At 48.2% G+C, this 66,314-nt stretch overlaps 1 long non-coding RNA gene across 1 annotated transcript; it reads left to right on the forward strand.

Annotated features, from left to right (window-relative positions):
- The first annotated feature begins 22,027 nt into the window (after nt 1-22,027).
- On the forward strand, nt 22,028-53,784 carry LOC138664332 (uncharacterized). The gene is made up of 3 exons (XR_011318330.1): nt 22,028-22,102; nt 27,006-27,102; nt 53,391-53,784. It is a non-coding gene; the product is annotated as an uncharacterized lncRNA (long non-coding RNA).
- Nucleotides 53,785-66,314: the final 12,530 nt, after the last annotated feature.

Consider the following 66,314-nt stretch of genomic DNA (forward strand, 5'->3'; position numbering starts at 1 on the left):
AATGACAAATCATTTTGAACTGTTGCAAAATTTGTATCATAAAGTAGCAATCAGGATGATCAAAAAAAGGTATAATGGATACAACACATCTAGGTGCAGATGAAAGGCCATTGGGTTCGTAGACACAGGCTGTCAAGTCAGTAATTATTGTTTTATGGTGACAATACACATTGTCTGGGGGGATCGGAGGGCTTTTACCCCAAATAAAGCCATTTACAATGACAGAGGTGCCCCGCTGTGCTGTGTGTTTACTGTACACAGGAATCCAGGACATAAGCCAAGGTGCAGACCTTTATAGAAGGTGCCAGCATACAGGGGTCGCCATTACTATCCCAATAAAAACCCTTTATGGGGCAGAGCCGCCTGCTGGGATACTGCTGCTTGTGTGCCCTCCTTGTATATTTCAGCAGGTAATAATGTGTACTGTTGTGCAAGAAACATTCTATCCACAATCTTAAAGGGCTCCTATAAAATGCTGCTGCCGCCACCACTAAATCGTCAAGTAATTTTTATTTTCCCCTTAAAAATGACCAGCAGGAAAGAAATGTCCTGGAGTTTAGGACTATTATCTAAAAGACAATATGGCAGTTGGTTTTGGTTAGGATGGCATAGTCTGTTCTGTTATGCCATGGTGTGTAATAGATCTACACTTGGTGGTAAGACTTTAAGGCTTGGTGTATGGTGGAGATTCAGATGCCCTCTGTACGTCACTAGCACAGACCCATGTGTTGACCAATTTGAAAGCCCAAAGTAAAGAAGGCCCCCAGGGATTTGGAAATCCTCAACTTTGGCTCCCCACTACCCAACACTAACTCTAACCTTAGGGTCTTGTTCACAGGAATATTGCAAGGATAGGACCGGAGGTCTGTACGTCTGTGGAGGAACGTTTTATATGTCATATAGCACAATCCAATCTGACTCTCTTGGTCTGAGTGGAAAAGTGCGCATGTGAATTGTGTCCTTGACTATTACAGGGCCAGTGTACAGTCGATGTGCAGATAGGACTACACGTGAAACCTAAAATAAAAGTTTAATGAACAAGCTCAAGCTGTTATTGGAGAGCTGACTGAAGGACCACCATCTAATGTGTATGAAGCCTTCTGACTTTCTCCTGATAGTTGATGTTGGAGAAGAAAGGATCTGGCCTTTTGACTTTCAACAACCAAACCATTTGTTTAGTGGAGAGATCAGCTGTTGCCAGAGGAATCTTGCACCGGTTCTCCTAGAGAACATAGGAGCACTCATCCAAACCAAGTTTTTCTATGCATGGGGGAGACGGGAGAGATAATTGTCTTGGCCGACAGCTATCTACTACATATGAAGAGGCTATTGACTTCAGAAGGTTAGGAACAGTCAGGAGAATAGTTGGTGCAAATTCATTCATAGGACCCTGTCCATCAGACATGTCACTGGTCATTGGATGTGAGAGCCTGGATAGCCTTTCCTTACCCGATGACATCTAGGGCTCTTCTTTTGAATAGCCATCCTATCGTGATGTCATTGTTGTGGCATACTGGGCCAGCTATGCAAAAGATGAGCCATGGGGTCCAGGAGGTAAGTAGCTGTTTTCGAGCCTCCCATCCAGAAGCCACAGGTTACTGACGTAGCTGATGAGTCCTACAACCATCTTTAGATGGGACAAAACCTAAGATAAAAGCAAAATGAGCAAATGTCCTATAGTATGTAAATGAATAAATAGTATATGTAAATAACATAGGGTACTTCGATAATATTGTTTGATAAAAAAAACATAAACTGTCCCACCGTGACAAGGTGTACCCCAATCAGCATGGTACCTAGCTCTTCTAGCTCACCTCACTATGTGTCAGCAGACCTCAAAATAGACAAGGGCAGAGCAAGACCAGGTCCCAACTGTTCAAAAAACACCTGTCCATGGAAAGCTATATACAAAGTGAACAGCCCCAAAATGGAGAGCCACGCTGCAGTTTCTACAAAAAACTAAAGCAAAACCTAAAACAAAAAAATTGAGCCGGTTCATATGTTGGTTTAAGTGCAATGCATTGGCGCGTATTCACACTGTGGCCATTTAACAGACAGAATCTAAGATGTGAATAAAGTGAGAAAATACCCTGTAAATAAATAAACAAATAACATAGGTTACTTAGTTAACTTGTATTGATCAAAGCATAAAAATCATCCCACCACAATGGGAGTCTTCTTTCTTTTGGCCTAATACTTGTGGGCTTTTTCTGTGCCACATCCATGTTTATTTTGCACTAAGGTGAGAAAGGAAAAAAGTTGCAGCCAAGTGACTATTGAATGACATCTGCCCCATTATGGAGCAAGGGTGCATCATCAATAAATAAGCAGGCAGATCTGTAAATCACGAGCCTGAGAAAGTAGGGAGACGTTCTAAGCTCTGATACATTGTATGGTTCACAGGTTGCTTTTTTGCAGTGGTTTTTAAATGCAAATTGAAAGCTGTGTTTTACAGTACCAGCAAAAGCTGTGAGGTTTCTTATGCACACACATTGTTTTTTTCCTGGCCGAATTAGAAAACGGCTTTTTTCAATAACTGCAACACTCTTCAATTCTTTCAGTAGTTTTTTGCAGCCTTTTTCACCATAAAAAGCACGGAGAAAAACGCAGCAAAAATGCAAACATTTGTTTTTTGCAGCTTTTATGTGAATTAAATTAATTTTATTAAACATGTAGTTTAGGGAAATAACACATATAATCTGCATTCAAAGCACAGTAAAAGAAATGCAGCAAAAATGCACACAAAAAAGCGCAGCAAAACCTGCTTTTTGTAAGCAGCATTTTTACTGCCAAGAGACAAGTTTTGGATGCAGAAAAAAAATAACACAACAAAAAGAAACGCGTGAACACAGCCTAACCGTGGTTTTCAATTTTACGATGTAAAAGAAGAATTCCTTTATTTATTGAGAGCAAGCAGAAAATTGGGAGGAATTTAAACACAAAGGATGTTGGAAGGTTGCCCCATGTTGTTGCCCTTTGGGCCATTCTGGCATTGGTGTCTGGGTCTAACTGCACCCCCATAGATAAACCACTGCCCCAAGCCCTGGATTTTAGCACTTCCTACCCTGAGCAAGTGGTTTTATAGTACTTTGTACTGACTTAACCCCTTCAGCACTAGAGGGCTAAACACTCCCCCCCACACTTGTCTCTACTTATCCTTTAATACATGGGAACTAGCCATTGTAGGACCATTAGGAGGACAAGTCCACTTCTAGCTCTCCACCTTGGGCCATTATGTCGCATTGTCAGGACAGTCCGGTCAAACCACACCAGCATGTCTGTCAGCTGAAGACAACAGTCCTGGGGGGTTTCCTTAGAACCTGCCGCACAGTTCTGACGTCATCTGAGAGATATGGAATGATAGGAACCTCTGCCGTTGCCTCAGGTCACACAACGCATTGCTGAGCAATATGGTTGCCTCAGCCTGGGGCAGATAGTAGAAGCTCATCAGCTTAGGTGTCCCGTTTTTTTTCAGGAGGTGAAGGAGGGGTTAAATTGAAATATTTCTAAAACTGTGTTTGTCAGTTTTCATTAGTTTGGACACCCCATCCAGCCTAGGAAACAATTAGGATGGTATTTACAGGGGATCGTCCACTATAAAGGCTCCAAAGCTCCTTAGCTATACTCTAATGCAGCAGACATAACCTGTGGCGGAGTCTCTCTCCTGGGGGTACCTGGTGGTGTTGACCTGTCTTGGACTTCATGTGCTGTGTATGGCCAGGAGGTATGGAAGTCACTGGAGAATTTAAAGGGTTAGTAACCCTGTAGGGGCCAATGATATGGATGTAAACAACACTTTTTTTTATATTACCAGCACAATTTGCATAAAAAAAGGGCATGATAAATCACAAATTTACTGAAATACTTATCAAATTAAAGTTTCCGTTTGCAAATACGAAAAGTAATAATTTTATCCCATACGTGCCTGGAGTGAAATTGCGCCAAATTTATGCAAATATAAATGTCACACTGTTAAAATCATACAACAAATATAATTCAAGAATAAATAAGATGGAAATTTCTAACAAAAAAGAAGCAGAAAGCGACAAAAATGGGGGGAAAGACAACGACTACTTCCCTCCATTGTTTTTAAAATGACTCAGCAACTAATACAAAGTGTTTGTGCTGTCAGAACTGATCAATGATACAAAGCTTTACTACCATGATAACGATGCTTACCTTTTGCTGCACCACACGGACCCAAATATCCAAATACAATCTTTTTCATAGAAAGAAGGGTGCGGCGTCCAATATTACAAGAGTTGCTAGAGAGTTCACAGCACTACTTGTTTTGGCTGAATTACTGATATCAGGCTGACAAAATGAATGAATACTTACAGCTCTGGAGAATGAGCAGCAGGGCTGCCACTAGAAATTTCGGGGCCCCATACTGGCAAAATTTTCGGGGCCTCCTTGAGACTCCGCCCAGGCTCCACCCCAGCCCCGCTTCCACGCTCCACCCCTCGAACTGTCCACAGTCCCACCGCTCTCTCTTGGAAAAACTTCACTTCTCACCTATCACACATTAACAGTTCCCATCACCAGATCACACATATAGCCGGCAGCTTTTGTTTTGGCCAAAAGATTTTTTAAGCCGCCACCATAACACGGTAGAAACTTTTGGCCGGGCCCTACTCTACTGCAACCTATTAAATATTTGTTAAAATATGCAATACAATTTAGGTATATTTTTATTTATTTTTCAATGTTTAAAATGACCAATAATATCACATACAAGGAACAAATACCACAACACCATGACCAGACCACATATTACCACCACAAAGTGACCGAATACTACAATTCTGATCAGTAATTAAAAAAAAAGCACCATACTATCACCATAAGTGCCATTATACACAGGAGATCTGTACTTAGTATGCAGTGTCTGTGTACAGACAATACAGTGATCACTAGTGAAATTATACACAGGAGCTCTGTATATAGTATACAGTGTATAGTGTCAGTGTATAGGTAACACACTGACTCACCAGTGAGGTCTCTAGGTGAAGTCCTTCATCTTTCATCCAGCACAGACCGCCATCACTTCATCCAGCCAGGACTTGTCTCTGCAGGAAATAACACAGTTATCTCGAGCTCCGCTTGTAGAATACATTACTTAATTTTTCACAACTTCTACATTATACCACATGAAGAAAAAGAGGCAACATAGTATCACTCTATACAGTAACAGGACCGCCCCCTCATTTAAAACAGTATACTCAAAAAATAAAATAAATACATCACTGCAGTAATAATATCCCTAAATTAGCCCCTATGGTAATAATATTCCCCATCCTGGCCACCGTGTGTCTCATTCCTGGCGTCAGCCATACGTTCTCCCATCCTGCCCTCATGAGTATCCATTCTGCCCCATATGATCTCCCCATCCTGCCCCATATGATCGCCCCATGTGATCTCTCCATCCGGCCCCATCTGTCTCCATCATATCCATCCTGCCCCATGATCCTGCACGATCTGTCTCCAATTCTGCCCCCAGTGTCTCCAATCATGCCCCATGTCTCCAACCATGCCCCTGTGTCTGCAATTCTGCCACTTGTCTCCAATTATGCCCCCTGTGTCTCCATTCTGCCCCATCTGTCTCCAATCCTCCCCATCTGTCTCCAGTCATGCCCCCATGTCTTTCATCCTGCCCCCTGTCTCCAATCATGCCCCGTATCTCCATTCTGCCCCGTGTCTCACATTCTGCCCCAATGTCCAGCATACTGCCCCCGGGTCTCACAGTCTGCCCCTGTGTCCAGCATTCTGCCCCTGTCACTGTGTCCAGCATTCTGCCCCTGTCACTGTGTCCAGCATTCTGCCCCTGTCACTGTGTCCAGCATTCTGCCCCACTGTGTTCAGCATTTGTGCCCCACTGTGTTCAGCATTTGTGCCCCACTGTGTTCAGCATTCTGCCCCACTGTGTCCAGCATTCTGCCCCACTGTGTCCAGCATTCTGCCCCACTGTGTCCAGCATTTCTGCCCCCCTGTGTGTCCAGCATTTCTGCCCCACTGTGTCCAGCATTCTGGCGCACTGTGTCCAGCATTCTGGCCCACTGTGTGTCCAGCATTTCTGCCCCACTGTGTCCAGCATTCTGCCCCCCCTGTGTCCAGCTTTCTGCCCCCCGTGTCCAGCTTTCTGCCCCCCCTCCCGTGTCCAGCTTTCTGCCCCCCGTTTCCAGCTTTCTGCCCCCCCTGGGCCCCCCTGTGTCCAGCTTTACTGCCCTGGGCCCCCCCTGTGTCCAGCTTTACTGCCCTGGGCCCCCCCTGTGTCCAGCTTTACTGCCCTGGGCCCCCCCCTGTGTCCAGCTTTACTGCCCTGGGCTCCCCTGTGTCCAGCTTTACGGCCCTGGGCCCTTCCTGTGTCCAGCTTTACTGCCCTGGGCCCCCCCTGTGTCCAGCTTTACTGCCCTGGGCCCCCCTGTGTCCAGCTTTACTGCCCTGGGCCCCCCCTGTGTCCAGCTTTACTGCCCTGGGCACCCCCCTGTGTCCAGCTTTACTGCCCTGGGCCCCCCCTGTGTCCAGCTTTACTGCCCTGGGCCCCCCCCCCGGATCGCCGCTCTCAATAAAAAAAAAACAAATTCTGCTTACCTGCCGCGCTCCTGCTCTCTCCACACAGCTGCAGTGTGCACTCGCCGGTGACTGACAATGACGTCAGACGCCGGCGACCTGCACGCTGCGGCTGGCGGCTGTTAACTATTGACGTGCGGGCGCGGGCCCGCACGTCAATAGCGTTAAACAGCTGTAGCGCCGGCCGCCGCTAAGGGCCCGGTTCAGCCTGCGGCTGTTGTGAATTCTGTGGCAGAGTTCACTCCTGTGGTCACAGGTGGTACTTCGGCTGATTCTCTCTGGGATCTTCCGTTTGTGGAGGAAAGTGGTACTGCAGCTTCTGAGTTTCCTCCCTCAGGTGATCTGGTGAGCTCGTTAGCTTCTTCTCTACTTAACTCCACCTGATGCTTTGATCTATGCTTCCTGTCAATGTTTCAGTGTGGGACTTGTTTTTTCCCTGGATCATTCCTGTGGCCTGCTGCTCTGCAAAGCTAAGTTTTGCTTTTGTTATTTTGTTGCTATTTTTCTGTCCAGCTTGCTTAATTGGTTTTTCTCGCCTGCTGGAAGCTCTGAGACGCAGAGGGACCACCTCCGTACCGTTAGTCGGTGCGGAGGGTCTTTTTGTCCCCTCTGCGTGGTTTTTTGTAGGTTTTTGTGCTGACCGCAAAGTTATCTTCCCTATCCTCGTTCTGTTCAGCTAGTCGGGCCTCACTTTGCTAAATCTGTTTCATCTCTATGTTTGTGTTTTCATCTTACTTACAGTCATTATATGTGGGGGGCTGCCTTTTCCTTTGGGGAATTTCTCTGAGGCAAGGTAGGCTTATTTTTCTATCTTCAGGATTAGCTAGTTTCTCAGGCTGTGACGAGGCGCCTAGGTTCTGGTCAGGAGCGCTCCACGGCTACCTTTAGTTGTGGTTTGATAGGCTTAGGGATTGCGGTCTGCAGAGTTCCCACGTCTCAGAGCTCGTTCTATTATTTTGGGTTATTGTCAGTTCACTGTATGTGCTCTGACCTCCATGTCCATTGTGATTCTGAATTGCCTTTCATAACAGTACAGGAAGCCAAAAGTGCTAATGATTCTCAATAGAGAGAAAAAAGAAGTTCTGAGACCATTTTTTTTTCTTTGCACTGTGTTTTGTCTTTTTTTTCCCCTAGACATTTGGGTGGTTCAGGACACAGGTGTAGCAATGGATATTAAAGGTCTGTCTTCATGTGTGGATCAGCTCACGGCAAGAGTTCAAAATATTCAAGATTTTGTGGTCCAGAATTCTTTGCTTGAACCGAGAATTCCTATTCCAGATTTGTTTTTTGGAGATAGAACTAAATTTCTGAGTTTCAAAAATAATTGTAAACTATTTCTGACTTTGAAACCTCGCTCTTCTGGTGACCCAATTCAACAGGTTAGGATCGTCATTTCTTTTTTGCGCGGCGACCCTCAGGACTGGGCATTTTCTCTTGCGTCAGGAGATCCTGCATTGGGTAATATCGATGCGTTTTTCCTGGCGCTTGGGTTGCTGTACGATGAGCCTAATTCAGTGGATCAGGCAGAAAAAAATTTGCTGGCTCTTTGTCAGGCTCAGGATGAGATAGAGGTATATTGTCAGAAATTTAGAAAGTGGTCAGTGCTCACTCAATGGAATGAATCTGCGCTGGCAGCAATATTCAGAAAGGGTCTCTCTGAAGCCCTTAAGGATGTCATGGTGGGATTTCCTATGCCTGCTGGTTTGAATGAGTTTATGTCTTTGGCCATTCAGATCGGTCGACGCTTGCGTGAGCGTAAACCTGTGCACCATTTGGCGGTATTACCTGAGCTTAAACCTGAGCCTATGCAGTGTGATAGGACCTTGACCAGAGTTGAACGGCAAGAACATAGACGTCTGAATGGTCTGTGTTTCTACTGTGGTGATTCCACTCATGCTTTCTCTGATTGTCCTAAGCGCACTAAGCGGTTCGCTAGGTCTGCCACCATTGGTACTGTACAGTCAAAATTTCTTCTGTCCGTTACCTTGATCTGCTCTTTGTCATCATATTCTGTCATGGCATTTGTGGATTCGGGCGCTGCCCTGAATTTGATGGACTTGGAATATGCTAAGCGTTGTGGGTTTTTCTTGGAGCCCTTGCAGTGTCCTATTCCATTGAGAGGAATTGATGCTACGCCTTTGGCCAAGAATAAGCCTCAATACTGGACCCAGCTGACCATGTGCATGGCTCCTGCACATCAGGAGGTTATTCGCTTTCTGGTGTTGCATAATCTGCATGATGTGTTGTGTTGGGGTTGCCATGGCTACAAGCCCATAATCCAGTATGAGATTGGAAATCCATGTCGGTGTCCAGCTGGGGTTGTCAGGGGGTACATGGTGATGTTCCATTTCTGTCAATTTCGTCATCCACTCCTTCTGAGGTCCCAGAGTTCTTGTCTGATTACCGGGATGTATTTGATGAGCCCAAGTCCAATACCCTACCTCCGCATAGGGATTGTGATTGTGCTATCAATTTGATTCCTGGTAGTAAATTCCCAAAAGGTCGATTGTTTAATTTGTCCGTGCCTGAGCACACCGCTATGCGCAGTTATGTGAAGGAATCCCTGGAGAAGGGGCATATTCGCCCGTCATCGTCGCCATTAGGAGCAGGGTTCTTTTTTGTAGCCAAGAAGGATGGTTCGCTGAGACCTTGTATAGATTACCGCCTTCTTAATAAGATCACGGTTAAATTTCAGTACCCCTTGCCATTGTTATCTGATCTGTTTGCTCGGATTAAGGGGGCTAGTTGGTTCACAAAGATAGATCTTCGTGGTGCGTATAATCTGGTGCGAATTAAGCAAGGTGATGAATGGAAAACTGCATTTAATACGCCCGAGGGTCATTTTGAGTATCTCGTGATGCCGTTCGGACTTGCCAATGCTCCATCAGTGTTTCAGTCCTTTATGCATGACATCTTCCGAGAGTACCTGGATAAATTCCTGATTGTGTACTTGGATGACATTTTGATCTTCTCGGATGATTGGGAGTCTCATGTGAAGCAGGTCAGAACGGTTTTTCAGGTCCTGCGTGCTAATTCTTTGTTTGTGAAGGGATCAAAGTGTCTCTTTGGTGTGCAGAAGGTTTCATTTTTGGGGTTCATCTTTTCCCCTTCTACTATCGAGATAGATCCTGTTAAGGTCCAAGCCATCCATGATTGGACTCAGCCGACATCTCTGAAAAGTCTGCAAAAGTTCCTGGGCTTTGCTAATTTTTATCGTCGCTTCATCTGCAATTTTTCTAGTATTGCTAAACCATTGACCGATTTGACCAAGAAGGGTGCTGATGTGGTCAAGTGGTCTTCTGCTGCTGTGGAAGCTTTTCAAGAGTTGAAGCGTCGTTTTTCTTCTGCCCATGTGTTGTGTCAACCAGATGTTTCTCTTCCGTTCCAGGTCGAGGTTGATGCTTCTGAGATTGGAGCAGGGGCTGTTTTGTCACAGAGAGGTTCTGGTTGCTCAGTGATGAAACCATGCGCTTTCTTTTCCAGGAAGTTTTCGCCTGCTGAGCGTAATTATGATGTGGGCAACCGAGAGTTGCTGGCCATGAAGTGGGCATTCGAGGAGTGGCGTCATTGGCTTGAAGGAGTTAAGCATCGCGTGGTGGTATTGACTGATCATAAGAACTTGACTTATCTCGAGTCTGCCAAGCGCTTGAATCCTAGACAAGCTCGTTGGTCGTTGTTTTTTGCCCGTTTTGACTTTGTGATTTCGTACCTTCCGGGCTCTAAAAATGTGAAGGCGGATGCTCTGTCTAGGAGTTTTGTACCCGACTCTCCGGGTTTATCTGAGCCGGCGGGTATCCTCAAGGAAGGAGTAATTGTGTCTGCCATCTCCCCTGATTTGCGGCGGGTGCTGCAAAAATTTCAGGCTAATAAACCTGATCGTTGCCCAGCGGAGAAACTGTTTGTCCCTGATAGATGGACGAATAGAGTTATCTCTGAACTTCATTGTTCGGTGTTGGCTGGTCATCCTGGAATCTTTGGTACCAGAGAGTAAGTGGCTAGATCATTTTGGTGGCCCTCTCTGTCGCGGGATGTGCGTGCTTTTGTGCAGTCCTGTGGGATTTGTGCTCGGGCTAAGCCCTGCTGTTCTCGTGCCAGTGGGTTGCTTTTGCCCTTGCCGGTCCCGAAGAGGCCTTGGACACATATCTCTATGGATTTTATTTCTGACCTTCCCGTTTCTCAAAAGATGTCAGTCATTTGGGTGGTCTGTGATCGCTTTTCTAAGATGGTCCATCTGGTACCCTTGTCTAAATTGCCTTCCTCCTCTGATTTGGTGCCTTTGTTCTTCCAGCATGTGGTTCGTTTGCATGGCATTCCAGAGAATATTGTTTCTGACAGAGGTTCCCAGTTTGTTTCGAGGTTTTGGCGAGCCTTTTGTGGTAGGATGGGCATTGACTTGTCTTTTTCCTCGGCTTTCCATCCTCAGACTAATGGCCAGACCGAGCGAACCAATCAGACCTTGGAAACATATCTGAGGTGCTTTGTTTCTGCTGATCAGGATGACTGGGTGTCCTTTTTGCCTTTGGCTGAGTTCGCCCTTAATAATCGGGCCAGCTCGGCTACCTTGGTTTCACTGTTTTTCTGCAATTCTGGGTTCCATCCTCGTTTCTCTTCTGGACAGGTTGAGTCTTCGGACTGTCCTGGTGTGGATACTGTGGTGGACAGGTTGCAGCAGATTTGGACTCAGGTAGTGGAAAATTTGACCTTGTCCCAGGAGAAGGCTCAACTTTTCGCTAATCGCAGACGCCGTGTGGGTCCCCGACTTCGTGTTGGGGATCTGGTTTGGTTATCTTCTTGTCATATTCCTATGAAGGTTTCCTCTCCTAAGTTTAAACCTCGTTTTATTGGTCCGTATAGGATTTCTGAGGTTCTTAATCCTGTGTCTTTTCGTCTGACCCTTCCAGATTCTTTTTCCATACATAACGTATTCCATAGGTCATTGTTGCGGAGATACGTGGCACCTATGGTTCCATCTGTTGAGCCTCCTGCCCCGGTTTTGGTGGAGGGGGAATTGGAGTATATTGTGGAGAAGATTTTGGATTCTCGTGTTTCAAGACGGAAACTCCAGTATCTGGTTAAATGGAAGGGTTATGCTCAGGAGGATAATTCCTGGGTTTTTGCCTCTGATGTCCATGCTCCCGATCTTGTTCGTGCCTTTCATGTGGCTCATTCTGGTCGGCCTGGGGGCTCTGGTGAGGGTTCGGTGACCTCTCCTCAAGGGGGGGGTACTGTTGTGAATTCTGTGGCAGAGTTCACTCCTGTGGTCACAGGTGGTACTTCGGCTGATTCTCTCTGGGATCTTCCGTTTGTGGAGGAAAGTGGTACTGCAGCTTCTGAGTTTCCTCCCTCAGGTGATCTGGTGAGCTCGTTAGCTTCTTCTCTACTTAACTCCACCTGATGCTTTGATCTATGCTTCCTGTCAATGTTTCAGTGTGGGACTTGTTTTTTCCCTGGATCATTCCTGTGGCCTGCTGCTCTGCAAAGCTAAGTTTTGCTTTTGTTATTTTGTTGCTATTTTTCTGTACAGCTTGCTTAATTGGTTTTTCTCGCCTGCTGGAAGCTCTGAGACGCAGAGGGACCACCTCCGTACCGTTAGTCAGTGCGGAGGGTCTTTTTGTCCCCTCTGCGTGGTTTTTTGTAGGTTTTTGTGCTGACCGCAAAGTTATCTTCCCTATCCTCGTTCTGTTCAGCTAGTCGGGCCTCACTTTGCTAAATCTGTTTCATCTCTATGTTTGTGTTTTCATCTTACTCACAGTCATTATATGTGGGGGGCTGCCTTTTCCTTTGGGGAATTTCTCTGAGGCAAGGTAGGCTTATTTTTCTATCTTCAGGATTAGCTAGTTTCTCAGGCTGTGACGAGGCGCCTAGGTTCTGGTCAGGAGGGCTCCACGGCTACCTTTAGTTGTGGTTTGATAGGCTTAGGGATTGCGGTCTGCAGAGTTCCCACGTCTCAGAGCTTGTTCTATTATTTTGGGTTATTGTCAGTTCACTGTATGTGCTCTGACCTCCATGTCCATTGTGATTCTGAATTGCCTTTCATAACAGCGGCTGCCGGTGGGGGCCCGGTGAGCAGGTAAGACCCCCTCTGCTCACCGGGCCCCATACGCCAGTCACGGCTGTAATGCCCTGATGGCGGCCCTGATGAGCAGTATTATACCCCAGAGCTGCTCTCACTATTCTGCTGGTGCAGTCACTGTGTACACATACATTACATTACTTATCCTGTACTGATCCTGAGTTACATCCTGTATTATACCTCAGAGCTGCACTCACTATTCTGCTGGTGCAGTCACTGTGTACACATACAGTGGGGCAAAAAAGTATTTAGTCAGTCAGCAATAGTGCAAGTTCCACCACTTAAAAAGATGAGAGGCGTCTGTAATTTACATCATAGGTAGACCTCAACTATGGGAGACAAACTGAGAAAAAAAAATCCCGAAAATCACATTGTCTGTTTTTTTAACATTTTATTTGCATATTATGGTGGAAAATAAGTATTTGATCAGAAAAAAATTTCATCTCAATACTTTGTAATATATCCTTTGTTGGCAATGACAGAGGTCAAACGTTTTCTGTAAGTCTTCACACGGTTGCCACACACTGTTGTTGGTATGTTGGCCCATTCCTCCATGCAGATCTCCTCTAGAGCAGTGATGTTTTTGGCTTTTTGCTTGGCAACACGGACTTTCAACTCCCTCCAAAGGTTTTCTATAGGGTTGAGATCTGGAGACTGGCTAGGCCACTCCAGGACCTTGAAATGCTTCTTACGAAGCCACTCCTTCGTTGCCCTGGCAGTGTGCTTTGGATCATTGTCATGTTGAAAGACCCAGCCACGTTTCATCTTCAATGCCCTTGCTGATGGAAGGAGGTTTGCACTCAAAATCTCACGATACATGGCCCCATTCATTCTTTCATGTACCTGGATCAGTCGTCCTGGCCCCTTTGCAGAGAAACAGCCCCAAAGCATGATGTTTCCACCACCATGCTTTACAGTAGGTATGGTGTTTGATGGATGCAACTCAGTATTCTTTTTCCTCCAAACACGACAAGTTGTGTTTTTACCAAACAGTTCCAGTTTGGTTTCATCAGACCATAGGACATTCTCCCAAAACTCCTCTGGATCATCCAAATGCTCTCTAGCAAACTTCAGACAGGCCCGGACATGTACTGGCTTAAGCAGTGGGACACGTCTGGCACTGCAGGATCTGAGTCCATGGTGGCGTAGTGTGTTACTTATGGTAGGCCTTGTTACATTGGTCCCAGCTCTCTGCAATTCATTCACTAGGTCCCCCCGCGTGGTTCTGGGATTTTTGCTCACCGTTCTTGTGATCATTCTGACTCCACGGGGTGGGATTTTGCGTGGAGCCCCAGATCGAGGGAGATTATCAGTGGTCTTGTATGTCTTCCATTTTCTAATTATTGCTCCCACTGTTGATTTCTTCACTCCAAGCTGGTTGGCTACTGCAGATTCAGTCTTCCCAGCCTGGTGCAGGGCTACAATTTTGTTTCTGGTGTCCTTTGACAGCTCTTTGGTCTTCACCATAGTGGAGTTTGGAGTCAGACTGTTTGAGGGTGTGCACAGGTGTCTTTTTATACTGATAACAAGTTTAAACAGGTGCCATTACTACAGGTAATGAGTGGAGGAAAGAGGATACTCTTAAAGAAGAAGTTACAGGTCTGTGAGAGCCAGGAATCTTGATTGTTTGTTTCTGACCAAATACTTATTTTCCACCATAATATGCAAATAAAATGTTAAAAAAACAGACATTGTGATTTTCTGGATTTTTTTTTCTCAGTTTGTCTCCCATAGTTGAGGTCTACCTATGATGTAAATTACAGACGCCTCTCATCTATTTAAGTGGTGGAACTTGCACTATTTCTGACTGACTAAATACTTTTTTGCCCCACTGTACATTACATTACTTATCCTGTACTGATCCTGAGTTACATCCTGTATTATACCTCAGAGCTGCACTCACTATTCTGCTGGTGGAGTCAGGGTATGTGCACACACACGTCAGGATTTCTTGCAGAAATTTTCCTGACAAAAACCGGACATTTCTGCCAGAAATCCGCATGCGTTTTTACCGCGATTTTGCGGGAAAAACGCAGAAAATCCGCAAAAATAATGAACATGCTCATTTTTTTACCGCGATGCGTTTTTTTCGCGGAAAAAAACGCATCCATGTGCACAAAACATGCAGAATGCATTCTAAATGATAGAATGCATAATGTATGCATTTTTAATGAGTTTTTATAGCATTTTTAGCGCGAAAAAACGCGAAAAAAACGCGAAAAAACCTGAACGTGTGCACATGGCCTCACTGTATACATACACTACATTACTTATCCTGTACTGATCCGGAGTTACATCCTGTATTATACCACAGAGCTGCACTCACTATTCTGCTGGCGCAGTCACTGTATACATACATTACATTACTTATCCTGTACTGATCCTGAGTTACATCCTGTATTATACCCCAGAGCTGCACTCACTATTCTGCTGGTGCAGTCACTGTGTACATACATTACATTACTTATCCTCTACTGATCCTGAGTTACATCCTGTATTATACCCCAGAGCTGCACTCACTATTCTGCTGGTGCAGTCACTGTGTACATACATTATATCACTTATGCTGTACTGATCCTGAGTTACATCTTGTATTATACTAAAGGGCTGAACTCAGTATTCTGCTGGTGGAGTCACTGTATACATACGTTACATTACTTATCCTGTACTGATCCTGAGTTACATCCTGCATTATATTCCAGAGCTGCACTCACTATTCTGCTGGTGCAGTCACTGTGTACATACATTACATCACTTATCCTGTACTGATCCTGAGTTACATCCTGTATTATACCCCAGAGCTGTACTCACTATTCAGCTGGTGGAGTGACTGTGTACATGGAGCGCCCCCGTGGGCATTGGGGTACTCGGTACCGGGTCCTTCGGTTCTCGGGGGGATGTTCCGGTGGCTTACCAGGTTCGTGGCCCACGGGACGTCTGTTGTAAAAAGGGAAATGTCTTTAAAAGGGAAATGTTCATGATGCCACCTGTGGTATTCGGTCATGGTGACCGACGCTGCTTTAAGAGGTCCGCTGGGGTGATGTTATGGCAGCTAGATGGTATACCTTCCCACAGGTGAAGTGTATCCTAATGTGTAGATGGTGGATGGTGTGAGGCGCAGTGAAGAACGAGGACACAAGGTTGCAGTCTCTTAACCTTTTACTGAAGGCTTCAGCATCCACAGTCCAGAGCACCAGATCACAGGGCAGACGGAGTCCGGCCGGTTTGGAGGCAAATCCAGATTCCCCTTATCCAGGTGGAAATCAGTAGCCTTCCTTTAGCGCTTGGGTGTTGTAGTACCTTACTGCTAAGCTTCTCATAAGATCCTCACAGATGTTGTAGATGTTATCGATGTTATCTTTCTTTCTGTCCCACAGATGGATAGGACAAACCCGTATGACCGGTCGCTTGAGGCTTTTTACAGAGACTCTATCATGCCCCGGCCACTCGTGGGTGTATTTTAATCAAATACAACAGGGCATGTCGGAACACCTTAGCCCTGATCTCCAGCTGAGTGTGATGCAGGCCTGCAATGTTGCTTTTGTGCAGGCTATGCAGCAGAGTCAGAGTCGCAATTTACAGCAGACAGTGGCGGCCTATCCAACTGTGCAGTCACTGTCACGATTAACCACCATTCCTACCTCTGCTGCATACCACTGCACGGCCACCTCTATTCCATCCACAGGTGTACTCCACTACAGCGCCAACATGATGACGAGTGCTGTTGAACATCCCACTGCCACCACCGTGACATCCACTGCTCCGGCTTGGACCTCTCCTCCGCTGACACCACGATGCCGCAGGACCCTGGCGTGGCTTTTCGGCACAGCCCCCTCCCGATGCAGCAGGACCAAGGCATGGCATATCGGTCTGGACCCCCCCGATGCAGCAGGACCAAGGCATGGCATATCGGCACGGACTCCCCCCTCCCCATGCAGCAGGACCAAGGCATGGCATATCGGCCCGGACCGCCCCCCCGGATGCAGCAGGACCAAGGCATGGCATATCGGCCCGGACCCCCCCCCCGATGCAGCAGGACCCAGGCATGTCGTATCGCACCGCCCCCCCCCCGATGCAGCAGGACCCTGCTAGGGCTTTATGTTCCCCCCCATCAGCAATGCAGCGGGACCCAGGGAGGGTATTATGTTTCCCCCCCTCAAGCAATGCAGCAGGACCCTGGGAGGGGTTTATGTTCCCCCACCCCCAACGATGCACCAGGACCCTGGCAGGGCTTTATGTTTCCCCCCACTACGATGCAGTTGGACTCTGGCTTTGCCGAGCGATCCACAATGGAAACGGACTGTGAGATAGTGGAGCCGGACCCCGACGTGTCTCCCGCCAACTTGCAACAACATATTAGCCCAACAAGACATCCCCCTACCAGGAAAACACAAAGGAAAACTCAAACACATAAAAAACAAAAAACCCTTAGTATTCCTCCCCCATCACCTACCGATGTGTCTGTATTGTCTGTTGTGTCTCACCCTTCCAGTGTGTCTCAAGCCTCTCATGTGTTAAGCCCCATCCCCGAACTTCCAGATCCTTCCAGTTTTATTGCCCCTTCTCCTGCCACCTCTGCCTCCTCCACGGTGAGCCAGGCTTCAGTTGTCAACACCCCCCGGTTACGTCACTCTACCCAAAGCCGTCGCGGTACAACCCGTCGCGGTACAAAAAAATAAATGTTTAAATTTGTTTGTTAACTCAATTAAAAAAAGTTTATTTGCAACAATTATGCTTGGTTTATTGTGTCTTTCACCGCTCTCAATACACACCAATAAACTTCGCCACACACTTATTCTTTTGGCCAAAACATATCTCCAGTAGTATAAAACACAAGACTACATCTATATGTGTTTCTTCATTTTACAGATATGACTTGGCCGAAAAAAATAATAGTTATTTCCATACTCTTTTTTTTGTACCTAGTGTCACAGTACAAACAGAAAATGGTGGAAATCAAGTTCAGTACTCAACTGAACAGGTCAGATGTTCAAAAACTCATAAGTTAAGACACCTGACCTATTGAGTTGATAACTGTTTTTTATATTCATCATATTCTCTTAATTCTATCTAACAAATGATGTGACAATGGTTGTCACACTGATGTGACAATGGTTGTCACACGCTACATATCTATGCTCACCTGGCCAGGTGTAAGAAATTGTGAATTCATGAGCATGTATATGTTTATCATGAATTCATTATTTCTTACACTTGACTTGATGGGTATAGAGAGCGTGACAGTATTGACGCAATGACGTCAACAAGATTACCAATAAATCAAAATGGTTACCAATAAACCAACATGGTTTCCATTATTAGAAGTATGCGGCCAGTGTTTTATATCATTAATTGTAAACCAAAATAGGGAGTGCAACAATATAAGAGGTCAATTATGATATTAAAATAATAACTATGACCTCATCATCTATCACCCACTCCTGGTTTTGGATTACAAAATATGATATACATACATATCTACTGCCCGTCTTTGGTAAACCTTTGTATAGAGATGAAAAAGATAGGAGACACGGTCAACACAACCAACACTCAAGTTTATTAATTTGAAATTTTTATAGCAGTATATAATAATTTTAAAAGAAACAACAGGACATTTACACAACATTGTCCTGCCATGACACCCGTCCAATATCGGAAACAAAATAGGCCGCAAATTGGTCCCACATAAGACCAACGGCTGCAGTTGACCGCAGCGGGTGATGCTGAAAATCAGGCAGTGGGTGTGAAACAGGTTCATCCAGTTCAATGTGGGGTCGCTCCTTAGCCATTATATAATTGTGTAGAACCACACAGGCTTTGACCACCTCGTTCACTGTTTCCACTTTTAGATTTATGGCTGTTGCAAGAATGCGCCATTTAGCAACCAGAATGCCAAAGGCGCACTCTACGGTTCTTCTGGCCCTGGTCAGTCTGTAGTTGAAGATCCTTCTAGTGTGGTCCAAGTCCTTACTGGAATATGGCTTCAGGAGATTTTCACACATCTGGAAGGCCTCATCCCCAACCATAACAAATGGCAGCGGTGGGCCTTGAGTGTTGGGGAGAGGCTGTGGAGGGGGCAAATTAAAATTGTTGCCATACACCCGACGGCCCATATCCGAGCTCTTGAAGGTCTGGGAATCATTGCCACGGCCAAAAGCTCCAATATCCACGACGATGAAGCGACACTCCGCATCCGCTATTGCCATGAGCACTACCGAAAAATATTTTTTATAATTATAAAACTCAGATCCGGTTCTGGCAGGTTTGACAATGCGGATGTGCTTTCCATCCACCGCCCCTAAACAGTTGGGGAAATCACACACGTTCAAAAATTTATCTGAAATTTCCCGCCACATGTCCACGGTGGGTACTGGTATAAACTCCTCACGGAGTACATTCCATAACGCATGACAGGTGTCCACAACAGTTCCAGAGAGGGTGGATATTCCAAGGCGGTATTGGAAGTGGAGGGAAGATAAACTCTCTCCTGTGGCAAGAAATCTAGAAGAAAAAGAAACACAAAAAAACATTAAAATCTACTCTTTTTAAGGTGTGTTTAAAAATAACAAAAAGAAAAAAAAAACATAAAATGCATGTCATAACCAAAATTTGGTCTGTCATTGGTTTAGATTTGGAACGTACCGTAATGTCACTAGCAGACGTTCCTCTGGTGGAATCGCTCTACGGAGTCGTGTGTCCTGTCGCCGTATGGCTCCTTGGACACGAGACAGCAAGTCACGGAACGAATCTTGCGACATTCTCGTGTAATCCTGGAATTTCTCCGGGTTGTCATTCAGCTCCGCATAGAGCGTGTGATAGGCTCCACGGCTCTCACGCACTTCAATGATTGGGTGCCTCCAAAAACGCCTACGCTGTCTCCTTATCCATCTTTGGGGGTTTCGGTCTTGCTCCCAAGCAAAAGCACAGGCCAGGAAAATCTTGAAGCTGAAATCCAGTTGGAAATAAAAGCTCTCCATGGAAAGATCCATCATGACACCGGAAACAGTAGCAAGCTGTGAAAATTTCTGTACCCCTAGGGTCAATATATAGAGAAACAATCAGATACGCCCTCTCTATTCCAATTGGTTGTGTCTGGTTATCTTTTTTTGGCTCCTAATTTTTTTTGGTGGAATGTAAAAAAAAACACAAACGCATGCAAAAAACGCATGTAAACGTGTGTAAACGCTGCGTTTTTTGGGTGCATGCGTTAAACGCATGCGTAAAAAAAACGCAGCGTTTACACGCGTTTACATGCGTTTTTTCACCATGTGTTTTTTTTTTAACGCATGCGTGAAACCATTTTAACTTCCTCTCCAGGAAACCAGTTTTACCTAAGTATGAAGAGTGCCCTAATAAATAGGAGCATAGCTCCCCCTAGTGGACTGGAGTATGAAATGTGTTGTATGTTTGTGATACCTGGTAAAGAGATCTCCTTTATTGCCTCCAAACGTAACATCACTCCCCCAAGAGGGAAATTATATTACTGCAACAACCAGGACCCTGGGGCGCTGCATACATACATTACATTACTTATCCTGAACTGATCCTGAGTTACATCCTGTATTATACTCCAGAGCTGCACTCACTATTCTGCTGGTGCAGTCACTGTGTACATACATCACTTATCCTGAGTTACATCCTGTATTAGGCTATGTGCACACGTTGCAGATTCGCAGCAGTTTTCCATCAGGTTTACAGTATCATTTAAACATATGGAAAACCAAATCCGCTGTGCCCATGGTGCGGAAAATACAGCGCGGAAACACTGCGTTGTATTTTCCGCAGCATGTCAATCCTTTGTGCGGATTCCGCAGTGTTTTACACCTGCTCAATAGGTATCTGCAGGTGTAAAACCACAGGTGAAATCTGCAAAAAAAATGCATGAAACGCATGGTAAATCCATGGGTAATCCGCAGGTAAAACGCAGTGCGTTTTACCTGCAGATTTTTAAAAACGGTAAGGAAAAATCAGCACATGAATCCGCAACTTGGGCACATAGCCTAATACTCCAGAGCTGAACTCACTAATCTGCTGAAGGAGTCACAATGTGCATACATTACATTACTTATCCTGTAGTGATCCTGAGTTACATCCTGTATTAATACTCCACAGCTGCACTCACTATTCTGCTGGCGGAGTCACTGTATACATACATTACATTAATTATCCTGTACTGATCCTGAGTTACATCCTGTATTATACTCCAGAGCTGCACTCACTATTCTGCTGGTGGAGTCACTGTATACATACATTACATTACTTATCCTGTAGTTATCCTAAGTTTCATCCTGTATTAATACTCCACAGCTGCACTCACTATTCTGCTGGTGCTGTCTCTGTGTACATGTGGCATCCTGGTCTTCACAGTGGTATTGCTTTCCTCCAGGGGAGAGTGATGCTACGTTCCAGGTATCACAAACATGCAACACATTTCATACTCCAGGCCACCAGGGGGAGTTTCTGCTCCTATTTATTAGGTCACTCCCCATATATATAACTGGTAGTCTGTAGGGAGGGTTAGTTAGTTGCTGGCTGAGCTCTGCTCAGTTAGTTCCAGACAGCTGTCTGAGGAGGACAGAGGGTCCACGGAGCTATGCATGCCCTAAGAGCTGCTTCTCCCAGAGAGAGACATTGGAAGGCAGAATTGTATTGCAGCGAGCGTGAAGGAAGTCGAAGCAAAAGGAGAGGATACCAGAAGGGGACCAGCCCCGAACAGGCTGCCTCCTTCTGAGGCACAGAACACCGGTAGCCGGAACACAGAGGAAGTAAGGATCTCTACGCCTTATTTCAGAGACCGGCAGGACAGCAAATTGCAGGTTACATGTTCGCACCTAGACCCAGGAGGCACGGTCACACCCCACAGAGTCGGGTTATCTAAGAGACCCTATAAACAGGCTCAAGTCACCAGTCATACGGGTTTTGTCCTATCCTATACGGGGGACAGAGAGAGAAACACCACATCTGTGAGACCCTTATGTGAAGCCATAGGCAGTAAGGGACTACACCACTGCAACGCAAGGGAAGGCTACTGATTTCCACCTGGACAAGGGGACTCTGGACTTGCCTCCAAACTGGCGGGACTCTGCCTGCCCTGTGATCTGGTGCTCTGGACTGTGGATGCTGAAGTCTTCAGTAAAAGGTAAAGAGACTGCAACCTTGTGTCCTCGTTCTTCACTGCGCCTCTCACCATTCTACCATCTACACACTGGGAAGCCCTGGGGATATACTTCACCTGTGGGAAGGTATACCATCTAGCTGCTATAACATCACCTCAGCGGACCCCTTAAAGCAGCGTCGGTCACCGTGATCGAATACCACAGGTGGCGTCACGAACATAAACTTTATCCCTTTAAAGACCTTTCCCTTTTATATGGACGTTCCAGGGCCACCGTGACATTCCCCTTCGAGCCAACCGGACCCGGTACCGAGTACCCCATGGCCCCTGAGGGCGCTCCATAGGTAGGTACATTATATGTTGGTACATTATATTACTTATCCTGCACTGATCCTGAGTTACATCCTGTATTATACTCCAGAGCTGCACTCACTATCCTGCTGGTTCAGTCACTGTGTACATACATTACATTAATTATCCTGTACTGACCCTTAGTTAAGTTACATCCTGTATTATACTCCAGAGCTGCACTCATTATTCTGCTGGTGCAGTCACTGTATACATACATTACATTACTTATCCTGTACTGGTCCTGAGTTACTTCCTGTATTATACTCCAGAGCTGCTCTCACTATTCTGCTGGTGCAGTCACTGTGTAAATACATTACATTACTTATCCTGTACTGATCCTGAGTTAAGGTACCGTTACACTTAACGATTTACCAACGATCACGACCAGCGATACGACCTGGCCGTGATCGTTGGTAAGTCGTTGTGTGGTCGCTGGAGAGCTGTCACACAGACAGCTCTCCAGCGACCAACGATGCCGAAGTCCCCGGGTAACCAGGGTAAACATCGGGTTACTAAGCGCAGGGCCGCGCTTAGTAACCCGATGTTTACCCTGGTTACCATTGTAAAAGTAAAAAAAAAACACTACATACTTACATTCCTGTCACGTCCTTCAGCGTCAGCTTCCCTGCACTGTGTAAGCGCCGGCCGTAAAGCAGAGCGGTGACGTCACCGCTGTGCTCTGCTTTTACGGCCGGCCGGCGCTGACACTGGGGGACGCAGGGAAGCTGACGCTGAAGGACGCGACAGGAATGTAAGTATGTAGTGTTTTTGTTTTTACTTTTACAATGGTAACCAGTGTAAACATTGGGTTACTAAGTGCGGCCCTGAGCTTAGTAACCCGATGTTTACCCTGGTTACCAGTGAAGACATCGCTGAATCGGCATCACACACGCCGATTCAGCGATGTCAGCGGGTGATCCAGCGACGAAATAAAGTCCTGATCATTCCCCAGCGACCAACGATCTCCCAGCAGGGGGCCTGATCGTTGGTCGCTGTTACGCATAACGATTTCGTTAACGATATCGTTGCTACGTCACAAAAAGCAACGATATCGTTAACGATATCGTTATGTGTGACGGTACCTTTACATCCTGTATTATACTCCAGAGCTGCATTCACTATTCTGCTGGTGCAGTTACTGTGTTGCATACTGTATATTACAATACTTATCCTTTACTGATACTCAGTTACATCCTGTATTATACTCCAGAGCTGCACTCACTATTCTGCTGATGGAGTCACTGTGTACATAGGTAGGTACATTACATTACTTATCCTGCACTGATCTTCAGTTACATCCTGCATTAATACTCCAGAGCTGCACACACTATTCTGCTGGTGCAGTCACTGTGTTACATACTGTATATTACAATACTTATCCTTTACTGATACTCAGTTACATCCTGTATTATACTCCAGAGCTGCACTCACTATTCTGCTGATGGAGTCACTGTGTACATATGTAATGGGCTCTAAGGACTGGTGATCGCCCCTACCCCTTTAAGAATCGATTCACCTCATAATATGTGGCCATTTTATATCATTATAATTGCTATTGTTTTCCGGTATATTGCTATGTATATCCACTGTGTCATTATGTATGATAGGGTCAGTGTAGTATTGAAGTTTGGCCACTAGATAAGGTCTCTTAAAACAATATATAGTTAACTATGGGAGGAGCTAGCTGTGGGTAAAACAGGAGCATTTCCTGATTCTAGTTCAGGGAAGACAGGGAGCTAGTACAGCTCAGATGGGCCCGGGAACCCCAGGCATCCCGAAGGGCTTAAGAGCCCGGGACATTTTGAGAAGAGGGCTCAGCCATCCAGTGCCAGTGGGTCTGATAGTTACAGCCTAAGAATTGCAGCAGGATAAAGACGCAGGTCACTCCAAAATGTGGCAGCTTTCTACGTGGGCATTCTTAAGAGTAGTCATGCTGGACAGGGAGGACGCTGCAGTACCGAATGGTTTGGTATGACCTGGGGAACCCCTGGAATGAATAAGTGAAGACACAGGGAAAGTAACAGATGTGAATGATTCCGTACTCTGTGTTGATACTGTAACTGATGTGGATGTGCTGCGATTGAAACCAAGTAAAGTTCTTAATTTACAGTTTGAAATGGATTCTGTCTCTTTGTGCTCAACAACACCAGCAGCCGAACTTCAGCAGCCCTGATGGGACCCTGAAGGTGCAAAGGGTACAGCAGAAGGTATGCAAGCAAAAGGACATTGTTTTCATGTGACAGGAGGCCAGGGCGCGATTAACCAGATATGCTCTGCCACGACTAAGGCCCTGGCTCTGCCACTCACACTTGGCATAGTAGGCAGGATGTTGCAGCCTTGCAAAGCAGGGATGCGGTGAAAAATGAAGAAATGGATATTTTGGATGCCATAAGAAATTGATGTTCTGGATGTTTATAGGAAACATGAAGAAACTGTTGATGTGACTAATGTACTGGACGTGATTGACTCTGTGATGACCAAGAGAGCGACCCCAAAGATGGTGGAAAATGGCGCCAATATGGAGAACAACCACTTTGATCCCACCCCTTGTGGGCGTTCTGACTTGGAAGTGGCGCAAAAGATTGCCTGGATGAGTCGGCAGACTAAGCATGGTGTTTGTCCCTCGTAGGGGTGTCCGAAAAAGAGAAGACCTGGCCCCTTACCACAGATTGCAAAGAAATGGGTGGAGCGGCCGGAAGCGACCCCACCTTGGAATGGGTGAGGCCCAGAAGAAAATCTCGTGTGCAGCTGCGTTCGTCATCACGTACCAGAGGAGCAGTGCCGATAGTTGTGGGAGTCCGAACAAGATCACCTGGAACAGGAGAAAGCCAGTGAATCAGAAAAAGTTGCCCTGGAGAAGCCGGCGCTGGAAAAGGAGTCTGAGCTAGAGTGCGCAGCTGCCGTGGCGGAGGGATCTGGTGGTCGTGGAGCAGTTGGGGCCGGGATGGTGGAGCGGCAGGAGCCGGACAATGGGCAGGTGGTAGTGAGTGAACCTCGGTCGAAAGTCCCAGAATGCCGGTCAGTGTTCAGCAACACCCCGCCCCAGCCCATCACGTTATCACCTGGAGTTATATGTGGGCCTGGAACAGGTGCAATTGGACCCCTGTTCCCCGGTAAATGAACGACCAAGTTATGCCCCTCTCAAGTCATTGCGGCGGCAGGAGGACACGACACCTGCAGTACAGGGTCTTTTACTGGAGTACGGGCACAAAGCCTGATGTGGAGTAGAGCAGCACGGGATATGTGCCGCTGATAAGTGGATGCCATTTAAAAGATATCACTCCCTTGCTAAAAGTTGTGCTTATTGTACTATCCATTTGCACGGGACTGTTTCACGTCCCGGTGGGTACAGGAGCCCTGAAGCACCCCCAGAATTGGGTGCAATGAGGCCACTACGGCCAGGAGTGAACTTTTTCCTTCTTAATGTTTTGCTGCGCCTTTTCTGCTGGGAAGCAGGAATTTGCTCTGGAACTGTGTCATGGACTGCGTGTGGCTGCAGCAACAGACTGTACTCCAGTTACAGGCAGCGCACATGTAAAGAAAGGGTAGTGCCATGGACGAAGAAAGGGGGTAAACCTCCTCCAAGGACCTGACGGACAGGTCATGTAAAACAATGAATGGTGTAAACACCTGTAGGACTGTGTGCCGCGCCCCTATATTTTATTAAAGGCAAAACAGACTTTGTTGAGGAAAAGAGACTTGGCAGGAAGACATAGCATGCAGCAGGGGAATATAGGTGCTTCGTCCTCTGAGTACCGTAACAGCGCAGGACAGCGCTACATTGTCTCAGCGGCTCCCTAAAAAGACTATTATAGGAGAACCGTTTTCCACTCGTTAGCCCCTACTGCTCAAGTAACTACACATTTTGGGCCACCGAATAACACGCACATGCTGCCTAAAAGAAATCAAGTGACTTATTGAGAACTTTACCCTTACTCACCCACTAACTTCTGCCGGGCTTTGTCCAGCCCCGGTGATGCCAAGGATTTCACTTCTCTCTTCTGCTTATCCACCACGGACTGATATTATGGAACCTTTGTTGTACCTTCCGTTCTTATTACCCCCCCCTCTCAGTACATTGAAAGTGTTCATACCACCTTGTTTAACCGTTTACCTCCCTGCGTGGAGTATTATATGTTAAAAATAAAATTTTCATGTGACATGGTTGGGGACGACCATCTTAAAGGGAAAGGGAAATGTAAGGGGCTCTAAGGACTGGTGTTCACCCCTACCCCTTTAAGAACTGAACCGGTTCTCCTTATAATATGTGGACATTTTAAATCATTGTAATTGTTGTTGTGTTCCGGTATATTGCTATGTATATCCACTGTGTCGTTATGTATGATAGGGTCAGTGTAGTATTGAAGTTTGGCCACTAGATAGGGTCTCTTAAAACAATATATAGTTAACAATGGGAGGAGCTAGCTGTGGGTAAAACAGGAGCATTTCCTGATTCTAGTTCAGTGAAGACAGGGAGCTGATACAGCTCAGAGGGACCGGGAACCCCAGGCATCCGAAGGGCTTAAGAGCCCAGAACAGTGCAGCAGGACCACAAGAAGAGGGCCCAGCCGTCCAGTGCCAGTGGGTCAGATAGTTACAGCCTAAGAATTGCAGCAGGATTAAGACGCAGGTCGCTCCACAATGTGGCAGCTTTCCACGTGGGCAGATGCCCTTCTGTCTGGTGTAAAACAGATGAGGGAATTCCTAAGAGTAGCCATGCTAGACAGGGAGGACGCTGCAGTACCGAATGGTTCGGTATGACCCGGGGAACCCCTGGAAGGAATAAGTAAAGACACAGGGAAAGTTACAGATGTGAATGATTCCGTACTCTGTGTTGTTGCTCTAATTGATGTGGATGTGCTGTGATTAAAACCAGGTAAAGTTCTTCGTTTGCAGTTTTAAATGGATTCTGTCTCTTTGTGCTCAACAACACCAGCAGCCGAACTTCAGCAGCCCTGATGGGACCCTGACATTGCAGAGGCTGCAGCAGAAGGTATGCAAGCAAAAGGACATTGTTTATATGTGACAGGAGGCCAGGGCGCACTTAACCAGATATACTCTGCCATGAATACAGCCCTGGCCCTGCCCCTCACACATACATTACATTAATTATCCTATACTGATCCTAAGTTACATCCTGTATTAATACTCCAGAGCTGCACTCACTATTCTGCTGGTGGAGTCACTGTGTACATACATTACATTACTTATCCTGTACTGATCCTGAGTTACATCCTGTATTATACTCCAGAGCTGCACTCACTATTCTGCTGGTGCAGTCACTGTGTACATACACTACATTACTGATCCTGTACTGATCCTAAGTTACATCCTGTATTAATACTCCACAGCTGCACTCACTATTCTGCTGGAGGAGTCACTGTGTACATACATTACATTACTGATCCTGTTCTGATCCTGAGTTACAACCTGTATTATACTCCAGAGCTGCACTCACTATTCTGCTGGTAAAGTCACTGTGTACATACATTACATTACTTATCCTGTACTGATCCTGAGTTACAGCCTGTATTATACTCCAGAGCTGCACTCACTATTCTGCTGGTGGAGTCACTGTGTACATACATTACATTACTTATCCTGTTCTGATCCTGAGTTACAACCTGTATTATACTCCAGAGCTGCACTCACTATTCTGCTGGTAAAGTCACTGTGTACATACATTACATTACTTATCCTGTACTGATCCTGAGTTACAGCCTGTATTATACTCCAGAGCTGCACTCACTATTCTGCTGGTGGAGTCACTGTGTACATACATTACATTACTTATCCTGTTCTGATCCTGAGTTACAACCTGTATTATACTCCAGAGCTGCACTCACTATTCTGCTGGTAAAGTCACTGTGTACATACATTACATTACTTATCCTGTACTGATCCTGAGTTACATACTGTATTATACTCCAGAGCTGCACTCACTATTCTGCTGGTGCAGTCACTGTGTACATACATTACATTACTTATCCTGTTCTGATCCTGAGTTACAACCTGTATTATACTCCAGAGCTGCACTCACTATTCTGCTGGTAAAGTCACTGTGTACATACATTACATTACTTATCCTGTACTGATCCTGAGTTACAGCCTGTATTATACTCCAGAGCTGCACTCACTATTCTGCTGGTGGAGTCACTGTGTACATACATTACATTACTTATCCTGTACTGATCCTGAGTTACATCCTATATTATACTCCAGAGCTGCACTCATTATTCTGCTGGTGCAGTCACTGTGTACATACATTACATTACTGATCCTGTACTGATCCTGAGTTACATCCTGTATTATACCCCAGAGCTGCACTCACTATTCTGCTGGTGCAGTCACTGTGTACACACATTACATTACTTATCCTGTGCTGATCCTGAGTTACATCCTATATTATACCCCAGAGCTGCACTCACTATTCTGCTGGTGGAGTCACTGTGTACATACATTACATTACTTATCCTGTACTGATCCTGAGTTACATCCTGAATTATACTCCAGAGCTGCACTCACTATTCTGCTGGTGCAGTCACTGTGTACACACATTACATTACTTATCCTGTGCTGATCCTGAGTTACATCCTATATTATACCCCAGAGCTGCACTCACTATTCTGCTGGTGGAGTCACTGTGTACATACACTACATTACTGATCCTGTACTGATCCGGAGTTACATCCTGTATTATACTCCAGAGCTGCACTCACTATTCTGCTGGTGCAGTCACTGTGTACATACATTACATTGCTTATCGTGTACTGATCAGGAGTTACATCCTGTATCTCTTTTTATTATAAAAGTACAAAACAAAACTTACAGGCAAACTCAATAACAAAACAAATTATTTACAATCCCCAAAAAGTCCAATGTCCAGCAGATTTATACAAACAAAATGTTCCTCCATTTCATTAATACCCCCAGCAAGGGAAGAGACCTCAACCTATATCCTTTTTTCCCCCTCATACACACATACCCACGCATTCATCCCTAGAAAAATAAACAAGTCGGCCAACTGCCCTAAACAAAGTAAATAGGCCACCTGGCCGAAACTTAATCATATTTTTTTTTATATATTTTTTTGTTTTATATATTTTTTTTATAATATTTTTTTTTTTTCCTCCTAAACTATACCACCACCATTCCCCCAAAGGTCCCACGAAAGTTTGTGGCCTATCACACCAGGTCCCACGAGAGTTTGTGGCCTATCACACCAGGTCCCACCAAAGTTTGTGGCCTTTCCTATACAGCAAGGTCCATAAAAGTTTATGGCCTTTTTTTCCTCTTCTTGGCATCCCGCCGGACGTCCATTCTCCAAAACCCATTCCCCCACCCCCCAAGAAACCCCCCACCCCACCTAAACTAAATCCCCCTACACACATCATAGTACACATGTAACATATATATACAACCTTATAATAACATATCAATAATAACATAATAATAATAACATAATAATAATAAACCTCCGCACGTTTTCCCAACCACGACAACCTCATAACCATTCATCCAGCCCCCACTCCCCAGCTCCCCCTACTTGGAGCACTATGGAACGCACGCTCCATCTGCAACAAACTGACATTTATCCATGACCTCTTCATCACCAACAAACTCTCCTTCCTCGGCCTCACTGAAACCTGGCTCACCCCCTCTGACTCGGCCTCTCCAGCTGCGCTCTCCTATGGCGGATTCCACCTCTCTCACACCCCTCGCCCCAGCAACAAACGCGGTGGAGGAGTTGGCTTGCTCCTGTCCGACACCTGCTCCTTTACTCCAATCCCGCTACCACCCTCCACTACTCTTCCCTCGTTTGAGGTGCACTCTGTCCGCATCTATACCCCCTCCAACCTCCAGCTGGCTGTCATCTACCGCCCCCCAGAACTAGCCATCTCCACCTTTCTCGACCACTTCACCACCTGGCTACTTCATTTCCTCTCTGTTGACATCCCCACTATCATCATGGGTGATTTCAATGTCCCCATTGACACTTTCACCTCAGCTACCTCTAAACTTTTATCACTGACTGCCTCCTTTGGCCTCACTCAATGGTCCTCTGAGGCCACTCACAAAGATGGCCACACGCTGGACCTCATCTTCACCCGCCTCTGCTCCCTTACTAACCTCACTAACACACCCCTCCCCCTGTCTGACCACAACCTACTGACATTCTCGTCCCTCTCCTCTCCTAGTGTGCAACCCCCACTCCACAAACTCACTCACCCTCGCAGAAATCTCAAACATCTCAACTTACAATCACTCTCTGAGTCCCTTCTCCCTCTCACAGACATAGCTTCCCTTCATGACACAGATGCTGCTGCCACTTTTTATAACACCACAATAACAACAACACTCGATTCGGCCGCCCCACTCATGCATAGTAAAACTCGTACAATTAACAGGCAGCCCTGGCTGACCAGCCTGACCAAAGAATTGAGACGGGCTTCCAGGATTGCTGAGCGGAGATGGAAGCGATCCCACTCTGCCGACCACTTCACTGCATACAAGCAGTCCCTCGCCAGCTTCAAGTCTGCGCTCACTGCCGCAAAACAAACTTACTTCTCATCCCTCATATCCTCCCTGTCCCACAACCCTAAACAGCTTTTCAACACTTTCAATTCTCTACTCCGTCCCCCCGCACCTCCTCCCTCCCCCCTCATTTCTGCTGATGACTTCGCCTCTTTCTTTAAACAGAAGATCGATACGATCAGAGAAAGCTTTGGCCCACAGCGCCCACTACCCCTCTTAGCTGCTCAACCCTGCTCCTCCAAAACCAGCTTCTCCACCATGACAGAAGATCAGCTCTCCACCCTCCTGTCAAGATCACACCTCACCACCTGCACGCTTGACCCGCTCCCATCCCACCTCATCCCTAACCTTTCCACGGTCTTCATCCCAACCCTAAAGCACCTCTTCAACCTCTCACTCACAACAGGTGTCTTTCTCTCATCCTTCAAGCATGCCAAGATCACACCCATCCTCAAAAAGCCCTCCCTCGACCCATCCTCTGTGTCTAGCTATCGCCCGATATCTCTTCTCCCTTATGCCTCCAAATTGCTGGAGCAACACGTCCATCTTGAACTGTCCTCCCACTTCTCCTCCTGCTCCCTCTTTGATCGGTTACAATCAGGCTTCCGTTCCCATCACTCAACTGAAACTGCCCTAACTAAAGTCACCAATGACCTACTAACTGCCAGGAGCAAGCGACACTACTCTGTCCTCCTTCTCCTGGACTTGTCTTCTGCCTTTGACACTGTAGATCACTCCCTTTTGCTACAAATCCTCTCATCCCTTGGCATCACAGACTTGGCCCTTTCCTGGATCTCGTCATATCTGACAGACCGAACATTCAGTGTCTCCCTCCCCCACACCACCTCCTCACTTCGCCCCTTGTCAGTCGGTGTTCCTCAAGGCTCTGTTCTAGGACCCCTACTCTTCTCCATCTACACTTTCGGCCTGGGACAGCTCATAGAATCCCACGGTATGCAGTACCATCTCTACGCTGACGACACGCAGATCTACCTCTCCGGACCTGACCTCTCCTCCTTGCTTACCAAAATCCCGCACTGTCTGTCTGCCATTTCAGCCTTCTTTTCTGCTCGCTTTCTACAACTGAACATGGACAAAACAGAATTCATCATCTTTCCCCCATCTCACTCTACCCCTCCACCAGACCTATCCATCAATGTCAATGGCTGCTCACTATCCCCAGTCCCACACGCCCGGTGCCTCGGGGTGATCCTCGACTCTGCCCTCTCTTTCAAGCCACATATCCAAGCCCTTGCCTCCTCCTGTCGTCTCAAACTCAAAAATATTTCCCGGATCCGTGCTTTCCTTGACCGCAACACTGCAAAAACGCTAGTGCATGCCCTTATCATCTCCCGCCTCGACTACTGCAACCTCCTACTCTCTGGACTCCCCTCTAGCACTCTGGCACCACTCCAATCCATCCTACACTCTGCTGCCCGACTAATCCACCTGTCCCCCCGCTATTCCCCAGCCTCTCCCCTGTGTCAAGCCCTTCACTGGCTTCCTATCGCCCAGAGACTCCAGTTCAAAACCCTCACACTGACATACAAAGCCATCCACAACCTGTCTCCTCCATACATCTGTGACATGGTCTCCCGGTACCTACCTACACGCGACCTCCGATCCTCCCAAGACCTCCTTCTCTACTCCCCTCTCATCTCTTCTTCCCATAACCGCATCCAAGACTTCTCCCGTGCTTCCCCCATACTCTGGAACTCTCTACCCCAACACATCAGACTTGCGCCTACCATAGAAACATTCAAAAAGAACCTGAAGACTCATCTCTTCCGACAAGCCTACAGCCTGCAGTGATCCTCAACCTACTGAACAGCCGTACAGCCAGCTCTTCCCTCTCCTAGTGTATCCTCACCCACCCCCTGCAGACTGTGAGCCCTCGCGGGCAGGGTCCTCCCTCCTTATGTACTCGTGTGCCTTGTTATCTGCTCATGTTTAATGTATTTGTCTATATTTGCCCCGTATTCACATGTAAAGCGCCATGGAATAAATGGCGCTATAAAAATGTATAATAATAATAATAATAATAATAATAATAACCACTACACAACTTAACCATGACCAAAGAACAGGCCCAAGTTCAATGCTTGCAAGCCCTATACCCAGGTTACCAATTACAAAACAAAAATCTGTAAGTGAGGGTTACAGCCCACCACCAGGAACTGGAGACCAGAGGCTCTCACCCTAATCTACCGCACATCACCCTGACCCTCCCTAACAACACAAAAGAGAAAATCCTGTCCCTGTAGCCCTACCAATCTCTCCCTACCTGCCCCTATCTGTCCCTCACTGACCCTCACTACCAACCTAATACTAACTACCTGTCCCTAAAGACTGTCCCTATCTGTCCCTCCCTGTCCCTACACATCTATCTGACCCTACAAAATAAAAAGATAAAAAAGACTAACTCAACGCTATCACAGGCACACAGAACCTAACTCTCCCTAGGGCACATTAAAGGAGAAACCCCTCCATAGAAGAGAGGCCCTCCCTGCACCCAGCCTCTCAAACTCCAGCACGCGCACTTTTGCCAGGTCACCCAGGATGTTCCTAATCACCTCTTCCCCGGGGAGGACTTTCCGCTGAGTAGACACTAGACACCGTGCATTCCACGTGTGGAACCTAGTTACTAAACTAACTAAGAAAACAGTGCCCCGATCTCGGCCACCAAGGGACCTGAATGCCCCATAGACCCACTCCGCATAGGAAAGGCCTGCCAGCCTGGGCCAGCCAATGGAAGCACCCACCCTGCTATAGACCTCTGTATTAAAGGGACACCGAAGCAGGAAATGCTCCATGCTTTCAAGCATGCCGCCACACTCCTCGCGGGAACAATCCCGGTCATCAGAGCGTCTGCACTTCAGGTTGTCCCTCACATACAGCTTCCCATGGAAGCAGCGCCAAGCCAAGTCCCAAAACTTCAAGGGGATCCGCTTAGAGTTCAATAACCCGAGCCCCACCTCCAGATCCCAGCTTGGGCAATCCCTGAGCGCCAGGGGCTTCTGAAAGTGGGTCAACAGGACCCTATTGTCAAGAAACCTTCTCAACATGGTCCTGATCTCCCACACTCCCAGACCCCACCGACGGATCACCTTCAGAACCGGGGTAGCATAAGCCGGAAGATGCCCATGAGGTGTACGAAGGTCCTTCACCTGCCCTCCTGTCTCCCATTCCTGGAAGAAAGGCCAAAACCACCCCCTACAGGAGAATACCCACAGAGGAGACCTCTCTAACCAGAGGTTGGCGATGCTTGCCTTAAGAAAGGTGTTTACTAGAAACACCACTGGGTTGACCATACCCAACCCTCCTAGTCTCCTCGTGCGGTACGTGACCTCTCTCTTGATTAGGTTCAGCCTATTTCCCCATAATAATTGGAAAAACAGGCTGTAGACCCGTGTCCAAAGAGGCTCTGGCAAGATGCAGACGCTGCCCAGATATATTAGCAAAGGAAGCAAATAGCCCTTGGCAAGACTAACCCTTTCCCTTAGGGTCAAAGACCAACCCTTCCACTGATTCACCTTCTGAGCCGCAATCTTAAGTCTGCCCTCCCAGTTTTGCTGGGGATAGTCCCCCGGGCCGAAACTGATGCCTAATATTTTTGCTGTGGCCTGAGGCCCTGGAAGGGTGTCCGGGAGATCAAAACTTGGATCTCCCCCTCCCAGCCAGAGACTCTCACACTTGTCCCGGTTGATCATGGATCCGGATGCCACCGAGTAGCGTTCAACCTCAGACATCACCCAATCTGCCTCCTCTCTCGAGGATACAAAAAGGGAAACATCGTCAGCGTACGCCACTACCCTCAAGGCGGCCTCAGGATCCGCCTGGTCCATCCCGACTCCCACCAACGGTCCACGCTCCACCCTCCTTAAAAGGGGGTCGATCGCAAACACGTATAACAGTGGGCTCAGAGGACAGCCCTGGCGGACACCAGACCTCACCTCAAAAGGGTGTCCGACCCAACCGTTCACGAGCGGAAAAGTCTCTGCCCCATTGTATAAAACTCTCAACCAATCAACAAACCTCCCAGGCAGACCATACCTCAGAAGGACGGACCAGAGGTACTCATGGTTAACCCGGTCAAAGGCCTTCGCCTGATCTAAGGACAGCAAGTACCCCTTCCAGTGACCTGCCCTGCCCTGCTCCACTGCCTCCCGGACACCGAGCACAGCACTAAATGTACTGTGGCCTGGAACAGAGCAGTGCTGGGCCCCTGAAAGGAGCCGGGGCGCAAACTGCACCAACCGATTAAAAAGCACCTTTGCCAGAACCTTTCGGTCCGTATTGAGAAGCGCTATGGGACGCCAATTCTCAATACGGGACGAGTCTTTACCCTTTGACAGGATAATCAGGGCTGACTTCCTCATTGAACTGGGCAGAATGTCCGAGGAGAGACACTCATTAAACATCTCAGTCAAGAGGGGGACCAAAGAGTCCCTAAAAGTCTTGTAGAACTCGGATGTTAAGCCATCCGGACCGGGCGACTTTTTGGGCCGGAGCCCATCAATCGCCCGTCTCACTTCCTCTTCCCTGATTGCTTCTGTCAAAACATGAAGAGAGGGGTCATCCCCTGGCTCAGGGATGGTTTAAGTCAGGAAAGCCGACATCTCATCTCGATCAGGATCCCTCCTCCCCAAGAGGTGCAAGTAGAAGGATCTGACCACCTCCAGAATCCCCGATTTGGATCTGTTCAGGGACCCCGTACTGTCAATCAGTCCTCTCACCATCTTACAATTCACTGACAACCTGCAGTTTCTGTAAGGGTCGGGCGAGCGGTACCTCCCGAAATCCCTCTCAAAAACCAAGGATGTGTGCCTATCATACTGGCACCCCTTGAGCAAGGTCTTCACCCTGGAGATTTCCTCTCGGTCCCCTCCAGTCGAGACTAGCTGCTCGAGTTTCCTCCCCAGCTCCCGATACAGGCGGTACCTGTTCAGGCCCCTGAGGCTCGAGAGCTGATGGAAGAACCCCGCGACCCTTCTTTTGAAGATCTCCCACCACTCAGACTTACTGCTACAAAGACCCAAGAGAGGTACCTGGCTCTGAAGAAATTCCTCAAAGGACTGTCTTACTTCCGCCTCTTCCAGAAGGGACGAATTCAGCTTCCATAGGCCTCTCCCCATCCGGGGGGTCTCTGTAACATTCAAAGTAAAGAAAATGAAACAGTGATCGGAGAACTCCACCTCAACAGCGGACACTGCAGAAGAGACGGCTTCCTCCTTTAAAAAAAACCTATCTATCCTAGACCTACTGCTTCCCCTAAAAAAGGTGAAACCCCCGTGACCTGGGGTGTGCCGGATGTGGACATCCACCAGGCGAGCTTCGCTTACTATGCTATTCAAGCCTACGCTATCATAAGCCAGCCGATCTCCGGGGCCTCCCCTATCACGGAGTCTGGTTACAGTATTAAAATCCCCACCGAAGACCACCTGCCGGCTCGTAAAAAGATAGGGCTTGATCCTCAGGAAGAGACATTTACGGTCCCACTTAGATTGCGGGCCATAGATATTGATGAGCCGAAGCTCCTGTCCCCTCATGAAGACGTCAAGGACCAAACATCTCCCCATTTCTACCTCAATCACCCGTCTGCATTCCACCTCCGCGGTCTTAAAAAGGACCGCTACCCTGCTATACGGCTCGGCCGCAAGAGACCAGTATGAGGGCCCACTCCTCCATTCCCTCTTTGCTTTATAGATGGACCCCAGGTCCGTTAGTCTGGTCTCCTGCAAAAATAAAATATCAGCCTCAACCCGGCCGTAAATCTAGCCGTATCTGACTTTATGCTGGCGACATTAATTGACGCCAGAGTCAACGGGGTAGGTTCCGCCATCATGGGTGATTGAGTTAGATGGCCTGTTTTTTAACCGTACCCCCTGATTTCCTCTTCCCCTCTGAGGAGGAGCCCGACTCACCCCTCCTCTTTAAAGACACCGAGGTGTCCATATCCTCCTTTACAGTACTGGACTTCCCAGAAATAGATTCCTCGCCCCTGGACCCCGAGGTAGTCCCCCCCCCAGAGGAGTGTGAATCCCCCGGAGGACCGACCTCACCACTCCCCGAAGGCACCCCAGATGTTGCGTCTGACCCCTCACCCCCGACCTCCGACACAGCAGAGTCATCGAGGGCTTGGAACCGATTGGAGAGGGGGATCAGAGGGGAGTCGGTGAGCCCTTCCGTAGGCACCCCAGTGGCCGGGGGGGGGCTTAGATTTTTTAGCCTTGTTCTTCTTCTTCTTCTTCCGACTCTTACTGGTACGATTGTCATCCGTTTTTTTAGGCTGCTCCACCACCTCTTCATCCAGACTTTCATACTGGGAAGAGTTATCAGAAGCAGCCAACTCCTCCCTCTCCATCCTCCGGATCTCCTCACTCACCGCCTTCTCCCCCAGGGCCTCAGAGGCTTCGGCTGCCGCGTCCAGGCTGGGGGCAGTCATCACCCCAGTTGCCTGAGGCTTATCCTGCCCCTTGCCCTTACGGCGCCTCACCTGTTGCCACTGGTGGGCAGATGTACCAGCCTCGCCTTTCCTCACTGACCCCTCAGCTCCCCTCAAGCCTCCACCCTCAGCCCCAGCAGAAGTTGCACCACCAGGGACCCCCCCGGGGCTCCCCCCCGCTGGGCCAGAGATGGTGCTGGAGAAGGAACGGGGCAGCGGCTATACGGGTGACCAAGTCACCACACAGGTGACACCTAATGTCACCACAGGCCGCGGCAAGATGACCTACCCCGCCACACAAGGCATATTTCTGCACCTTGCAGCCTGCGCTGAAGTGGCGGGGATCACCGCACCTGTGGCAGACCTTCGGTTGCCCCTGGTAGAAGATCTGGATTCTGTCCCTCCCCAGAAATGCTGAGGAGGGGATGTGGGTGACCGTACCTCCTGAAACCTTCAACTTTACCATGAAGGTCCAGCCCCCTGACCAAATGCCAAACTCGTCCCTATTTTTCTTAGGGACCTCGGTGACTTCCCCATAACGGGAAAGCCACGTCATTATGTCGACCCCAGAGAGTGACTCGTTACTTGTCAGAACGGTCACCCTCTTTACACTATTTTGATGAGACAGCGCCTGCACGGCAAAGTCTCGCCAGCCGGGCTCCCCCTTTGCCAGTTCAAAATTCGACCAGAAAAGCTCCAAGCCCTCTGGCCGAACAAAACTGACACCGAAGAAGGCGGTGCCAAACGGATGAATCAGGGCAAAGATGTCCGTTGCCCTGAAGTCCATCTTCAGAAGGAGCTCCACAACCCTCGCCCTTGGCGGGCACGCTTCACTGCCCCTCCACCGAAGACGGACCACATTCCGCCTGGCCACCCCCTGCCCGGCTGTCGGGAGGGACCAAACCGTTTCCCCTTCCCTTTTATCTTGGAAGGCAGCCAGGCCGTGTCTATCCAGCCAAAAGGCCAAGTCCACCACTCTTCCCTCTACTTCGATCGTCCGTTCTCCCTTTTTGAGGGCCTCCAGGAAACGGCGCCGCAAGACGCTATCCCTGAGGTCCAGAGGCGAGGAAACCCCTTGACTAGACCCCGAGGCTCCAGCCACCACCCCCGAATAACTCAGAGGACCTGTGACCGGGGGGGCAGATGGACTGGCCCCCTCCCCCTTCTCCCACTACCATCAGACACCGTACTCACACTTGCCACGATATTCACACCTGCCACCTTAGACGCACTGCCACTCGCATCCTGAACCACAGACACTTCCATACCCGCACCCTCCTCATTCACTCCATCAGTCACCCCACTCTCACTCACATGCACACTGGGGTCAATATTATTTTGCCTCACCTTTTGGGTATTTCCTGGTTCTGTTTCCCCTCTGTTACCGCCACCTACTGGTGGCATCTTCCCTGCTGGGGGGTTTGGAACACACAGTGCTGCTGTCCCTTTAAGAGTCCTGCTGCCATTGGGTTTAAGCAGCACTTTCTTACTTTCCACCACAGCAGGCACAGAGCTTCCTCCCTCACTGGCAGGTAGGAAGCCAGGAGCAGACCCGCCTCCAGCTCCATCCTGCCTTGTGGCCGGAGCCCCCACCGCAGGTAAGCCCCCCGACCCAGGGGACCCCGCCAGGCAGGCGCCCTTGCTGCTATCTGCTGCAGCTGCAGTTCCTGCACCATTGCTGACCGCAGCTAAGACCATTATTTTTCTTTTGCTTGGGAAGCCACGCCCCCAGCCTCCAGCCGCACAGGACAGCTATCCAAAGCTGCTCCTACATGGGCAGCGGGTGCCGAGGAGGCCACGCCCCCTGAGACCGGCCGCAGCGGGACCCCCAGAGCCGACCCAGAGCTGGATCCACCCCCAAGAATCCCCCCAGCGGTACCAGTCCCCTGAGGCACAGCACCCCCCACCACCACACCCTGGGCCACAAACAGCCTAGCCACAGCAACTCCAGCGGATGGCCCCAGGCTAGGCCACTCCCCCTCAGCATCCACCAGCGGCGGTGCCCCAATGCAGGAGACCCCGACTTCACCGCAGACCCAGCCAGGGGAGCTTCCACTATTTTCTTTTTATGAGCCTGCTCTGCTGGAGCCGCAGGCCCCTCACCCATTACTTTACTAGGTGCCTGGGTCCCCAGAAGCGATCCAGCTTTAACGGATCCATAAGTGGGGGAACCAGACACCCCAGCGCTCACCGCCGGAGATGCGGTCCCGGCTGTCACTCTCCTGCCCACCACTGGGCCACCCTCCACATCATGCTCCATATCAGACACATCATTACCCCCTCCGTTACCACAAACAGAGGCAGCGCCCTGCGTGTCATGACCTGTAATCTCCCCGCTCCCTCGCTGCGGACCCACAACAGAGGCCGAGCCGGGGTGGGTAGCGGGTGCCGCACAGCGGGACCGGGGGGCCCCAGAGAGGGGGACATACACAAATTTCTGCACAATTGATGTTTTCTGCTTATTCCTTTTCTTGGCCTTTCTCTTCATCCCTCTCCTGGTTGCCTCGTCCTCGCAGATCTCATCCCCGAACCTCAGCTGGTTAAAACGGACCGGGGACTCGATCTGCCGGATCTGCTGCATGACGAGGCAGCCCCCCTCACTGCTACTACCACCATCCTCATCCTCCCCCTCGCTCCTGCTGCCCCCTGAAGGGCCAGAATCTGACGGGAGAGCCACCTGCTCGGGGGCTATCCCACTATGCGACGCCTGGAGATCTCTTACCAGCCGGTGGGTAGGGCACGACCTCCTCCTCACATTCCTCTTCCTCATCATCCTCCTCCACCACCTGGCCGGAGCTCCGTGACCCCTCCAGAGCCCCACCGGCCATGGCTCTGAACCGGTCATCGTTCTCCAGCTTTTCACGGAAGGGCCCGCTGCCATCCAGGATCTCACATCTCCGGCTTTCCAGGTCTTGTATGGATTTTTTGATCTTCTTGACCGCGGCGGATAGCTCGGCCTTCTTATTGCCGGAGGCCCTGTCAGACCTCTCCTTAGCTACCCTCAACTCCCCCCAGAGGGATTTTAGCTTCCTTGAGGCGTCCTCATACTCGCAGAGGTGCGCATGGACGCGGGAACCATAGCCCAGGGCGGATTCTCTAGCCGCCTTGGTGCCCCAACCAAGAGGCACCGCTGCAGCACCCCTGCTCATACTAGGCCTACCTCCGGGGGAAGGAGCCGCCGCGGCCTCAGGGGTCCTACGGGTCTTCATGTTAGATCCTTGGCCAGATCTTGTGACCCTAGCCGGAGTTGGATCGGGAGGTGGAGCCCGGGGCCCAGCCCCGGAAGCCAGTCCCAAAAGGAGCCTTCTTTCCTGGGAAGGGGGCAGACAAAAAGTCCTGGATGGAAAACTTTACCTCCCTTCCCAGGAGCTCTCTCTAGGCAGCACACGGCAAACAGGCTCCGCCTCTTCCTGTATTACACCCCAGAGCTGCACTTACTATTCTGCTGGTGGAGTCACTGTGTACATACATTACATTACTTATCCTGTACTGATCCTGAGTTACATCCTGTATTATACCCCAGAGCTGCACTCACTATTCTGCTGGTGGAGTCACTGTGTACATACACTACATTACTGATCCTGTACTGATCCTGAGTTACATCCTGTATTATACTCCAGAGCTGCACTCACTATTCTGCTGGTGCAGTCACTGTGTACATACATTACATTACTTCTGGGGGAAAATGTGTGTAAATGGGTTAGTAACTGGCTTAGTGATAGAAAGCAGAGGGTGGTTATAAATGGTATAGTCTCTAACTGGGTCGCTGTGACCAGTGGGGTACCGCAGGGGTCAGTATTGGGACCTGTTCTCTTCAACATATTCATTAATGATCTGGTAGAAGGTTTACACAGTAAAATATCGATATTTGCAGATGATACAAAACTATGTAAAGCAGTTAATACAAGAGAAGATAGTATTCTGCTACAGATGGATCTGGATAAGTTGGAAACTTGGGCTGAAAGGTGGCAGATGAGGTTTAACAATGATAAATGTAAGGTTATACACATGGGAAGAGGGAATCAATATCACCATTACACACTGAACGGGAAACCACTGGGTAAATCTGACAGGGAGAAGGACTTGGGGATCCTAGTTAATGATAAACTTACCTGGAGCAGCCAGTGCCAGGCAGCAGCTGCCAAGGCAAACAGGATCATGGGGTGCATTAAAAGAGGTCTGGATACACATGATGAGAGCATTATACTGCCTCTGTACAAATCCCTAGTTAGACCGCACATGGAGTACTGTGTCCAGTTTTGGGCACCGGTGCTCAGGAAGGATATAATGGAACTAGAGAGAGTACAAAGGAGGGCAACAAAATTAATAAAGGGGATGGGAGAACTACAATACCCAGATAGATTAGCGAAATTAGGATTATTTAGTCTAGAAAAAAGACGACTGAGGGGCGATCTAATAACCATGTATAAGTATATAAGGGGACAATACAAATATCTCGCTGAGGATCTGTTTATACCAAGGAAGGTGACGGGCACAAGGGGGCATTCTTTGCGTCTGGAGGAGAGAAGGTTTTTCCACCAACATAGAAGAGGATTCTTTACTGTTAGGGCAGTGAGAATCTGGAATTGCTTGCCTGAGGAGGTGGTGATGGCGAACTCAGTCGAGGGGTTCAAGAGAGGCCTGGATGTCTTCCTGGAGCAGAACAATATTGTATCATACAATTATTAGGTTCTGTAGAAGGACGTAGATCTGGGTATTTATTATGATGGAATATAGGCTGAACTGGATGGACAAATGTCTTTTTTCGGCCTTACTAACTATGTTACTATGTTACTATGTTACTATGTTACTTATCCTGTACTGATCCTGAGTTACATCCTATATTATACTCCAGAGCTGCACTCACTATTCTGCTGGTGGAGTCACTGTGTACATACATTACATTACTTATCCTGTACTGATCCTGAGTTACATCCTGTATTATACTCCAGAGCTGCACTCACTATTCTGCTGGTGCAGTCACTGTGTACATACATTACATTACTTATCCTGTACTGATCCGGAGTTACATCCTGTAGATCTTTTATTATAAAAATGAAAAACATAACAATAATAATAGCAGAAAACATAACAAAAATATTAGCCAGAAAATAATCAGTATACTGAACACTGGTCCAGCCATTCATTCTCTCCTCTCACACATATTATACAGTATATACAGAATAATAACTACTTTGACCTTCTGGTCCAGTCACCAAACAAAATAATAACAAATAAAATAATCAAAGGCAAACAAAAACTATATACATGAACTTTTTATTTTTTTTAATAATTATTTTATTTATTTTTTATTTATTTTCATTCATTTTTTTTGTTTTAAATAAAATAACCACAAAATAAACAAGTATATACAATACTAAGCTGTCCTCCATTCCCAACCCCCCGCACTGACCTGAGAGCTGGCCCTGCGTCTCATGCCTCAGTCCATGTCCAACGTCCATAGGCCAGATCAGGCAGTGCCAGTTTTCCCCCAAACAACCCAGTGTCCCATAGCATACCTCCCAACTTTCGAGGAAGGGAAAGAGGGACAAAGTCAGCAGCTCGCGTATCACGCCGCGGCAAATTTTAGGCCACACCTCTGACCACACCCATTTCACAACTAGCCACGCCCCAACCACACCCATTTAGCACTTCTGATCACAATGTTTCGTAAACAATAATTATAAACAAAAAAATATGGCCACACACGACGCTCCATACTATACAATGGCCCCACACGACGCTCCATACTGTACAATGGCCACACACGACGCTCCATACTGTACAATGGCCACACACGACGCTCCATACTGGACAATGGCCACACACGACGCTCCATACTGGACAATGGCCACACACGACGCTCCATACCGCACAATGGCCACACACGACGCTCCATACTGTACAATGGCCACACACGACGCTCCATACCGGACAATGGCCACACACGACGCTCCATACTGTACAATGGCCACACATGATGCTCCATACCGGACAATGGCCACACACGACGCTCCATACTGTACAATGGCCACACACGACGCTCCATATTGGACAATGGCCACACACGACGCTCCATACTGGACAATGGCCACACACGACGCTCCATACCGCACAATGGCCACACACGACGCTCCATACCGTACAATGGCCACACACGACGCTCCATACCGGACAATGGCCACACACGACGCTCCATACTGTACAATGGCCACACACGACGCTCCATACTGTACAATGGCCACACACGACGCTCCATACTGTACAATGGCCACACACGACGCTCCATACTGGACAATGGCCACACACACGACGCTCCATACTGTACAATGGCCACACACACGACGCTCCATACTGTACAATGGCCACACACACGACGCTCCATACTGTACAATAGCCCCACACGACGCTCCATACTGTATAACGGCCACACACAACGCTCCATACTGTACAATGGCCACACCCACAATGCTCCATACTGTACAATGGCCACACACGACGCTCCATACTGGACAATGGCCACACAAGACGCTCCATAGTGTACAATGGCCACACACGACGCTCCATAGTGTACAATGGCCACACACGACGCTCCATACTGTACAATGGCCACACACGACGCTCCATACTGTACAATGGCCACACACACGACGCTCCATACTGTACAATGGCCACACACGACACTCCATAGTGTACAATGGCCACACACGACGCTCCATAGTGTACAATGGCCACACACGACGCTCCATAGTGTACAATGGCCACACACGACGCTCCATACTGTATAATGGCCACACATGACGCTCCATACTGTATAATGGCCACACATGACGCTCCATACTGTACAATGGCCCCACACGATGCTCCATACTGTACAATGGCCACACACGACGCTCCATACTGTACAATGGCCACACACGACGCTCCATAGTGTACAATGGCCACACACTACTCTCCATACTGTACAATGGCCATTGGCCACATTATGCTCCATACTGTATAACGGCCCCACATGATGCTGCGTACAGCATACTTGCCCCACGTGATGGTCCATACAGTATTATGGCGCCACATTATGCTTTGTACAGTATAATGGCCCCACACGATGCTGGGTATAGAATAATGGCCACACATAATGCTGGGTACAGTATACTGGCCACACATGGTTACCCCACCCCCATCATTGCCTTCTCCATCACTACACAGAAACACCTTTCACCGCGCTCCCTCGCAGCAGCCGGCAGCTTCCACACCCACGGCGCTGAATGGTGTCATCCAGCTGCGCCGCTGACTGCTCACATCGCTGTAGCTGTGATATGCCACTGATAAAGACCTCCGTGTCTCCTGTGCCAGTCTGTGTCAGAGTGAGGAGCAATATCTGCTCCGATCTGACACAGCCAGCGTCCGCTCCGTACACATGCGACTCCGCTCCATACACCTCGTACACACACGACTCCGCTCCATACACCTTGCACATGCGGCTCCGCTCCGTACACACACGGCTCCGCTCCGTACACCTCATACATACGGCTCCTCCCCATACACCTTGTACACACACGGCTCCACTCCATACACTTCGTACACACACGGCTCCGCTCCATACACCTTATACACACAGCTCCGCTCCGTACACCTCATACACACGGCTCCTCTCCATACATCTCGTACACACATGGCTCTGCTCAATACACCTTGCACATGCGGCTCTGCTCCGTACACCTCGTACACATATGACTGCGCTCCATTCACCTTGCACATGCGGCTCCGCTCCATACACCTCGTACACACACGGCTCCGCTCCATACACCTCATACACACACGGATCCACTCCGTCCACATTACACATGCTGCTCCGCTCAGTATACCTTGCACACACATGGCTCCACTCCATACACCTCATACACATACGGCTCCTCTCCATACATCTCGTACACACACGGCACCACTCCGTACACCTCGTACACATGCGGCTCTGCTCCGTACACCTCGTACACACGACTCCATTCCATACACCTTGCACATGCGGCTCTGCTCTGTACGCCTCATACACACACGGCTCCACTCCATACACCTCGCACACACACGGCTCCACTCCGTACACCTCGCACACGGCTCAGCTCCATACACCTTATACACACACGGCTCCACTCCGTACACATTGGACACGCTGCTCCACTCCGTATACCTTGTACACACATGGCTCTGCTCCGCACACCTCGTACACACGCTGCTCCGCTCCGTACACCTCGTACACACGGCTCTGCTACATGACATAGGGTATACGCGAGTTCCGTGACCTGGAAAAAAATTACCCCAACCCCCTTAAACAGATCTCTTAACAATCTAAAGAATAAACTACTAACGTACTCAAAACAGCAGACAGAGACATATGTTGGATTTAATTGGCCACAGCAGCCATTTTATTAAATAAAAGATAACAGAACTTTTATGACAACCCAGAATAGGAGGGGCGGTCCTCGACGCCCCAAAGTTATAAAAAACTCAGTATCCCAAAAACTCCACAATGTTCAGCCCAGGATGAGTCTTACCCCCAGCCGTAAAGCACCAGCTCAGGGATAGATAACAACCAATCCTGGTCCACCGAACCCACCCCCATGCCAGGGGTCCATAAATCCACCTCACGCGGAATAACCGTACCGCGCCTTGTTAAATTCTCTCATGGGGTGTCCAGGACCTCTCAAGATCCCCACCCCATTGAACCACGATTTACCATTTCCACCGACTTCGAGGACCTCCACCCCCGCCAACTGCCGTGACAATACCCTGACAGCATTCACATAACAAAATAAATACATTTAGACGCCTCTTAAAACAATACTCCAAAAGCCCACATATGCCGACTTCACCCCCTCCATTACCCTAACCAAAAAAGGGAGGGAGGGTGGGCGGGAGATTCCTCACTTGTCACGCAGGCACCTAAAATGGATGCCTGCGTGAGGAGCGTGCCCCTTTTTATGTGCCCCCTCTCCACAGTCCCCTAGTTCCACCCCTTATTTTCAAAAAATGCCCCTAAAGCCACCCCTCAAGTTCCCAGTTAACCCCTTACCACCATATCCCTTCTAACTGCTCCAGCTCCCCAGGTCCCACGTAACCCCGTCATGGCGGCCTCCCTTTACGTGCCGTGGGCCCCCAGTACGGCCTTTCTTGACATAGGGTATACGTGAGTTCCGTGACCTGGAAAAAAATTACCCCAACCCCCTTAAACAGATCTCTTAACAATCTAAAGAATAAACTACTAACGTACTCAAAACAGCAGACGGAGACATATGTTGGATTTAATTGGCCACAGCAGCCATTTTATTAAATAAAAGATAACAGAACTTTTATGACAACCCAGAATAGGAGGGGCGGTCCTCGAAGCCCCAAAGTTATAAAAAACTCAGTATCCCAAAAACTCCACAATGTTCAGCCCAGGATGAGTCTTACCCCCAGCCGTAAAGCACCAGCTCAGGGATAGATAACAACCAATCCTGGTCCACCGAACCCACCCCCATGCCAGGGGTCCATAAATCCACCTCACGCGGAATAACCGTACCGCGCCTTGTTAAATTCTCTCATGGGGTGTCCAGGACCTCTCAAGATCCCCACCCCATTGAACCACGATTTACCATTTCCACCGACTTCGAGGACCTCCACCCCCGCCACGAACACGAATGGCCTGACACCTTAGCCATTCATGTCCCTCCACACCTTCAAGCTTAATTCAATGCCACTACGGATAGCCAAACACCACATATCATTACCCACCGCGTTCAGGTGCACGCCATCAGCTCTCCAGTAAGCTCCTTGACCCGATTCCAAGTCCACATGTCTCACGGCCAACGCGCCATTCCTCACCATAAACCGAGATATGGCCCTGTTTATTTTAATCCGGGCCCTGTTCACCCCCTCATGTGATCTAGCACCTCTCCATCTTTTACGGGGAATGATGTCGGACCACACCAACAACACTTTTGGAAACATGACCCAGAACCTCAGGATATCGAATTTGATATCCTTAATCAGCTCCCTACAAGACCGTTTAGCCAAATCATTCCCCCCTAAATGTATCACCACGATCTCCGGCACTCTATCCAGTCTAACAAAACGATGAAATTCAGGTAACCATTCCTTCCACACCATCCCCCTTTTACCGATCCATCGTAAAGTCACTGTCTCTCGAGAAAGACCCAACTGACGACCGTCCGGACGAACCGCAGCACGCAACGCAGCCCATACAACATACGAATGCCCCATGATCCAGACGAGCATCGGATCAGGCCCTGCAACACAGAAAGAAAGGCAACAAACAATTAACTTAACACAGCTTCTAACTCACAATAGGTTTGGGCGAACATACGACTGGAATCTTGAAGATTCCCACCTCCCAATTCTCCGAACCACATCCTCACCAAGGCCCCACCTAGCGGCCTCAGTCGCTGCCCCGATCCTGAAGGAGTGACCACTATATTGTGTTGCAGGTAAGCCCGCTGCCGCCAAACATTTCCTAAAAACAGAAATAAACTGAAAACGGGACAAGAAAGACCCATTTTCGTGCACCAAGAATGGCTCGTCTAACACCCCGCCCTTTGCCATGTACTTCTTCACGGATGCCACCGGGCACACCGGGGATCCTTCAACATTGAACAACACCACTTTGCACCCTTTCCCATACACGTCCGTTTTGGAAGCCTTAATAAACACTACCACCTTATTCCCTTCGACATCCACGTTTTCTCTTAACAAAATACCTTTTTTACTAACGGACGGGCTAACCAACTCACCTAACCGAAATGCCCCAAAGAAGGCCAAAGAAAAGGCTGCACAGAACAGAACCACTTCCCATTCGGAAAAACACACCTCTTGCAACTTCCGCTCAATGGCTGAGAGCACCTCATAAGATACGGGTCGGCGACCGTCCGAAGCCTTCCAGCCTTTCTTCCAACCCCGAACAACTTGCCGAACCAAGAAGGATTTCGTTATATCCTTACCCCCCCTCCATTTAAGGTTGAAGGCTAGCCCCGCCAGAAACTTATTCAAACGTGTCACAGACCAACCTGCCTCCCAATGATGACCTAAGAACAACAACAAACCATACTCCTCCTCCATATCCTGGTCCATACTTGACATCCAGGATTCCCACAAGCTCCAAGCCTGATTATAATGAGACCAAGATGAATCCGCGAGCGATTTGGTAAATAACTCTGTTACGGCCCTCGCGGCAGGTTCCACAACTCCACTGGACAATCCCGGCCCGCGCTCTCCGCCTGTGGTGCCAAATCCCGGAAAAGCTGCCACTGAAATTGAGAAAGAGCAACAACTATTGGATCAGGCGCTGACAAGCTAACTTCAGATACAATCCATAAGTTAAACTTAAGACCCAGGAAAACCAAGTGCTGCAAGACCTTCACTACTGCAGGCGTAGCCGCTGACAACGAGTTTACCGCCGTCACCGTTCCAACATGCTCACAATGAAAAGAAATCTTCAAATTCCTCAATTTGTCACCCCACAGGGCCAACGCAACTACCCTGGGGAACAAATGCAACAGTAGCCGGTTGTTTGTTAACCCCTCCTCCTTCCATTCTTCCGGCCAAGCCGCTGCTGACCAGCTACCATGAAAGAAAAGACCAAAGCCACTCATTTCAACGACATGCACCAAAATGCCCAAGGAGGTAGCATCTGCCACCGGCTGAATCCACAGAGATCTGCCATTGTACTCGTCAAGAAAATCCGCCCACATCTTCAAATCGTCCCGAAACTCTTTCTTTATCCTGATGAAATGCAAAGGGGACTTTACCCCTACTGTTGCCAAGGATAGGCGGCGGCAGAACGCTCGACCCATCGGCATGATCCTACATGCAAAGTTCAGTTTCCCTAACAACGATTGCAAACTGCGCAAATTTATCTTCTTCAAACCAATCGTATTAACCACATCTTGGCGCAACGCGGTAACCTTGTCTGCAGGTAGCCTACATTCCATTGCTACCGTGTCGATTTCAATGCCTAGGAAGCTCAACACTGTCACCGGACCAACTGTTTTATCCTCCGCCAAAGGCACCCCGAAGTTTTTTGTCTCACTCTCCATTGTATGCAACAAAATCGAACAATCTGCTGATTCCGCTGGCCCTATAAACAGAAAGTCATCCAGATAGTGCGAACATGAGCGTATCCCAGACACATCTTTCACCACCCATTCTAGGAACGTGCTGAAGGCCTCAAAGTAAGCACATGAAATCGAGCAACCCATGGGAAGACAACGATCAACAAAGAAGCCGCCATCCCAAAAACAACCCAATAAATGCAAACTGTCAGGATGAACTGGCAACAAACGAAAGGCCGCTTCGATGTCGGTCTTAGCCAGCTTAGCCCCCTTTCCACATGCTCTAACCCACTCCATCGCTGAATCGAATGATAAGTACGACACCGAACTCAACTCGGGATCAATACCATCATTAACCGAAGATCCCTTCGGAAATAACAGGTGATGGATTAACCTAAATTTATTAGGTTCTTTCTTAGGGACCACGCCAAGAGGTGACACCCTCAGATTTGCAATCGGAGGGGCGACAAACGGGCCTGCCATTCTTCCCAGAGCAACTTCCTTATTCAACTTCTCCGACACGACCTCCGGGAATTGTAACGCCGATTTCAAATTTTTTCTTTTTAAACTAACATCCTGCTCAACATAAGGGATTTTGAAACCCTCCTTAAAACCGTCGCGCAATAAAACTGCAGCTGACCTATCAGGGTATCTACTTAGAAAGGCCTCCATCACGACCCACTGCACCGGAGTCACCCCTTTTGTCAGCTGAATCTCCAACTTTTTGCCTGTTACCCCTGAAACATTTTGAAGCGCTATGCACCCCCCCGCAGGTTGAACACTCGTGCCTATATTTACACTTGCTCCCGAATCTGCATATGCCATCATTGAAGGCGAAACACAGTCCCTTCTGCAAAGCCGCCGAGTGTCCTGACTGCCCTGAACTCCCGGCGCCCCCGTGAAAAGGCTGGCTAGTCTGACCTAAACGGGACGGGACCATAACTCTCATCCACAACGCTATGTCCTTGTGATCCCACCTGATACTTGGCCTAAAAGCCTTACGCTGACGAAACTGTTCGTCATAGCGTAACCAACCCTGTCCCCCATAGGTCCTGTAAGCCACCCCTATGGCATCTAAGTAACAAAATAATGCCGAGCAATTTTCCGGGGCCTTCTCCCCGATTACGCTAGCCATAATAGCGAAAGCTTGCAGCCAATTTGAAAATGATCTGGGAATCAGCCTATATCTCCGTTTCTCCTCATCTTCTTTTTTAGAGTCCTCCCTTCTAGGTCTATCCAAATTAAATCTCTCTAGGGGTAAAAGAGAAAATATTTCTATGTACTCCCCTTTCCAGATTTTTTCCCTAACCTCTTGTTTTAAATGTGCCCCTAACGGGCCCTCGAAGCAGACATAGACCTCCCCCCTAGCCGCATCGTCTAGTTGCGGTACATCCTCCTTTTCCTTATCCTGCAAAGCTCCCTCACCTGGTGCATCAATTCCTGACCCAGGCCCTGGTGCTGTTCCGTCCTTCTCCCTTGATGAGCTCCCCGTGTCTGCCGCAGGACCCGCACTGCTGGATGTACCCGTAACTTCAGACAACTGTCTAGACCCCTCAAACGACCCCGTATTTCCCAACCAAGCAGCTGACGGCAAAGACCCCCTGCTAAGACCGGACCCCCACAAGCCCGCTAGCTCCCCTAAACCTCTAAGGATTAAACCCATACCCCCGCTAGCAACTCCCGAAGTAATGTCACTATTCCTAGCTTCAGGGGAAACTATGCCTGGCAAATTAAAGATAGGGAAAATGTTCTCACCTAGCTGCCTGGGTGCTGTGAGCCCAGCAGCCGAAGATCCAGCTCCCAGCCGAAGGTGTCCTGCATCCCGACCGGCTTGATCCGCGATGTTGCCCGCCGAACTCCTGGCGGCCGTATCCGTGTCCTGGCGACTCGGTGATGCCGTCGACTGCCCTGGTGCTGCGGAAAGGGAAAAGGCCGAGCCAGCATCCTGCCGCCCGATGGAAGATGTGCGGCTCCTTGCCACGGATACGTCCCCGGCACTGCGTACCGAAGCGACGGAATGTCGCCTGCCGGAATCCGGAAAATTTCCGCCACCACCAGCAGAGGACGCAGATCCAGGAAAGTTCCGGTCATCACCAGCAGAGGGCGCAGATCCAGGAAAATCCCGGCCATCACCAGCAGAGGGCGCAGCTGCAGGAAAATCCCGGCCAACACCAGCAGAGGGCGCAGAACTTGCAATATCCAGGCCACCACCAGCAGAGGGCGCTGCTGCGTTGAAGACTCCAGAGCTGTGCACTGCAGAAGGCCGCACGCTGATGCCAGGGCCAGCCGACTGCCGCCCGCATAATCCTCGGCACTGAGGGGCCACCGCACCTGACCCCCGTCTCCTCGGCTGTCGCTGCCTCCCACGCTGAGCGGCGCCAGCGGGCATGCTGGCGGCCGCCGTACCGGCTCCTGCTCCTGCCGCCCCACGTCGCCCGGACACTGAAGGAGGGGAGGAAGGATCCACCCCCCGTTGTAGGCCCCGCCGCACTGGAGGATTCCTCCCGGCGCCGCGCTGTGAGGTGGAGGGAACAGCGCTGCTTACTGGAGGGTCCGCAGAGGGGCTCCTATTTCGGCGCCGGGCCCTGGGGATGATGTCCGGGCTTAGGCGCGCCGGAGGCCTAGTCCTCCGCGGCCGGCGCCCGTCCTGCGGTGCCTGCGATGGTGCTCCCGATGTCCCCTGGAGAAGGCTGTTAACGGATGCATTCAGCCAATCTGTCCCCTGGGAGCTGGCTGCCATCCGGAGACGCTGGAGGATCGCTTCAACGTCCATTCTGGTAAGTGTGACAGAGATTCCTCACTTGTCACGCAGGCACCTAAAATGGATGCCTGCGTGAGGAGCGTGCCCCTTTTTATGTGCCCCCTCCCCACAGTCCCCTAGTTCCACCCCTTGTTTTCAAAAAATGCCCCTAAAGCCACCCCTCAAGTTCCCAGTTAACCCCTTACCACCATATCCCTTCTAACTGCTCCAGCTTCCCAGGTCCCACGTAACCCCGTCATGGCGGCCTCCCTTTACGTGCCGTGGGCCCCCAGTACGGCCTTTCTTTACAGTGTCAGACTGTCACAGGGGCTTTGGCTTAGCCCTTTTTATGCGTGCGTTGTGTTGTCACCCTCTCCCAGGGAGCTGCAGCTGCTCCTCCTCAAATGCACTGACTGGAGACAGAGGTGTCCGTGAGTCATCAATCTCACTCACACTGATCTGCAGATAACACAGCAGTGAGCACTGAGCAGCCGCAGCAAACAGAGGGAGGCTGTGAGTGTGTCCGTCCCTCCCTGCTGAGCCCCACTCAATTCCAAGCACCATTACACTAGCCAGGCATTAGAATTAGCAGCTCCGGTCCACTCACACTGGTCTGCTGCTTACATTGCCGCCGGCACCCAGGCTGTGTTCAGCTGTTACCTCAAACTAGAAGTGTCCCCTCTCTCTCCCTCTCTGAACAGTGACGCTGGGAGACTCAGGAACAGGGGGAAGGGGCGTGGCCTAACAAAAGGGGGGGTGACTGAGTTCTCCTGCTGTCTCCCGGGATGAGAGCGTCCTGCGCTGGACAGCGGGGCAAAGAGTCAAATCCGGGAAAGTCCCGCACAATGAGGGACGGTTGGAAGGTATGCCATAGTCCCACAACATAAACCCACCTCCCCCCTTTTCCCACCACCCAACCTAACACCTACACCCTATTCTATATCCCTATATACAATATATACATTATATACAGCAGCACACACCACAATAATTACAAATCACGAAGCCCAAGTTCGGCGCCTGCAGCCCTACATCACTGTATAATGATCAAACAAAACAAAAATCTACAGTGTCAGCATCAGCCCACCACCAGGAAAGGAGATGACCAGACTAGGGCACACTAAAAGAAAAGCCCCTCCAGAGGAGAGCGCCCAGTCTCCCATACTCCAGAGAGCGCACCTTCACCAGGTCACCAAGTATGGTCCTAAACACATCGTCCACTGGGAGGATTGACATATCCATCAGCAGCAGCTTGCTGACAGTTTCCAGGTAAATTCATTGCTCTACAACAATACTTTTCAAAAATGTAAAGTGCACAAAATACAGATATTTTTCTCTTGTACATTTCATATTAGAAATTTCAGGACTTTGTCTCATCTTGAGCTGTCAGAACTCGGATAATTCTTTTTTCCAGGTAGATCACATAACACGGCCCTCATACTCATTTCTTGCTACTGCAGGTGTCTGGTTTCAAAGCTCCTCGGATCGATACATCATAGTGTGAAGGGTAACCTCAGATTTGATGGAAGTACGACAGCTCGGTTTTGTTCTCACACTTTTAAGAATTCTTTGTGACTTTTGCAGAAAAGGTAAAGAAGAAGAAAATTTAAGATATGATCTGATATTTGCAGATATCGCTCCTCGTAATTTACAAGCACTGATATTGCATCTGGCAACGAATTCAACTTCAGTTCTGTTCACCCAGGGCTCTCTTGTTCATGAACAGAATTTCAGAACTGCAGTAATGACTGACACACTGGCACAGACTGGAAACATTCCAATAAATGATCATGGAATATGGAAGCTGATAGGACAAAACTAATAACATTTGATAATCCAGCAATCGTCTCTAATTAAAGGAATATCACTGATGAATGTAAGCGTATGACTATCCTTATGGTATGGATGCTATCCATGTGATGGGGGCAACAATATCAATCAGCCATATAGAAGCACGATAGGGCCGGAGACGTAAGACGTGACTACTTGTTAATGTGAAGGATCGGCCCACTGAGAGATAAATGAGTTCTTGCAGGCCTCAGGCATGGGACGGGTTTAGGGCTAATCTAATATATAGCCGAGCTGCCATAATCCATTCAAACAGCTTCACCATCGCCCCGAGGGCCCTATGATAATGAGCTGCCCGGGCTGAATGATGACCACTGCTGAGGGTTGTGCAAGACATGGTCAGATCGCAAAAGGGGCCAGAGACATTCACTAAAAGGCCTTTAAGCTGACATCATGGCCAACTACGCCATTCATAGAGGACCAGTCATAAATATATATATTTTCACGTGGTATACATGCCACTGTTTTCCTGAATCTGGCGCTGTTTTTCTTTTTTATCTGCCCCTCTCCAATCTTGAGATATGGCCCCTTCTTCCCTGTACGTAAATCTAGTCTTTTAGCCAAGTGGGTGTCAAATCTTCTCAAAGACCACACCCACTTGGATAAAATTATTAGATTAATATGGAAGGAATAGGGGGCCATTTCGCAAGAAACAATAGAAAGACAATGTCAGATTCAGGAGAACAGCGGCATTTATAGCAGTTAAAATATTACATACGGGGCAAGATGGTAGCGTGCGTATGGAGCAGGCTCACAGGTGAGCTTGCCCCATACCCAGCAGGCAATGGCTGTGAGCTACAGCGCTGCCGGCGATTGTTAACCTGTTAAATGCCCCCATGACGCATCAACAGTGTTTCCGCATGGGGGCATCATTCTATGCACCCATCAGGGCACCCGTGATGTGTTTGCGGGTCCCTGATAGGTTGCTATAACACCTGGGTGTCTAATAAAACTTCCTTGACTGTAATTATGGAGCTCCCTTGAGGACCTGCCAGTGGCTGGGCTCCAAAGGAGACCGTGATTTTTACAATATGCAGAAATACTGTGGTATTGCTGTATGTAGAACAAGCAATCAGACGATCACAGGTTCATAGTCCCCGAAGGGGACTAATAAATACAGTGAAAAGTAAAAAGAGTATTTAAAAAAAAAAAAAGGAAATAAATAAAAAAAAAACAATAAATTCAAATCACAGCCCTTTTCCGCCATTAAAAATAAAGATAATAAAAAAAAAAAATACACATATGTGGGATTAATGTGTTCAGAAAAGTCCGACCTATCAAAATATAAAAATTATTAACTTGATTCGTAAACAAAGAAAAATTCAAGAATGCCAAAATTACGTTTTTTTTAGTCACTGCAATAACCACAAAAAAAATGCTGCAACAAGCGATCAAACTGACATGTATCCCAAAATGGTATCAATAAAAACTTGGTCTCGTCCTGCAAAAAATAAGCCCTCAGCCAGCTTCATCGACCAGAAAAATGAAAAAGTTACGAGACTCGAATAATGGCTACAAAACCTCCCAATTTTTTTTTCAAACTGCTGATTTTTTTTTTCACCACTAAATTGATAGAAAGACTGGACATGTTTGGTATCACCGTAATCATACTGATGAGGACAATCATATTTCCAGGTCATTTTTACCACACAATGCGTGCCAGAAAAAGAATTGCAAAAAAACTATGCCTTTTTTTCACAATTTCACTGCACTTGGACTTTTTTTTTCCAGTTTACACTACACTATGAGGTAAGATGAATGTATTCTTCAAAAGCAGCCTAAAAGGTTATTCCGATCTTCATCGATGGGTAATGTCAGATAGTAATTGTAAAAAAAACAAGCACATTTGCAATTTAGGCTACTTTCACACTTGCGTCGTTTGGCCTCTGTCGCAATGCATCGTTTTGGGAAAAAAAACGCATCCTACAAATGTGCCCGCAGGATCCGTTTTTTTTCCCATAGACTTGTATTGGCGACGGATCGCGACGTATGGCCTTACGTCGCGACCATCGTGCACTGGATGCGTCGTGTTTTGGCAGACCGTCGTCACGAAAAAACATTCAAGGGAACGTTTTTTCGTACGTCGGATCCTGCATTTCCTACCGCGCATGCGCTGTCGGAACTCCGCCCCCTCCTCCCCGGGACTTTAGAATGGGCAGCGGATGCATTGAAAAACTGCATCCGCTGCCCACATTATGGTGAAATTTCACAACGTACATCGGTACGTCGCGCCGACGCTTAGCGATGGCCGCGTACCGACGCAAGTGTGAAAGAAGCCTTACTGCCTATTAAAACTGTCAGCGATTCTTGAAATATTACCACTTTTCTCTTTTTGTTTTCATTTTTGTTGCCTAGGAGACCAACCACCGCTGCTGTGTACATTTTTTAACTGGCCAGGATTAGGAGGTAAGAGTGTGTTCTAGGAATCCTGGCCAGCTTCAAAACAGTGCTTACAAGCGCAATAGAAAAGAGCTTGTAACCACTGCATACGTTCTACTGGCTAGCAGCAGTGATCGATCTTCAAAGCAACAAGCTGTAAACAAAAGAAAAGTGGAAATATCTCAAGGACGACTGAAAATTTTAATAAGTTGTAAATTGCTAAATTCTTTGTATTTAGGAATGAGCTGAGCTTTAATCCACAGTTTGGTTCGGGTGCCAGGACTGTACAAAACCTTGAACATGAACCCGAACCCCATAGAAATGAATGGGGACCTAAACTTTGGAGTGTGAAAAAAATATCTCTTTCTTTCTCTCCCTCTCTCTTTCTCCCTTTCTCTCTCTCCCTTTTTTTCCCTTTCTCTTTCACTTTTCCCTCTCTCTTTCATTCCTTCTCTCTCTCTTTCCTTCTCTCTCTCTTTCTCCTTCCTTCTCTCTCTTTTTCCCTTTCTCTTTCCTTTTCTCTTTCTTTCTCTCCCTTTCGTTCTTTCGCTTTCTCCCTTTCTTGTTCTCCATTTCTTGTTCTCCCTTCTCCTTTTGCACTCTCCCTTTCTCCCTCTCCCATTCTCTCTCTCTCTCTTTCCTCCTATAATGTTCCTATTCATTGGTAGGAAGCAGAGTTCTTGACAATGGTTAAAAAATATAAACACAAAGGAGCCAGTTCATTTACAAGCGCTATCTGACAATACCCATTTATGAAGATGGGAATAACCCTCTAAATCTGTGGGTGGTAGAAAGCTATGTGGATACTCGGAGAACTCCTATGACCATAGATTTCACACATATGCTAGACCCCCAACCTAAAAGGGTCTTCTCAGTATCATGCAAGTAAAACTGAAGCCCTGGATGGTGAACCGTTTTCCAGCTTTCTAGGAGACTCATGATGTAATAGGGTGCAGGGTTGAATATGTCACCACGCAACAGACAGACCAACTGTTGAGGGGAATTTATTAACAGGAGTAAGATTCTTCTCGCAGGGAGTAAACAGGGGGTTAATAGAGATAAAGCAAACAGTAAACAGTTAAGCGGAATCGAAACGGTTAACGAATGTTCTTGTAACTTATCAGTCCAGGGGGGTCCTGACTGGAGGGTCCTTATTCCAATGTGGGTACAGTCACCAGCAGCGCTTGAAAATCCTGAAGTCTCTCCTCTGTCTCCTGGGAACTGGAGACTCCGGGTTTAAGTCTTTGCAGTCTTTTTCTCCCAGTGAAGCTGGAAGCAGGAAGTAACACAGCCACTCTGCTGGAGTCTCTGTATATTAGGCTGACATTCTCTCTCTCTGCAGCAGCAATGCTACACACACATTGAGCAGTTTACTTTGTCACACTCAGGGGTCCTGGCTTGTCAGTGCCGTCACTGGGGCTGCGCGCTCAGGTCACTGTCAGGGGATACGTCTTCTCTGATTACGGAGGCTTCCAAGTCCACACTCTCACATCCAGCCTTCACTACGGCTGACATCTCAGCCTCAGTGCCCTCACGGGGAGCACTCTCTTTCGGGGAGCGCGGTACTGCAGCCTGCTCTCTCTCTCTGGCACGCTGTCCCCTCTGTCCTGCGCGCTCTGCTCTCCCGCTCTTTTCTGACCACACCCCTCACTCTTCCTCTCTGCCCTCAGCAGTCACATGGTCCCTTCTGTCCAGAGCAAAAAGTCTTCCTCCAACAACCCAGCTGTCTGACTAAGTGGTTCCAGGTAAGGAGCAGGGAAAGCAACCTCCTTACATTCCCCCTCTCTTGAAGCTCGCCATTCCACGGGCAAGGACTCTTCGTGCTTCTCTTTGTTCTTTTGAGGGGAGTCAGATACCTGCAATTCTCGCATCTCCTTCTGCCTTTCTTCTTTCTCATACTGCCAAACTAAATGGTCTAGGAGTTGTTCATCAGTCAGGTTGAAATATTCTTCCTCTACCTCGTCGGCAGCCATAGAAGAAAATTCCTCAGACGAATTTTGTGTTGTCACATTAGATTTTCCAATGGCATCCACTGTCCTCTTCTTCTTTTTTTTCTTCTTTTTGGCTTTGCCGCTAGCAGATGCTTGAATAGACAATTCGTCCTTTTCCTTGTCATTATCGGAAACTTTAGGGACTTCTTGCCCGGGCTCCTCAGTCTGGGGGCTTAGTTCAAGTAATTCTTCTCCATAGCTCCACCTCTCTTTGACAGGAGCATTCTTATCGAAACTAGAATCAGATGGATTAAGACCATGCAGGCCGGACTCTTCGTCATCTGCGCCGGGCTCTGCAGGCAAATGAGCTTTAATGGGGATAAATGTAAGGTCATGCACTTGGGTAGAAGTAATAAGATGTATAATTATGTGCTTAATTCTAAAACTCTGGGCAAAACCGTCAATGAAAAAGACCTGGGTGTATGGGTGGATGACAAACTCATATTCAGTGGCCAGTGTCAGGCAGCTGTTACAAAGGCAAATAAAATAATGGGATGCATTAAAAGAGGCATAGATGCTCATGAGGAGAACAAAATTTTACCTCTATACAAGTCACTAGTTCGACCACACTTAGAATACTGTGCACAGTTCTGGTCTCCAGTGTATAAGAAAGACATAGCTGAACTGGAGCGGGTGCAGAGAAGAGCGACCAAGGTTATTAGAGGGCTGGGGGGTCTGCAATACCAAGATAGGTTATTACACTTGGGGCTATTTAGTTTGGAAAAACAAAGACTAAGGGGTGATCTTATTTTAATGTATAAATATATGAGGGGACAGTACAAAGACCTTTCTGATGATCTTTTTAATCATAGACCTGAAACAGGGAAGGTTTAAGCATAATAACAGACGCGGATTCTTTACTGTAAGAGCAGTGAGACTATGGAACTCTCTGCCGTATGATGTTGTAATGAATGATTCATTACTTAAATTAAAGAGGGGACTGGATACATTTCTGGAAAAGTATAATGTTACAGGGTATATACACTAGATTCCTTGATAGGGCGTTGATCTAGGGAACTAGTCTGATTGCCGTATGTGGAGTCGGGAAGGAATTTTTTTCCCCAAGGTGGAGCTTACTCTTTGCCACATGGTTTTTTTTTTTGCCTTCCTCTGGATCAACATGTTAGGGCATGTTAGGTTAGGCCAGTGATGGGCAACCTTTTGAGCTTGGTGTGTCAAAATTTGCCAAAAAAACGAACATAACTTGGGTGGGGTGTCACCTTGAGAAAAAAACCATAATTTTGTGACATGTATAGTTTAAATAACAAATATGTATAATTATTTAACTAAGGCTGGTTTCACATTTGCATTTAAAAACGCAGCGTTTTAAACGCAAAAGCATTTGGTGAAAAAATGCGTTTAAACGCTACGTTTTTTAGACGCTAGCGTTTTTGCATGTTTTAACACAAACGCGGCGTTTTGACGCGTTTACATGCGTTTTTTTCCAGCGTTTGCATTTTTGAAACGCATGATGAGAAGTGTGTGACAGCTGCCAATCATCAAAATCAACTAGAAAACCCACTATAAACAGAAATATCTAGGGTTAGAGTTAACTCAAACCCTAACCCAAACTCTAACCCTAACACATACTCTAACCCTAACCCAAACTCTAACCCTAACCCAAACTCTAACCCTAACCCTAACACAAACCCTAACCCAAACTCTAACCCTAACCCAAACTCTAACCCTAACCTTAACACAAACCCTAACCCAAACTCTAACCCTAACCCTAACCCAAACTCTAACCCTAACCCAAACTCTAACCCTAACCCAAACTCTAACCCTAACACAAACCCTAACCCAAACTCTAACCCTAACACAAACTCTAACCCTAACCCAAACTCTAACCCTAACCCTAACACAAACCCAAACTCTAACCCTAACCCAAACTCTAACCCTAACACAAACCCAAACCCTAACCCTAGCCCTAACCCTAGGGATCCTAACCCTAACCCAAGTTCTAACCCTAATCCTAACCCTAACCCAAACTCTAACCCAAACTCTAACCCTAACCCTAGCCCTAACCCTAGGGATCCTAACCCTAACTCTAACCCTAACCCTAGCCCTAACCCTAGGGATCCTAACCCAAACTCTAACCCTAACCCAAACTCTAACCCTAGGGATCCTAACCCAAACTCTAACCCTAACCCTAGCCCTAACCCTAGGGATCCTAACCCAAACTCTAACCCTAACCCAAACTCTAACCCTAGGGATCCTAACCCTAACCCTAGGGATCCTAACCCTAACCCAAACTCTAACCCTAGTTCTAACCCTAGGGATCCTAACCCTAACACAAACTCTAACCCTAACCCTAGCCCTAACCCTAACCCTAGGGATCCTAACCCTAACCCTAGGGATCCTAACCCTAACCCTTAGGGTTAGGGTTAGGATCCCTTAGGGTTAGGGTTGGGGGGTGGCTTATCAGTGTGTATTCTTGTGTTTTTCTATAAAAATGCATGCATTTAAAAATGCATGCAAACGCATGTGCTTAAAAACGCATGCGTTTCCATAGACATCAATACGTTTTTTTGCAGCAAAAAAACGCCGCTAGAAATTACTACATGTTGCATTTCTGCAACACAACGCATGCAGAGAAAAAGCGCATGCGTCGTCAAAACGCGTCATAACGTGTCAAAACGCATGCAAAAAAAGCATGCGTTTTTAATGTTAAGTATAGGAAAAAAACGCATGCGTTTTTTGCGCAAAAACGCAAAAAAAAAAAAAAAACGCAAATGTGAAACCAGCCTTACCTGCTTAGTGACTTCTTTGTTCATCTGTCAGTTGGTTTCTTTTGTTGGTCTTGCTATTATTTAACTTGTGTGGGGTGCCGTGAACTAAGATAAGTGAGGGGGAGGGGGAATTCTTCCAGTGATGGCGAACCTGTGGCACTCCAGCTGTTGCAAAACTACAATTCCCATCATGTCTTCACAGCCAAAGCTTTTGCTTTGAATGGCCAGGCATGATGGGAATTGTAGTTTTGCAACAGCTGGACTGTCACAGGTTCGCCATCACTGAATTTTTAGTGACTTTTTTGTTGCTGAATTTCATTGGTTAAATGTTCAATTGAAGGTTGGTATTTTGTACACTTCAAGCCCAAGCAAGCGCTACTAAGTTCATCTGTCAATCTGTTTCTTTTGTTGGTTTTGATATTATTTAATGCTGAGAATAAGGTCTCACAAAAGTAGGTAGAGGGAAAAATAGTGAGTAAAGCCATTGCTATATTTTTCAGGGTGCTAAAAGTGTCTGGTAACCAATTCAAGGCACTCCAAATTTCCTGTTCATAGTGGCACTCCTCTTGATTCTCCAAGCGGCACCTTTCTAGACTCTCAAGCTTTGACCTCAAGTCAACAAACACCTGAGCCCAGATGCTGTCCTGAAATTCTGCAAGTTGCATCTCCAAATCATCAATTTGTATCCACTGGAAACCATTTAATTACAAACTACTGTAGACTACTACATCCGGATACTTAATTATTTTCATGGTCTGTTCTAGGCTTCTAAATTGATTAAATTTATCACTGAACTGGTCAAGTAACAAGTCTAAAACATGCTGGTACTTTATATGCAAGGGTTCCATTTCATTTTGTACAGCTGCACTGGCCTTCTCAAAATACTTTGTTACTCGAGGAAAATACTTATGAGTTTTAGTTTCTACATCTCGCTTGAAAATTTTAAGTTTACTTTCAAAAGCTTTTATATATCCAAACATAACGTCAATACTTTTGCCAAAACCTTGTAGCTTTAAGTTCAGTTCATTAATATGAACAGAGAGATCTGTAAAAAAACATCAGGTTGTTGACCCACTTAGAATCATAGAGCTGAGGAAAGTTTCCCAGATCCTTATCCTCAAGAAATAGAGTTAAAGGGAACCTGTCGCCCCGTTTTTTCAGGTTGAGATATAAATACTGTTAAATAGGGCCTGCGCTGTGCGCTACTATAGTGTATGTAGTGTACCCTGATTCCCCACCTATGCTGAGAAATACATTACCAAAGTCGCCATTTTCGCCTGTCAATCAGGCTGGTCAGGTCGGGTGGGCGTGGTGACATCGCTCTTTTCTTCCCCAGCTTTACGTTGGTGGCGTAGTGGTGTGCGCATGTCGCAGTGACGAATCCACTGCGCGCACGTGAAGAAGCAGCGCGCGATCTGCGCTGTTATCCCTGTCATCGGTGGGGGCGGCCATCTTCCTGGGGCCGCGCGTGCGCAGATGGAGTGCTCTGCTGCACGGGGCTTCAGGAAAATGGCCGCGGGATGCCGCGCGTGCGCAGAAGAGATCGCGGCGGCCATTTTCCCAAAGCCGAGATGCAAACTCGGCTTTGGGAAAGTGGCCGCCGCGATCTCTTCTGCGCATGAGCGGCATCCCGCGGCCATTTTCCTGAAGCCCCGTGCAGCAGAGCACTCCATCTGCGTACGCGCGGCCCCAGGAAGATGGCCGCCCCCACCGATGACAGGGATAACAGCGCAGATCGCGCGCTGCTTCTTCACGTGCGCGCAGTGGATTCGTCACTGCGACATGCGCACACCACTACGCCACCAACGTAAAGCTGGGGAAGAAAAGAGCGATGTCACCACGCCGACCTGACCAGCCTGATTGACAGGCGAAAACGGCGACTTTGGTAATGTATTTCTCAGCATAGGTGGGGAATCAGGGTACACTACATACACTATAGTAACGCACAGCGCAGGCCCTATTTAACAGTATTTATATCTCAATCTGAAAAAACGGGGTGACAGGTTCCCTTTAATAAGCAGAAATAGGGGTTAATAAGGATGCACAACAGTAATGGTGGTGAAATGGAGTCTGTACTATGCTGCAAGATGGCGTTCCTTATGTAAATTAATGCGGGAAACGGCACCCATAGCACATGCCTCTTCCAGCCTCCCCCTCACTTATCTCAGTAATGGCCAATGACACCCCACAGTTCACTGGATGATGGTTGCTGTAGTAATCACAGGGCCTGCAGACAGCGATCACCTCAGGCCTCAGAAGTGCATCCCCCACGGCACTGCGCTGCTCCCTGCTGCGCCAGCCGGAAGTTCGGGCCTACCGGAAGTCCCAGGCCTAGACGCTCTGCGCCGGAGCTCTGTTGTTTGGGCGGCATTGCGCTGTTCCCTGCTGCGCCAGCCGGAAGTTCGGGCCTACTGGAAGTCCCAGGCCTAGACGCTCTGCGCCGGAGCTCTGTTGTTTGGGCCTACAGAGCTCCGGCACAGACCTCCTGCATGGCTTCCGATCCGATAAAAAATCGGAACGGCTTGCCATGCTATTTAAAGGATGCTTAATTTCTATGGGGCCGTGGCCGGCGGCCGCGTGCCACTGAAAATGACTACGCGTGTCAGCACTGACACGCGTGTCATAGGTTCGCCATCACTGGTTTAGGCTATGGGTTGAACTAGATGGACTTATAGTCTTCCTTCAACCTTAATAACTATATATGTAACGTCCCAGGGCTTCTCAGCCACACGCCCTGTCTCACACAGCTGTTCCATTTCCTCTGTCCGATCAGGATCTTGTGAGCCCACAGCCAGCACACTCTTCACCTCAGGGGACGACATCAGTGGTTCCTCCTTCTCATTGACTAGGACCTTGAAAACGAGCGTCGCAGGAACACTTGGCACTTTTTCCACTTCTCCTGATCGTCCAACATTGTGGTACTGTCTTGCTCTAGATGGGGCTCTTCTCTTCCTGCCGTACCACTCTCTCCAGGGGCGACGTTCCCTCCAGTTAGCAGGACCCTCAGAGGGGTGAGCGGATCTATGCCACCGCTCTTCTTGGGTAGGGCAATTTCTGGACATGTGTCCCACCCTTCTGCACGACCAGCACTTACGTCTGCGTCTGTCTGGAGGGCACTTCAGTCTGGATCGTAGACCTCGGCGGGAGACATCTCTCATCTGCAGTTGCTCTTCACTCCAGGATAAAGAATTACACTCTGGGGCCACCACTGAAGCCTTCTTCATGCTATGCACCTCTCCGCTATCTATTTCTGGCTGCTTCCGCACGTTAACTCGGGATATGCCGCTGGTCCCCAAAATGGCAGACAGGGATTTCCCCAGACTCTCAATCTCTTCCCAGATTTTTCATTTCTTCAACCGGGAATCCCGGGTCCATGTCATCGCCTCTTCATTCTGACTGGGTGCTACACAATTGTAGCATGTCAGCAGTCTTCTTTGCCGAGCAGCACTAGTCTCACTTTGGGGGGTGGTCTCTCTTTCTCGCACCGGAGGGCTGTACTCTGCAGCAGGGGTCTTCTTATATTCAGCCACTTCCTCACGGACCCGCTTAACCTCCTTCTTCAAGTCTTGTACCCATTGAGGGGCGGTTACCTCCCTGCTCCATACCTTCCCCACTGGCACTACCATCCCTTGATCTTGCTTGCACGTGCGTGCCTCACTCCCGACCTCAAAGAAAATCATATCTGGCTTTATGCGCATGCGCTCTCGCATGGCCTGTTTCACCAACACACCTCGCAAACCTTTCACCAGTTGGTCTCACAGCACAATGATGTCAATTGTCCCCACACCTACGCCGTCCTTCCGTATGATGGCAGTATGAAGCTCCTGCAGGGCATTCGTATATTGCATCACGGTCTCCCCCTCTCTTTGTACCCGGCGAAACAGTCGCATGCGCAGCTCCCCTACGTCAGTGGGGTCCCCATGCGTCTCCTCAAGTATACGTAATACTTTGTCCAGAGTATCTCTCGCCTGGGGGGGTCTGAGCATAACAGAGTCACGTGCATCCCCCTCTAGGGCCATCACAGCTATTTCCGCCTGCAGAGCCAGCGTCATAGGATGTATCCGCATCATCCCTCGGATGTGCTCCGTCCAACTCCACAACATGACATCGCTCTCTGAGAATTTTGGCAGGTTAACATGGCTCCCAGGGAAATGCTAAAACTGGGGCCTCCCCCAACTGCTTGGTCTTCCCTTTCTGCGCTACCGTGTGACATCCTGCTGACTACGCCAAGTGTAATAGAGTTCAAGGTTGAGTATGTCACCACGGAACAGACAGACCAACTGTTGAGGGGAATTTACTAACAGGAGTAAGATTCTCCTTGCAGGGGGTAAACAGGGGGTTAATAGAGATAAAGCAAACAGTAAACAGTTAAGCGGAATCAAAACGGTTAACAAATGTTTTTGTAACTTATCAGTGCAGGGTGGTCCTGACTCTTCCAATGTGGGTACAGTCACCAGCAGCGCTTGAAGATCCTGAAGTCTCTCCTGGGAACTGGAGACTCCGGGGTTAAGTTTTTGCAGTCTTTTCTCCCAGTGAAACTGGAAGCAGGAAGTAACACAGCCACTCTGCTGCGAGTCTCTGTATATTAGGCTGGCAGTCTCTCTGCAGCAGCAATGCTACACACACTGAGCATGTTACTTGTCACACTCAGGGGTCCTGGCTTGTCAGTGCATTCACCGGGGCTGCGCGCTCAGGTCACTGTAAGGGGATACGTCTTCTTTGATTACGGAGGCTTCCAAGTCCACACTCACATCCAGCCTTCACTACGGCTGGTATCTCAGCCTCAGTGCCCTCACGGGGAGCACTCTCTTTCGGGGAGTGCGGCTCTGCAGCCTGCTCTCTCTGGTGCGCTGTCCCCTCTATCCCGCGCGCTTTGCTCTCCCGCTCTTTTCTGACCACACCCCTCTCTCTTCCTCTCTTCCCTCAGCAGTCACATGGTCCCTTCTGTCCAGGGCAGAAAGTCTTCCCCCCAACAACCCAGCTGTCTGAATAAGTGGTTCCAGGTAAGGAGCAGGGAAAGCAACCTCCTTACAATGATACGGTGTAAAATAAAACAACTGTTTTTCTTGCCCATAGCAACCAATCACAACACAGCTTTAATTTTGTATTCTGCTCTTGACAAATAAAAGCTGGACTGTGATTGGTTGCTATGGGCAACACAGACCATTTCTCAAATTTGCCCCAATGTGTTTCCATTGCTCACTGTCTCTGCTTTAGGTCAGTGAATTGGAACATTGTTGCTTACTACCATAGACTGTAAACTTGTACAGACCTAATGCTTCTCACAGCTGGGAGTTTGTAACAATTGTATCCAGTGTAGAATATGGCCTTGTGGGCTAAAGCCACCAGCAGCACAAATCTGTACCCTTGAGTCGCCCGCCAGGGCCGTGGGGTACTCGGTACCAGGTCCGGTACTCACAGGGTGATGTCACGGTGG

Source organism: Ranitomeya imitator, chromosome 2 (assembly GCF_032444005.1).
Source record: "Ranitomeya imitator isolate aRanImi1 chromosome 2, aRanImi1.pri, whole genome shotgun sequence".
Taxonomy (NCBI): domain Eukaryota; kingdom Metazoa; phylum Chordata; class Amphibia; order Anura; family Dendrobatidae; genus Ranitomeya; species Ranitomeya imitator.